The sequence below is a fragment of the Chlamydotis macqueenii genome, chromosome 5, assembly GCF_036417535.1.
Source record: "Chlamydotis macqueenii isolate bChlMac1 chromosome 5, bChlMac1.mat, whole genome shotgun sequence".
NCBI classification, from domain to species: domain Eukaryota; kingdom Metazoa; phylum Chordata; class Aves; order Otidiformes; family Otididae; genus Chlamydotis; species Chlamydotis macqueenii.
In genome coordinates, this window is record NC_141560.1 from 26962142 (window position 1) to 27034230 (window position 72089).

A 72089-nucleotide genomic window follows, 5' to 3' on the forward strand; every position below is an offset into this window, starting at 1 on the left:
GTTCACAAGAGGGTCACAAACAGAAATGAAGAGGAATTTTGCATCTGGGTAGATTTGGCTGAAAATGTCTTTCTATTTTTTGATCTATGCTAATTCATACCTCAAGCCATCAAAATATTCCCCAGTGGTTTTCTAGACCAGAACAACAGAGATGTGTTGCATGAGAAGATAATATTGTAATCTTTCCTTAATACAAAAAATATTTTCATCAAGGCACTGCTTAGGTACTCCAAAATGGGATTGCAGCTGGCTCGTTGAATGGATTCATAGGATAAGTAAGGCTAGGTAAAAGGCCTTGCTATGTTGTGCATATCCAGCATGAGGGACCAATCGTCTTCTAAACCTTGCTGCATATCTCTTTGCCAATGAGATGTATATTAAAGGACAATTTCTCTCATCAGGAAGGAACTGGGCCACACTGGCCTCAAGAGTGTTCACCTCTTTGTCATATGCATTGCCAAAATCAGACAGCTTTTCAGTGCTCATCAAGACTACTCACAGGGTATCATGACCCTTAATTAACATAGCAGCTGGTGTAGAGTGCTGCTGCTGCCCTATTTACCGTCACAAAGATGTGAAGCCAAATCTGTAAGTCAGTACAGATTTTTTTATTCCACTCTTCCTTTGACTTCCCATTTATATGTATGGATCAAGCTGTTGACACTCTTTTTTTCCACCTGTAAACTACTTTAAATTATGGGGTCTGTGCAATTGTATCCTTCATCAGTGATTTTAAATCTAAATGATCTTATTTTTAAACCAGTATAACTTCACTGATTTCAGGGAATAACTCAGTTTCACATGAGTGGAAAGGAAGAATCCTTTATATGTTCCAGAAAATTGAAGAAGAGCTATGTTATTATGTTAAAAAGAAAGGCTGTGGGTGGAATAACATTTACCAAGGAAAGTCCTGAATTTGGAACTGAGGTATATCGCTACTCCTTTTTAAATTCATCCCACTGAAGTTATAAGACACTCAGAATAATTGAGATTTTTGGGCCATGGAATATAGAGCTAGCTGCCAAATTTCTGGATGCACATGCTAAATACAAATAATTCATGAGGATTCTAAAACCAGTCAGTTAGGTGCTATGGCAGTTTGACTTTTACCTGCACTGCTTTACAGGCAGATTTTTGTTATATTTGGCTGCTTGTTGACAAGAAATGTTGATTGGCAAAAGGCATCTCTATCTCTTTTCTCATTGTTAATGGCTTTAATAAAATGAAAAATGGCATTAGATTGGCTAACAACCTATGCTTTCTAATTCTAAAGCAAGCAGGGACAAGATGCATTAGCATGTTAATAGAACTTTGCACCCTAAGGTTCTGGTTTATCAGATATTAAGAATGCATTAGCGGTTCACAAACACTGATGGACAGGATTCGTTAGCATGCTAATGCTACCTGAAAATATACGGTTATTGTTGTATCAAGCAACAAACGCTATCAGTGAAAGAATATTTTAAACATGAGCTTCTCATTTTAGTAAGCTATCCCTGTAACCTTGTTTGATAAAACATGTTGCAACATTTTCAAAGATGATTTTAATCATCTTGAAATTGAGATATTATCTTAAGACTCTTTGAAAGCACCAGATTTTCAGAGATGCTCATATTTAGATTATGTGCCATATCTAATGTAGTGATTAGATCTTGGTATATAATTGAGATAACAAATAATTGGTGTCGTGTACCCATAATGAAGACACCTGAAATCACTAGCCATTTCTGATTACACAGTAGGCCAATTTAACCTTGTCAACTTATGCAACCAGGATTTGGTTTATATTTATTTCCAGCTCACTGAGAACACTTCCCAGCCTACAGTCATATATTGTGCTTTTGATGCCTAAACATATGAATCAAGCTATAGAAAGTGAGTCAAGATAGGTGAATTTGAGTTAAATTATATTTGGAGTTCAAAGCTCATTGGAAACATAATGTTTTTGCATAATCTCAACTTTGAGCTGAGTTTCATTTAGTGTCTTAGTTTATCTAATTCAGTGATGAGGGAGTTTGAATATGCATACATAAAAATCAGACAGCAGTTTTCCATGAAGCTTGCTGGTCTGAAAATTCTGAGTTTCCCAACACTATAATGGATGACAGTTCTATTTGATTCATCTAAGTGCTTGAAGTAAAATTAATAGCTATTTTAGGTAGAAACAGACAGATTTATCACTGTGCCTTTGGTATTTACTCTTCTGTATCTTTTATTTTTTTCTGCACTTTTGATTCATAGCGCACCTAAAGCTAGAACCTGACAGACTATTACTTGCATAGACACATGCTACTCTGACTTACTTTTGATAGGCTTATGTTAATGTAGCAGGGAAAAATTACAATAAAAAGTATGAGCCCTAGTTTAGTTGTTGTTAAAAATACAATGGTGGATGTGAAAGTCTACCAAGAGAGCTGTAAGGAACACTTCTGGAGCTATAGCTGATTGAACAAATCTTCCTATTACAATTTTTCGAAGAAAAATAATGTAGCTTTCACATTGCTTATATAGATGAACAATTTTTCTTTGTACCTCTCCCATAATTTAGTCTCAGCAAAATTCTGAGTCTTTAAGTGCAGTAATGCAATTAAACATGACACTGCCAGTGAATCAGACAGCTTAGATCACAATTTAGCTAATTCTGGGTACCTTATAACAAGTCTCTATTTTTCAGTCACTATCTTAGTATTTTCAGGTATAGGTTTATCCTCATCTTACTACTCAACTCCCCCCACCCTCACCTCATCCTATCACTCCAAGTAAAGGCTCCAGATGTTTTCTGGGGATGTAACTTGTTGTATCGTACTTCATGTCTATAGAGTTACGGGCCACCCTTCTTAATCTCTTTTATCTGAGTGGTGCTTTTGGGTAGGCATCAGTCTACGATCTTCCACCCCTCAGATTGTGCTGACCTCACCTGATTGGGTCAATGGGGTTCATATGATGACAACATGGCAATGTCTCAAGGAGATTCCACCTCCCTAGGTAGCTTCTTCCAGTGTTTAATTACTCCATTAAGTACTCATTAGAGAGAGCTGATCTAGATCCAAATCCAGGGATACTACTGCTACACTGGGAAGGAACAGGGACAACACTGTTTCTAGGATCTGTGGATTTTTAGGATCTGTTTTCACAGCTCTCTAGGCTTACGAGTTCCACCTGTTCTAGCTGTGCTGTACTAAATTGAGTGGCATAGCACACCTGTAATCAGAGGGGGTTTTGTGATGTCCTCCTTACCTTTTCTATGAGGCAAATAAAGCAGATTTATTGTTGATTTTTTTTTCCCCTAGTGAACTAAGAGAGCAATTTAGGCTGGTGAGAGAGGTAAATCTGCATATTATGTGACATGTGAGGATGGCTTGTCTCTGGAGTAGAAGCAGCACCTCTGGATCTTAACCAGCACAAAGCACTTATACCAGAGCCCAGTAATTCAACATATTTACTGCTATGTCTATATCACCTGAGCTAGCATGGAAAAATCATGATGAAGAGTACAGGTAAGCATTCTATATTATTTATATATACAGTTGGGAAAAAAAAATGATGAGTGCTATCTTAACATGTTATTTAATGGTGTACCTGTAGATCAGAAATCACTGTTGTCTACAGGGTAAGGTACTTTATTTAATCCTCCACAGCTATCTCTAACCATATCATATATCAGTGAAATTACTGCCCTTTGGTTTTTTTACAATAGCACTATCGATATTGTACCTGTAATTAGGCATCTCTTCTTGTGACCATTGAGTCTTCTCCTAATAAATTCCTAGCAGTAAATTAATGTGAAAGTAATAGGAAAGTAAGACTCAGACAAGGAATACTATAATGCGTAGTATTATTTAAAAGATGTGAACATCCAGCTCTGGAGTCCTCAGCACAGGAAAGACATGGATCTGTGGAGCGAGTCCAGAGGGGGGCCACAAAGATGATCAGCAGGCCGGAGGACCTGTCCTATGAGGACAGGCTGATAGAGTTGGGGCTGTCCAGACTGGACATAAGGAAAACATTTTTTTACAATGAGGGTTGTAGAGCACTGGCACAGGTTGCCTAGAGAGGTGGTAGATGCCCCATCCCTGGAAACATTCAAGGCCAGGTTGGATGAGGCTCTGGGCAACCTGATCTGGTTGCAGATGTCCCTGCTCCTTGCAGGAGGAGTTGGACTAGATTACCTTTAAAGGTGTCTTCCAACCAAAAGTATTCTGTGATATTGTTTTTTTCTTTTAACACTCTTATGTTGTAATGCCCAGAATTTATACTCCTAATAGAAGGCCTGTCATTCCAGTCATCAAAATAAATTCTAGTAAGAGACTTTTTCTTCCCTTAGGAAGCACTAATAATCATATCTTGCTCTTACTCAACACCTCTCATCCACAGCTATCAAAGCATTGTACAAAGAAATCTAAAGTAATTTAAAAAAAAAATGAATTTGAAACAGGTTGCTGTTTTATGTGATTTAAATTTTCCTTTCCTTCTTTCAGCTGAAACTTTTGACACTTTTCCCATACGAACAAAAGCTAAGTGGAGATACACAACCCTGAATATTAGGGGACTCAGTGGTTTGGACACTTGGTTGAGATGTAGTTCAGGGCTTGTTCAACTTCTTTCAGGCTTTGACTCAAAGCAGGGATTTGCGCATTTGTAGTGAGCTCTTTTCAGATCATTCAGTGCTAAATGTAGTGAAACTCCTGGCTGCAAACAATTAATATGATCAGTTTCAGTCTTTTTGGTTTGTTTGTGCTTTGTAAATAGACCTTGGATCTCATTAATTTGTTTGCTATTCATTATTGATTGGATATATCACAAGAACGAACTTCAATCTGTGTGAACAGTGTTTATTGGCTGCATCTGCTCTTCAGTATTACTGCTCTCGTTAATGTGTGGGATTGGTCACTCGAGCTCTACAGCTCTGTTTTTATACCTTGACTGAGTTTGTGTTCAAAACACAAGGCCAATTACTGCCTTGACCAAGGGAAAGTGGTGTTTGTGGTGCTGTGGTATTAGAATAAAGGAACGCTTGCTGAGTAGTAGGAACTTCTAGATGATCTCTAAATGCAAAGCTGGATTTAGACCACTGACAGCAAAGGTGTACTGCCATTGAACATGGAGTGGGCGGATGCTCGTGTTTTACTCCTTTTCACACAAATGGACCATAAATGGTTGGCTGAAACAAAGTACAATAAACTTGCAAACAGAGCGTGAAGTCTCCATTCAGTGAGGAAGGGAAAAGAAGGGATAGAAAGAGTAAATCAAGCAGGAAAAAGCAACAAAGAGGAAAACTATAAACATGATGAAGAAAAAATTAGCAGTTTCTTTCAATTCTCAGCACTCTTCTGTGCAATTACTTTATTTTCTTTCCTCTGTTATCCTGTAGACTTGTGCCAACACTTCTAAGGTGCTCAGGTAGCTAGGTTTGGGCTGTTCAGGACTTCCAAATGGACTCTTTTAACACTTGGACAATTCACTTTTATGCTCCTGTTGCGTGTACAGCACATAGTCATAAATTATATCCTGTCTCTAATGTCTCTTATAAATAAGCTAGAGAATAAAATGGAAGAGGAATTGACCGAGCTTGTTTGCACAAACATAACCAATGTTACCCAGATTATTTTTCAATTTTATTTGAAGCCATTTTTGTTGTATGTGATTGCCAAGACTATGATTGTACCAGGCTTCTTCATCTTTAAAACAAGCAAACCAAAGTAGATAATATCCAATCTCTCCTTTCCATGGCATTGAAAAATGACCTTAAATATTCCATATTGGAAATTATGCAGATGGGTTTCTGAAAATGGTTGGTTGATTAGGTCTATTTTGGCAGATTTAATGTCAACATTGTTGCAGTGTTACATGAATATCCAAACTAGCTTAAGTACTGTTGAAGTTGCTTGTGATAACTATTTGCCTCTTACTAAAAAAAAAAAATAATTAATTTACAGAAATTGGGTTGGCAGAGTACCTGAGAAGTAAAGTTGATAAACTCTGAAAACATCCACCTTCCAAGAGCAATTAATTTTGCAGCCGAACTTTCAGTGTTTCATGCTTCTCGGGAGGTGGCCAACGATGCTACGATTTCTGTGATTGACGTAAGAACAATTATTTGTTCATGCAGTTGCAGTTCTACACTCAGTGTCTAATTACATCTGGAAAGACAATAAGAGGCTGGTAACTCTGTCCCCACTGTAGTGATACTGCCATTGTACTGCCTTTGGTCCCTTGCCTTTTATTCAGGTAAGCACGTATTAGTTGGAGTGCATGAGCTAGCCCAGAAAATATAGCTATTGGTTATATATGACTTGTTATGAAAAGTTCTTTTTCTTGTTCCTCTTGTGTTTTGTGACATTGCACAATTTCCTTCTTTAAGAGGAAACAATTGTTAGGTTAAAGATAATATGCTGCTGATGTACCATTGTGCCAAGCAAAAAAATTACAAATATAAAGGCAAACGTTGTTCATGTAAGCAGAAAGGACTTGCTTGTAGCTTTGATGGTAGCTCATCTTCCAGTACTGCCTCCATGTGACACTTCTGGCTCAATTTTCTGTGCTATTCTGAGTCATCAGTGACAACCTTTTCCTTTAACTGCCTTCAGTTGCAAAAGGCATCTTGGCTAAGGAAAATAACAGAATGTCAGAGGAAAAAATAATGAGTTATCATGAGAAACAGGTGTAAAATGCCAGCCGTTTGGAAGTGTACTTCCTAAAGTCTTCACAGATTAAGTCTTCAGCTGCCATAAAGCAAAGTAACTGTTAATTTAAGGAGCATTGCATTGATTTGCCTTAGCCAGAGGTGGCCCTATGTTCTAGAAAGAAAGTGTGCTCCCAATTGCCAGTAGAAAGTACTTCAGCAAGCGCTGCAATTCCATTAACTACACGCTTTGCAGTTTAGTAAATGTTCAGTCATACTAAAGTGGTGTTGGGCTGGCTGTGTCCTGAGGGATGGTATTATTCACTTTGAGGAGGGAAAAAAAAAAAATCAAAGAATGAGATTTCTGAATACCCATAAGTCTTTTTCACCTGTATCAGACAAATCTAAATCTCTCAGTTGTTCAGCAAAAGGGCTAATATACTGGAAGGACAAAGATGCTATCGTAAAGACACATGGTATCATAATTATTTTTTGTATTTAAATGCGCCTCAGCAGCAGAACTGTGGTAACTGGCAGTACCTAGAAAAAACTCTTAAACTGATGTAAAGTGGCATGCTTACAACTGCTTTTCCATGTTGAACAGAAAATTAATGTTTTTTGAAAGCTGACTGTCATGGTTTAACCCCAGCCAGCAACTAAGCACCATACAGCTGCTTGCTTACTCCCGCATGATGGGATGAAGGAGATAATCGGAAGCGTGGGCATGAGAAAACTCATGGGTTGAGACAAAGACAGTTTAATAGGCAAAGCCAAAGCCACACATGCAAGCAAAGCACAACAAGGAATTAATTCACTGCTTCCCATCAACAAACAAATGTTCAGCCATCGCCAGGAAAGCAGGGCTCCATCATGCATGCTAGTTACTTGGGAAGACAAACACTAACTACAGATGTCCCCCTCTGCCTCTTTCTTCCCCAAGCTTTTATTGCTGAGCATGATGTCATATCGTGTGGGATATCCCTCTGGTCAGTTAGGGTCAGCTGTCCCAGCTGTGCCCCCTCCCTTCTTATGTAGCTCCAGCCTGCTTGCTGGTGGGGTAGTGTGAGGAGCAGAAAAGTCCTTCATGCTGCGTAAGCACTGCTCAGCAGTAACCAGAACATCCGTGTGTTATCAACACTGTTTCCAGCGTAAATTAAAAACATAGCCCCATACAAGTTATTATGAAGAAAATGAACTCTATCCCAGCCAAAACGAGTATACTCACTCAATGAAATGTACCTCATTTCTTGGTTCAGAGTGTGAAGGTCCAAAGAGCAGGTGCCTTCTTCTAATGTATTCTGAAAATGTTACAATGTTTATGGAAAATGGGCTTCCTGGTAAGTCATATTGGTTGCCCTTTTAAAAAAGTTCATTGCCTATTTTTCCTATTTCATTTATTTGTTTTGGGCTACTATGCTAAAGTTTCTTTGACGTAATTTTCTTTCATAATTTCAAAAATAGGGCTACACTGAGCCTTTACCCATTTGGTTATTCTTAGCTAATAGTCCTATTTCCTATTGAGAAATCAGCTGTCCTATTGAGTTGCCTATTTCCTATTGAGAAATCAGCTGTCACACTTTATGCTTTATTTATCTATAGTTATTGCTACGATGGCTAGGTTTGTGTTAATTTTGTAGCAGAGTCTTCACTGCAAAATATCTTGTTCCTTTAAAGAAATAAGGTTCTGAATGAGAACGTTTGTGCACAGCACTCCAATAATCAGCATGTTATAACCACAGAAATAAATGTGTAGCCAACATTACTTTTCCATCCAGCACATGCAGAAAATTACAAATACGGAATTTGTTTACTTTGTCTTAATGGGAAGTTCTGAGTACATCATTGAAACATTCAATAATTTAAAGAATGAACATCTGTGAACCATGCAAAGCTTGGTCTTTTTTTTTTTTTTTTTTTTTGAGCTGTAGAGGGAATGAAGTTCTTGAAAGGGTGTTTGAAAGTAGCCTAAAATGCACAACTATCAATGGTCTTTTCAATGGGAATTAGGTAATTCCCTTCTGCCACATATTTCCGTTTCCTGTATTAGACAACCTCTGAGCTACAGTGGGATCTCAAACCAGGGGACATTTTGAATACACTCCTAGTAATGAGATAATGGTCTTCTCGTGAAATAGACCCTAATGTCCAAGAAGTCCATGAAAACAGCTCATCTTTCAGCATTTTCATTTTTTTTTGTTCCAAAACAAAACAATAAATTTACAAGAATTATTAAATTAGCTAGATTTTGATGCAAGATAAAGAGATGAATGTAATTCATCCTTAAATTTAACTAACTCATTGCCACCTTGGTCCATTCCTTGTTACTATAGTTTGAAGAAATAACTAGTTTCTGTAACTGATTTATATATATTCATGTTATTACAACATGTCAAAATAACGAAAACCTTACTGTACCCTGATTTATATTTCTTGACACTTGTGTGGTCTTTGCCAACAGAAATATGAATCAAAATTGTGAATTTGTTACTGTCTTTGAGAGTCCTGCCAGATTTTGGGTTTGCCCTATTTCATTTCCTTCCTTTCCCCCTACCCTCCTTTGCTGCTACGACCTTTGAAACAAGAATGGGAGCTGACAGACCAACTAGCTACAGAGGAGAAAATAATTAAGCTGATCGCCTGCAGAGCTGTCAAATGTAGAGATAACAAACTGAAGGGGGAAAATAAGGAGAAAAATAACCTTTTTTTCCTTTGATCTTTTTCCCATCTTAGTTCTTCGAGGCTATATATCACTTTCACAAAATATTCTTAAACAAAAATGTCTTTAAGCATTTTATATCATTATAAATGGCATGATACATAATATATTCTTAAAACAGAATGGGTATAATAAAGTTTTGAATTGTTTTGATGTGTTGCCAAAAATAATCTGCCGTGCCCCTTAACCATTCACTTTAGAGAGAGTGTTGATAAAGTGCTCGGTGTATTGTACTCTCCTGCCATGCATTTTAAATATCTGCAATACCTATTTAAATAATTGAATACCTGTGCAATTAACAATAGCTGCTACATTATGCATGATTCTTGGCTACTAATAGTAAGAATCAACTGCAGTGTTCCATTAGTGATTTTCAATTTTCTGCTAAGTTTTCTGCAATTAATTTATGCTACTTGAGTTAGTTTACAAAGCTGCAAAGACAAATAAATATGTCTCCCATCATCTCAAAGAAAACCCTTCCCCAAGGAGAGGAACATTTCCTTCACAACTAGAATAAGAATGGGCTAGAGAGACTGAGCAAACATAATCTCATGTTCCCCATCATATGTCATGATAAAAAGCTGTTTCCTGGGTGCCCAGCAGGCGGTGACGTTTGGCTACTCCAGCCAGTTCCGCTTGCAGCACAGGAACTTGCTCTTCGTGACAGAAAGTGGTGAGGATGAAGTTGAAGTGGACTGTACTTATTGCTCAACCTGATGGGAAGAGCTTCAATCTGGACTACAGGGTTCTACCACTTAATTTGAGAAAGCGTGTTGCACCACATATGGTGTGACACACCAAAATGTGAAGACCTGCACCATGAAAAAAAGGCAGGCAGAGCTGGAAGTTTAACTTGTGCTCGAGGGCACCTCTATTGGTTGTGTGAATACGGCAACAAGAGGTTTATGGATAGCAGGTGGGAGCATGGTTCGTGGCTAGTTTTATAGTTGGTATCCTAGGGGATCTGTGGAGCTTCCTCATACCCTGCTCTATCAGGCTGTATTCCATGTGCCTCTACAAAACTCCACTAAATCCAGCTGTACTCCGAGCAAAGTCCTGATGCATCTTTGGGAAGCATGAAGTAACAACTTCTCCATGTTAAGCCATGTTCGAGATCAGATCCTGCCAACTCTGAAGATGTGTCTAGACTCCATGCTGGCCTGGGCAGTGGCATCTGCATGAAGAATGGCTGCTTAACATAAGCAACTAGGGTTATGCATCAGGACATGTGTTGCCAAATCCTCTTCAGGAATCCCTAAATGCCACCCTCACAAGACTTGCAATAGTTTTTTTTTTTTTTGTGCTGCCATATTTATTCCTGGCATCTGTAGAAACTGCGGACTCCTTCCAGGTACGTCCCAATAACAGCGGCAGCTGGGGATTCCTGTGTGGGTCTGCTTACAGGGCTGGGCTGCTCCACAGATGTGAGATAGCATATGCCCAAGCATGCTGCCAGACACACAAAGAGGGAGAAGAGGATTGGAGAACAGAGAGTGGGAGGAGGACTCCCAAAACAAGTGTGTGTCAAAGTGTTATCTGGAACAGGACGTTTTCAAAATTGCCATTGTGCAAGCCTATTCACCCTTGGGAAACTAGCTTATTATTGATCGTTTCTGAAATAGCATCTCTGTCAGCAGTTGGACATCAACTCTCTTGGGTCCATCCTTGGGGAAAAGATTTATTTTCTGCCTCTAAGAAGCTTGGTAGTATTCAGAAAGTATGATAATGCTTAATTTGGCATCACATTTTGGATATGTGATCTTTCCCTAACAGTTCTATTTGACTGAATTTTTCTACTATTGTTTTTCTAGTATTTCTGCTAAAATCATTGTTGTTTTAAGTCAGATTTTAATTCTGTGGACAAGCTCTTTTGCACAGCTAAATTATTCTTTGATGTCAACTCTGTGTTGCCATAGCACTTGGGAGCATGGAACCAATGCATCCATTGACTTTGCAGGCTTAGTGTAGCAAAGCAATCTGTGCCCAGGAAATCAGTGCTGGTATGCAGAGTACAGAATTCCTCAAGCCTGAAGACCTCACACCATGAATCAAAGGTTGCAGTTACATGTTAGCCACCAAGAATGAGAATCTGGTTTCTAAGGAACAAGACTCAGTCTAAGACCAGTAAGTGGGAAGCTGCTAAAGCCATTAGGCAGTAAGGTCAACTGCTGAGAGCGTAGCCTGGGACCATTTATGTGTTATTATAGAAATGTTGCCAGTATGTTGCTTCCATCCACAAGAAAAACTACAACATCTGGCTCACTTATTTCACATATTTTATAGTATAGTGGAGCATGAAGGCATATGGTAGTAAAATACCCAATTGTTCTACCCATTTTGCTTCTCTTGCCAGGCATTGGGTGTAATTTGCATTATGTTCTGTAGATCCATAGACGTAATGTATTTTCCTATGTTTTCTGACTTGGCTGAATTTGGTTTGGGTTTGTTTTTTCTTTTTTTCAGTACTGTGTTTTTGCACATCAGACTTTAAATCCTGTATGAAATGGTTGCACAGCTTGAACAGTGCTTGCTGTACCCTGATTTATCTTTTTCTACTTCTGCCATGGACGGCTCAGTTAGGCTCTCCTGTGTTGTCAGATCTTATCCAAGCTGCAAATGCCCTTAAGCACAAGTACATTGTGTAATGATATTCAAGGACCTGATCTTTAATAATTTCATTTGCCATACTTCTAAACTTACATATGACTGTTACCTCCTTTAAAGCAGCATTGTATTGTCTGGCTGTTACCTGATTTCTGTCTATACTGGCAAAATTTATAGTGTTTGGCTAGATCATTGGACAGAAAAAGTCCTTTAATGCCAGAAGCACAGTCTCTCACTTCTCTTCAGCAAATGCAAAGAAAATGTGTGGAAAATACTGTGATCTAAAATGTATAAGCAAAAGGAATAGTTCTTCCTCAGCAATTTTTTTGGCATTGCGAGTACAGACTTTTGAAGCAATGTCATCCAAGTATTTTAAAGGAAGCAGAGGTTTGCTTTGGTTTCGCAGACTGATATAGGAGAGAGTTCAGGCTGGCAGAGATATTGTCATCTCTTGGTCAGTTCAGTGGAAATGGTTGAGCACAATTGAAAGAAATTTGTTGCACAAATCTGGGCTCTCCAAGCTGGGCTACCGAAACTGTCATTTGAGACACACCACAGGATAGCAGATAACAATACTAGCAGACATGCAATAAGTGAGAAATACCACCTCCTCTGTACAGCCACCGAAGGTGATGCTGAGAAGCCTGCTACACTGCAGAGGTTAAACAAGAAGGCAAACCCTGATGAGTGGAAGAGCAGAGTCTGGGTTTGGCAGAATGGCCAAGTTGTGCTGTTCAGCTGTGAGTCCTTTGGAGGCACAGCACAGCAGCCCTCAGGCCAGAGTTGTTCTTGAGGGTTTTGTGTTGAGAGAGGGGAGTGGTGTGAGAGTGTGTGATACTATTGTCCAGGAGAAGAGGGACATTTTTGTACCCCAGCGCTGTGGAATGGAGGTAGTGTAGCACTGACTTCTGCTGAGAGCAACAGAGAATCTGACAGCTTACAGCTGCTGCATCTGGAAGATCTTGAATCTTGGACAGTGCTCTACCTATTTCTTGAAACTTGATGGTCCTGAAAGGCTGGGTCACTGGTTGGCACAAAATGTCGAGCTACCTGCATACCTGAATTTACTCTTTCCAAAAGACAGTTGAGATGAGGATAAAAAAGAGATAAGACGTGGCTTGCAGAGTGGACATGTATGGATCAAGCTGAGAGGAGAACAGCACATCCTTGGACATGACATCATGAAAAGCAATACAGGTATACTCAGAGAGACCACCTTCATAGTCTAATAGAAAGCCCCTAAGCAGAAGCCTTCTAAGATAGTGTCACAATATGAAATTATATTGCAAGAATCTTCACCCTCAGTTAAAATGTACAGTAGCCATCTTTCTGGATGGGTGGCTGTGATTAACCAAAAGTAAGAAATAAAAATATTTATTTAAATACAAGATATGATCTCAGGAAAAGGGCTGAGATTGCTAATGATCCCTATATATCTCTCTCCACATATACATATATTTTCTCTGATCGCTTTTTATAATTTGAAGCAATACTTATAGAGCCAAATAGTCTCCAGGGAAAAGGACAGGCAAGTGTCCCTGCAGGAATCTGTTTCACATAAAACTGCAGCATAGGCACAGCAAGTGGACACAAGCCACATGATTGGAGCAAGGACAATAGTTCTGGCCAGCATTCCTGATGCCAGGAATACATCTGGCAGCTGCTGCTCACCTGCAGGTCAAACATGTCTACAGTATGTGCTGTGCATCTAGAACATAGTGAACTTATGAGGTGCACTGAGTGATGATGACTTGCCCTCATGGCAAATGCCTTGTGTTCAGAGAGCACTGAAGGTCTAGTCTGAGAACGTTGCTTGCCAGCTTGCTGTATAAAGTAAGCCTGCAATGTACAGCATGGCCCAGATTCACAGCACGTGCTACACAAGGTGTCTGCACCTATTTGCATATAGGACTTCCTAGGACTGAGACACTGAAGTCCAGCTCCTTCTGTTCTCTTTCTACACCAATCTAGTAAAATGCCCTCCAGCTGCAGCTCTGATTTTCCTTATGAAAATTATTTCAGGAAATTGGATTTGCTTAAAAGTTATGCACATCAGCAAAGCAAACATACATTCACACTTGTGAAAGTAATTAGCACGTAATAGATTACAAAGCTTGGCAAGGTGGTTTGTTTAGTTGGGACTAAGAGATTCTTCATGTGCTGATGAGTTTTATAGTCCTCACACTTCTGTGTGACATCAATTTAAACACACAAAGTGCTGGGTTAGTGAAAGGAGTCGGTTCATTTGAAAATATTTACTCGCTATCCAGCATTCCTCTTATGAAACAGGCAAAGAGGAACCATTTAATGGAATAGATAATTCATTGTAAAATATAGAATTTTAATGGAAGGTACTGAAAGTCATTATGAAGATCAACAGAAGATAATTTTAAAAGCAAACTGTGTAAGAGGGAGGCTGTCTGATAGATAGAGCATCAAAATTGTACCTGATACTTTCTAAAGCAAAACCACAAAATCAACAAACAACCCAAAAAGTCTGCAAAAATATTTAATCATATTGAAATAATCTGTTTTATTTTTCAGAAGATAATTTATAGATTAGATGATAAATTATTATAAAGCCAGGCAGTGCTTCATACTGCATCCCTGCTGCTAGGCAGTGATGTTGCTTAGCAACACTTGCACACAGAGCATCCTCCTGGATTTCCTTGTGTGGAGCGTCACTGCAGGTTACAATGTGTGGCCAGAGAAGATACATGCTGGGCTCATGAGCCACCTCTTAGTGCTTTCCTTGAAATCTCATTTTCTGTTTAAATAGGTATTTTGATTTCTTGCCTCTTTTAGCTATTCATCCATGCTAGACACTTCTGTATTTTGTATACATGAGGAACTCTTTCATTGATCAGAACATAATAAAGAAGTTTTGAAGCTACAGAGGTAATGGTGTATGTTTTCTAAAGGCTTTCCTACCTCTTTCTATGATATTTGCAAATATATCCGCTCAGTAATGCAAAGTCTCACATTTACATTCTCTGCCTGCGCCTCCTACACCACACATGTATTAGCTGAGTTAGTAGGATAAAAGTTTACCCTTTATAAGATAACTATTGGTTAGACAGGCAATTTCTTTTCTTTTATATATATATTCTTTTTTTTTTCCCCTTTAGTTGTATTTGACCCTTCCTACTCACATGCAAAACTGGTTCAAGGTGCTTGTCTAAGAGTAAAAAAGGTTCTCAGAAACTGCTTTGCCTTTTATAACCTATTTGAGCAGTAAAGGTGAACAGGAAAGTGCTTGCTGTTAGTACCTAAGTACTAGTGCTTGCTTCAATTCAGTAGCAGTTTGCACTTGTAATTTATACCTCTGCAAAATGGATGTAGAAAGCTATTATTCTGACTTTAGGGCACACTTTACCTGTTTTTGTAATTTATACCTTGCAAAGTGTCTTCTGAGTACTATCAAACCAAAAGTCACATTTTATGTTCATTTTGCAGAGGTATAAATTTCAACAAAAATTGCAGGGCAATGCTGGATTGGCCATGAAGTATCTTTATGGAGACTCATATGAAAAAAAAGTTATCAAACCTGAAGTCTTTAAATGGATAAAACTCCTACAGTCCTTACGTAACCATAATTTTGGTAGAGTATAGCTTCCGTTACCTGTGAAATGCTTTGGAAGTTTTAGCATCAGTCTCTACACTGATGACTTGCACAGATCTACCACTCTACTCCAGACCTATTGACTGTAATCACTATTAAACTGAAAACTGAGCTGATTGTCTGACAGAGATCTGTCATAGAAGTCTAGCCATAATCACAGAATATCTAAACTAGAACAATAAAATGTCTTTCTCAAACCCTCTCTACCTTGTGCTTTCTCACTCACTATTGATAATAATAACAGTTATCTTGCCATGTAGATCTATTATTTGACACTGACTTCTTTCTGGGTCCCTTTTTCCATCTTGCATCTAAGCCTTTTATCTCTGAAATACAGAGGTATTTCAACTTTTATACCCTCCATCCTAAAACTCTTGTCCAAAATATTTATGTTCTGCATATTGCAGTGTCTCTCTTGAGACTTGAAAACTATGGTCTAGTCCTCTCCCATCCACTAAGAAAGATGTTGCACAGATCATCTCTTCATGACCCTTCCCTGACTGTGCCTCTGTCACACCAAACACAAGATCCGTTTCCATGCTGACTCTTGGTTCTTCACTCTGGCGTTGTTGACTTCCAGCTCCATTTGGCTGTCACTTAATGAATCCCTCTAAGATGTATTTTAGTGCTGGGCAAGAACTCTAGTAGCTGTGACATTTCTAAACTTGTCAGACTAGTTCATTCCTATTAAGGCTACTCAGAAACTGACTAATCCTGTGATTGCTCTCTGTGTTTGCTATCTTCAAAGCTGACAATGAGTAACAAAACAAAGTTGTTGCACTGTGTGATAATATAGGAATCCCTACTCTCATTTCTCTGTTACTCTCAATTCAGAAACTTAATGTCAGCTGCTTATATGTTTTGATGATTTCTGACTAGATGACTAAGGGATTGAAGCATCTGACATTTGAGGCGAGGCTGACATATAAGAAGAGAGTTGAAATTGTTTAGTCTTGAGAAGAGAGCTCTGAGGGGCTCTTGTAAATTTATATAAATACCTGATGGGGGAAAGTAAAGAAAACAGAGAGAGAGAGAGTCTCCTCAGCGGTATCCAGTTAAAGAACAAGAGCCAAAGGTGAAAAAAAGAGTACAAGAAATTCCCTTTAAACAGAAGAAATAACCTTTTTTTTTTTTTTTTTTTTTTACTGTAACTGTGGTGAACATTGGAACAGGTTGCTCAGAGAGGCTCTGGAGTCTATGTTCATAGAGAGGATCTTGCTCTAGATGACCTGTTTTGATCAGGGAGCTGAACTAGATGATCTCTAGAGGTCCCTTCTAACCTCAGTGATTCTGTGTCCTTCTAGTTAACCATGACTGGAGGCATTTCTGATCTAGACTTGTGTAATTACCAGGCTGAGAGCTCTGAGCTCTTGAATACTGTGTTCAGTTTTGGGCACCTCAGTAAAAGAAGGACATTGAGTTGCTGGAGCACATCCAGAGAAAGGCAACAAAGCTGGTGAGGGGCCTGGAGCACAAGTCTTATGAGGAGCAGCTAAGGGAACTGGGATTGTTCAGTCTGGAGAAGAGGAGGCTGAGGGGAGTCCTCATTGCTCTCTACAACTACCTGAAAGGAGGTTGTAGGGAGGCGGGTGTTGGTTTCTTCTCCCAAGTAACTAGCAATAGGACGAGAGGAAATGTCCTCAAGTTGTGTAAGGGGAGGCTTAGATTGGATATTAGGAAAAAATTCTTTACTGAAAGAGTGGTCAAGCATTGGAACAGGCTGCCCAAGGAAGTGGTGGAGTCACCATCCCTGGAGGTGTTCAAAAAAACATGTAGATGTGGCATTTTGGGACATGGTTTAGTAGGCATGATGGTGTTGGGTTGACAGTTGGACTTTATGATCTTGGAGGTCTCTTCCAGCCTTAAGATTCTATGATTCCATGTTTCCAAAATTATTATTATTATTTTTTGCTATGACACAAACCATATTTCAAACAATCAAACAATGCCCGCCAACAAACAAATGCAAAAAAAAAGAAACCAAGAGAGATAAGGATGTTAAATAATGTATAAAAGCCAAGTAGGTATGGATCACATCACCTAATTATGTTTGTATTTAATGGACAAACACAGCACAATTTGTCATCAGTGTGGGAAATTTTATACTGTGCCATTCAGGAAGATATGAGTCTTTCAGAATTTTTCTTTTTTATTCAGTTCTAGGTACTCTTTTGAGTTCTACCAATTTCAAGGTGTAATTGTAGCACTCTGATGCTCACAATAAGACAAATACATGGAATGGATAAATTGCATTTATCATGGAATCATAGAATAGTTTGGCTTGGAAGGGACCTTCAAAGGTTATCTAGTCCAAACCCCCTGCAAGGAGCAGGGACATCTCCAGCCAGATCAGGTTGCTCAGAGCCTCATCCAACCTGGCCTTGAACGTTTCCAGGGATAGGGCATCCACCACCTCTCTGGGCAACCTGTGCCAGTGCTCTACAACCCTCATTGTAAAAAATGTTTTCCTTATGTCCGGTCTGAACAGCCGCAACTCTATCAGCCTGTCCTCATAGGACAGGTCCTGCAGCCTTCTGATCACTTTGTGGCCCACCTCTGGACTCGCTCCAACAGATCCACATCCTTCTTATGTTGGGGGCTCCAGAACTGGATGCAGTACTCCAGGTGGGGTCTCAGGAGAGCAGAGTAGAGGGGCAGAATCACCTCCCTGGACCTGCTGGCTGCGCTTCTTTTGATGCAGCCCAGGCTGCGGTTGGCTTTCTGTGTTTCTATCTGCTGTCTTGTAAAACAAAGAAAAACACCCATAAGAAAACTCTAAAATCTGAAGTTGAAAACAATCCTACAAATACTTTCAGTCATAGGCTTTACCTATGTGAGTAAAGACAGCTAAGTTTGTAAGCATTAGTAGAATAAATCTTCAGTTTATAAATCTCACTTGTCTTTCAGAGGATTTATGGCTTCAAATTCACATAGCATTACCATTTCTGATCACTCTTGAATACACAATAAGCTAAAAAATGGCTCAGACTGGCAATTATTCAACAGATGTACACTGTGTATTATGCTGGAAGGAAGAATTTATGAAAGCCCTCAGTGATGGCCTATCTTTACTCCAATTGAAGTTAGTGGGCACTTTGCCATTCGTTTCAATAGAACATCTGGGTAAACACTATGCACTTCTAAAACTATAATATTGATGTCTAAAAAGAATCAGAATTTTGAAGCTTCTATTACCATATGCTATCATATGCAGAAATAAGTCCATTTTAATCATGGACAGAAGATTGTCAAAATGTCAGTGGGTATCCTTGTAGACTCAGGTCCAAACAATAGTTCTACCAGAGAAATATCACCTTTATGGTCTTCTGTGAAAATATGCTACATAATTAAAAGTAAAAAGAACAGTAACAAAACCCCCCAGATTAAAAACAGGTTGCTAAAGCTGGAATGAAAGGGGAATGCAGAGTTGTAGTGGTCAGCAGTAAGTGTATGGTTTATATTTATTGCACTTTCTCTACATGCATGTTAAGAATGTTTTGCATCATCTGACCTTTAAGAATGCTTAAATGATCATATAACACCGACTTTTGCTTCCTCACCCGTTATGGTTAGCTCTTACTGGGGCCTTGAGAAACTCACACAGTGTTCTGGGACTTTTGCCATATCTATGCTGAATGGGGTGTGTAAATCATGGAGTGTGACTCTGTTCTACATTTATTTTGCTTTCAGCAGTTCTTACTGCATACTTTGATTAATTTTTAAAAACTGGACAGAAACTAGGGTGAAAAAAACCCATACTTGTATCCTTAGCAAGCCTGACAATTTAATTCTGGTAATGCAGTGGACATTTATCAACATTTCCTCATCAAATCGATTTTGGCTACAATCTGTTAGACACTTTAAAAGAAGAAGCAATAATGACCCCAATCTGAAATTAGTTATTTGGGTCAGCTTTCATTTATACATTGTGCCTGGCAGGGGGAATTTGACTGTTATCTGATAGTATATAATCTAAGGATAAAAATGCAATTTCCAGGTTATTGGAATGTAAAAAGGTCATACTTCAATAACTGAATAATGATTAAAAGATTTCTGAGAGGACACTGTATATCAGTGCTATTGACAACAAAAGAGACAGAACTGTTTAGAAGAGGAATGCTCTTTGCCCTCCTAAAATCCACAGCTGCTGGCTTCTTTAATCTTGCCTTACACCAATTCAGAAGTGTTGCATTCCTATATGTCCTTCTTAGGAATGAAACTACTGATGCATTGAATTAAAAAAAAATATTTTAAAACTCCATAATTGTTGTATTAAGTTCAGAAATGTATGTTTTCAGCTTCTTAATGATTTCTTTAAATGTAAAGTCTATAGCAGCAAAAGCAAATTTTCAAATTAATAATAGCCCTCTGAGTTTATTTACTCAAGTAACTTCCTTTAAATCATATTGATATTTCTAAGGAAGGCAGTTTAATTTCTTGGCGAGTAAAAGGAAATGCAAATATCAAATAGAATACGAACAGTTTTAATAGAAGTAATCAGAAATGACCTTGAAAGCCAAGGACATATTGCTATATTCTGTATCTATTACAATTAATGCAGCCATTTTCTTAGAGCAAATATTGTGAGGCGTTAGATAAGAATACTTTACAAAGATGGCCTCTGAAGTGTAGACAAGATATACACATAATCTAGGGTTTGGTTTAGGATTTGATAAAGCGTTGCTTTCAGATTTTGGCTGTAACTGACCCACAACGTGAAAATCCTCCCTTTCTGTCGGGTGCAGGGCAGTAAACCAATGTAGAAGGTTAGGTAGGGAACTTGGATATCACAGTTGGTGTAACCTTCTCCAGTCAAGAAAAGTCGTGGAATGGCTGCCCCGTTGCAGCTCAGGGGATCAGCAGGAGGCTGTGGTGGGGACTGTGTCTATGTTTCCACGAACATCCTGCAAGGCCCTACGATGACATGCCATTTTCAAGGACTCAGCCTGTGCATCCAAACCACGCAGGCTGAAAGTTTATATGTCAAGTGATTTTTCTAGTGGTAACAGTGACGCTGTACTTAGCTGACGTGTTCAGTGCTCTATTAAGCTGAGATCAATGACACTGTTACAGTTTCAGGTAACATCTGTTTCGTCTGCCCTGTTTTGTGCAAAAGTACGGGGACCTTAAGACTTTTTCTTGTTCTCATTGCCTAAAGACAGAATCCAGTTTTCAGAGGACTACGTGAAGAACCTTGGAGCGATGCTGCCAAATCCTGTTGCCAAATCTCAACAGGTAGATCTCCTTCCACCGGCAACTTGTCTTTGTAGAGGTGAAGTTCTAGCAAACTCACAGAAGGGCTGAGCTTAATGGCACGGGCTACAAAATTCACCATAGGAAGAAATATCGAATAGTCCCTCTGAGACACTAAACCCTAGCAGAAGGTTGAATAAACAAGAGGTTAGCTATGACAAGGGAGAGCAAGGCAGTGAAACTGCACTATCAAAAGAGAGAGGTTGCTACCCCATTAGTTTCAGGTATCTACAGGAAGCCTGTGGGTATACAAATTGTCTCAGATAAAGTAATGGGATTATTCACCAAGAGTTTTTGTAGCCAGATTTAGTACAGAGGTTCAGACAGGAACTGGACATTTGGAAAAGAAAAAGAGAATGTAAAAGTGTAGAAGGTGTTTTTGGGGCTCTCTAGCACAGTTTGCAATTGCATTTAGGTTGACAGTAGAGGAAAGAGAGATTGAAAAGAGAGTTTATATTGCAGCATGTATTTTGCCTGGGAGTGTTAAGGCTTGCTTAGTATGGAGAGGTTGTGATGGGTGTAAGTTTCTCCAGCAGTGTGGTTATACATGAGAATTTGCAGAAGAGAAAATGTTACATCTTCTGTTTTTCTGCTTTCTTTCTCTCCCCTTTAATGTGATTACGTATTGCTTTAAAGGAAAAAGAGCAGTAACAACAGCGTGAGCTGCTTTAATATTTTTCTTTTCCTCCAAAGGGACAGATATAGGTTTTTTTTCCCAATTAAAGGCACTTAAAATGGAAGTATTCTCAACTAAAATGTGCAATGAAAGTGAAAGTGGAATATTGTTAAAACAAAATAGTAATATTTAACAGTTAACAAATTTATATATTTTAAAAGGTTAATATATTTTAAATATTACAGTTGAAGCTAAACTAAACATAATTTGAAACAGATTCCTAATGCATTTAACTATTTAATATGGGAACAGAACTCTTCTTCACTTCTAATTCTTTTGTCTATGGGATGTCTCAAGGCAAATAATTCAGCTAATCAATTTCTCTGTATTCTGAGAGTTTGAAGGTCTAATATATGTTGTGATCATACTGTACTGGCTTTGATTTTAGTAGACCAATGCTGCAGTTCTTAGACTGCATGAAGTTTGTAGTGAGGATTCTCTATGTGTATAGCAGACATCACAGTGAGACTGTGGTCTTGGCTGAAGCCTCAAACAGTTGTATGAAGTGGTGATGATGTCTTTAGAAGTGTTTGGGCAAGGACTGCTTGAGTTAGTCAGAGATTCATTGAGGCCTCCAGAGGTCATCTAGTCCAGTTTCCTTTGACAATGCGTACAGTAAAAAAAAAAACCCAACAATCAACCAACCAAAAAACTGTTTCCTTACATCTGATTGGAATTTCTCATCTTGCACCTCATAACTGTTGTCTCTCATCCTTTCACGATGCAACTCTGAGAAGAGCTTGTCTCCATTCTCTCTATACCTTCCCATTAGGTAGCTGTAGACAGAGATAAAATCTCCCTTAAGCCTTCTCATTTTTAAGGATGAATAAACCCAACTCCCTCAGCCTCTCCTCATATGTCACATGCCCCAGCCCCCTGACCATCTTGATGATTTCCTGGACTTGATGCAGTGTGTGAAGGTCTTCGGAGAACTGATCTCACAAATGCTACACAGAGGGGAATAATAACTTCCTTGGCTTGCTCTCAGAGCCTGAGATGCAGTTGGCTGTCTTGGCTGTGAGGGCACAGTGCTGACTCATGTTAAACTTTCTGTTTTTCAGGCCCTAGTCCCAACCCCCCTGCAAGGAGCAGGGACATCCCCCACTAGATCAGGTTGCTCAGAGCCTCATCCAACCTGGCCTTGAATGTTTCCAGGGATGGGGCATCCACCACCTCTCCAGTGCTCTACAACCCTCATTGTTAAAAAAAATTTTTTTTTTTTGGTCCCTTCAGCCAAGGCACTCCACAACCTGTACTGTTGCATGGGATTATTCCATTCCAGATGCAATACTTTGCCTTTATTGAGCTTCATGAGGTTCCTGTCAGCCCACTTCTCCAGTTTGCCTAGGTCTCCCTGAATAACAGCCCTGCCCTCCAGCATATTGCCTGCTCCCTCTCGATTTGGTATCATTAGCAAAGATTCTGAGAGTCCACTCTCTCTCATCATCAGGGACTGGGCTGTGTTTCACAGTGGCTTGGCACAATAAGGTGGTCACACCCACATGCTTTTGCGGTACACGTAACTGCACGCTGGTGGCAACAATATGCTAGAAGATGTGATGCAGAAGTATGAAAATAATTGTTTTTGTTGCCACCCTCTTTTGCATTAAGATAAAGCATTCTATTGTCTACCACATTGCAAGCCTTCTTCATCTTAAAGCCAAACCACAAATAACAAGGAATTTTATGTATAAATATTATAATATTATAAAAGAGACAACTGAGAATTAATTCTCTCCATGGATGCAGGGGAAAATTCTAAGCATTTACGCTGTTGTGAAGGCATTGGCATCTTTAATCCTTTCAGAGTGAATTTGCTGTTCGTATATATATGAGCCACTGACCTTAATAAAACTTAACTATAGCACTGCCTCTGGGCTATCAAATAATGTATCACTGTAGTGGTATTTTAAAAGCACGTTCAGTTCTATGTCTTAATAACATTCAGTTGTAATGTCATTCTGCGTTTAACATATATTCCAGCATCTCTAACCTTCTTTTATTCAACATGTGAAATGCTTAATCTGCCTTGGTCTGGTTGGATCCTGACCTAGCTGTGTAGGCTAGGTAATGCAGCAGTGCTCCTCAGAGGGACAGCATATATTAGCCTAAATACAGCCACATTTTAATGTAATTGTATGGTTTCTTTTCAAGTAGGACAGAGATTCATTCAGTCTTTACTTCCCAGCCTGTATAGTAATAGCTCATGGTACAGAGCAGTAATGACAGAACCATTGCCCCAGTCCACTACAGTAGCTCTGATTGTCGTGAGAGATCCTCATATTTTTTAACTTCAGTAATTGTCTTGTACAGTAGAAGAAAGTTAAAGCCTTCTTGAATAATACAGTGCTTTGTGAGCTGCCTCAAGGGGACTACCATACTAAAGGAATTCGTTGTACTTTTGTGATTTGTGATAAGACAAAAACCATAAAGCTTCTTGACAATGTGTGTATGTTATCAAAGCAAAAAATGTCTGATCCATTCTGTGTGTGAGGGCTGCACATGGGGGTTGTACTTGGTGTCAAAGAAAGAGAATGGAATATTGACTATGTCCTAGAATATGTTTAACAATACTCCACAGACTGAGCCAGCTCTCTAATGACTAACAGCTTTAATAGCTGACCTAACAATCTCTTGGTTTAGCTGAGTAGGGGCTTTAAAAACAACTTCAAAGACAAGAGTAGTTACAATCATAAAGTAAATGCAGTGAAGCAATGTGGGAAGAGAAAACATGGAGAAATGTTTTATGTAAGCCAGAAAAGATGGATGTTTTAGCAAAAAGATAAGTGACTTTTTTTCTTTTTCCTAACCTAAGATAGTGGCATGACCCCCATCTGTCTGAATTTCCAGCTGGCATTTGATATGTCATCATTGGGAATTACATTTACCAGGGAGATTAGGCCCAGAGCTGTAAGGCTGAAAAAAGCTGTCTCAAGGGAGAATTAGCACCTGGAAGGAAGTTATCATTAAAGCTCTATCAGATCAATATAAGAATATATATATATTTTTTTAAACTTCTTGAACTATTCAAGGATTATACTCATGTTCTTCATACTAACCTTCAGTATGATCCTCCCTTAGGTGAAGGAAGTATTGCAGATTTAATTTATTTATTGCAGAGCAGGGTAGCATAGTATTTCAAAATTGTTTTTTGTAAATGTTTATCTGTTCTCCAGAGCATAACTCTAGGTAGTGCCTGAGCATTGGTCCTATGTTACTTCAGGCTCTGCAAATAACTAAAATCAATGATGTTATAGGGAGTGGCTGTTCTATGCAGTAGAAGACAAGAAGACTATCTGGATTAAAACTTCAGGGTTATGAACTCTCATTTTCCTGGTTCATATTCATATGTAATACGTATATTCACATTGCACACATACAGGCGTACATACATACATGTATTGGTTCAATTACATTTGTAAGTGATAACAATAACGTAGTAATGTAATAATTCTGTACAAAGGGTGACATAACAGAGTCTTGATCTGTAACGGAGACTCCCCTGGTACTAGCACAGATCACTGTGAGGTCTGTAGATTTTTGTTGTTGTTGTTGTTTGGTCTTTTTTCTTCTTTTTCAAGATCCACTTACCACTTAGTTGTCCATTCTTGGCCATAGCTTCTGCTGGTTTTGGCCAACTCAAGGCTTTGTATGATAAAGATCACATAAACACTGGATAAGGCAGGCCCTGGGCTTAAGGTTCTAGTCAGAGGTCTTACACTGTGACCTACACAAGTGCAATAAGGCGCACATTAGTGCGCACACAAGTGGATTAAGGTGCACATTTAGGGCTTGGGAAAGCAATAAACAATAGTTCTTATTATCATGTTTCAATCCTGCATTGCTACTTTAGAACCTCTGAATCTTACCCCATGTTCATACATATTTAATTACTGCAAATCACAACCCAACATTAAGCTTTTATTTCTGAATTTTTTTTTCCTGAATTTCTGAAATGTCAATAGCCTATATGCAAAGACTGTCCTTTGTTAAACTCTAAAAATGATCACATTATCTGAGTGCCAAAATTTGTTGAAAAATATATGCTTTTAGGACTTTACAGGATTGGATAGAAGTATTTGGAAGAAACATATGCTAAATTCTCAAACTTTAAAGTTGCTGGAGCTGTCAGTCAGACGGGTAAACAATACAGCAATGCCTTTATATGAAACTCCAGCTGCCAGCTTTAAAACAACTGGTACTGCATTTTGCTGTTCAAAAGATGCAATGGTATCAAAACAAGCAACAAAAATGAGAGCGGACAGCTTGTGCTCCTTTGTGTGAAAGACAAACATAAGGTTGCAAAGTGATTGGTGTCAGTTTTCTCAGAGTTCATACGTTAGAAAGTACAACCCTTCTGAAGGAGCAAAGATTCAAGCTTTTCTAAAGGGATAGCTCATCATATGGGTAAATATCCATGTGGGTAAATATACATATTCTGTCTGCCTCCTGAGCTAAATTGTCTCTTCAGCTTTCTTTCAGCTGTAGTCATTTATCATCAGTACAGAGCTGCTGTTGCTATAGGAAAAGATGGTAGAACCCTACACAAAAATATATATGTGCTTTATAGCATTGGGATGCTTCGTTCCATTGTAACATCTGGCATAAGTATAAAGGAATTTCTGTTATAATTATTCTGATCAGATCCCCTTGGAATTATAACATTAGGTAGTTACATACTGGTACATCAAAGGCCTCATTTATCATTTATCAGGAAACAGAAGGGAAAACCTAATTTTTATGTAAATGCAGAAAAAAAAATTAAAAAAATTGCTTAGTGAAACTCTCAGTGTTGCTATAGGGGTATAATAACTAGCTTGACTTCACCCCCCCGCCCCCTTACTGTTTGCAATGTATTACTTGGGATATTCTGACAAGTATTAGGTGTTAAAATCTGATTAATGCTAGCTGGACAAAGAATTTTTGTTATAACATGGAATGAAAATGAGAGCTGTCACTGGGATGCAGTAAAGCAGTAGAGAATATATGGGGATTTTGAAGTGTATAAAGCAGAACTGCTGATGAATAATCATGTATTTCAATTTGTGAGTCAGGATGGGGCAAGGACAAGAGATGTTCAGAGCAGCAGTTCCTTGAATCTAAATCACAGAAGACTTGTGCTCTGTGTCAGGCAAAACAGGAATATGAACTTGAATCTCTAAGCAGCATGTTGTTGGCTATTATGGTGTGAATATTTTCTACCTCAAATTTTGAATGCTTTCATTTTTATTTCAGAACAGAACATATTCTTGTTTTCTAACTAGTGTCTATATTACTAGTAATTTTTTCTCTAGTGATGTCTTTAATGGTGCTGTGTCAGGTAGTATGTCCTAATTATTTTTGTGATCAGAAAGCACGCTCTTAGCCTCTACTTCAAACAGCTCACCAAGGGACAGTGATAACCTTTAAATATGGGGAGACAGAATCTAATGCTGTTGAGGTAGACGAAAAGCAAGCTAGCATTCTACCTCTGTTTCAATATGAATGTTAAAAGTGCCTTTTTTCCCAGTCACTGCTCAAGAACAGAGATGAAGAGCTGAGTACATGAAATGGATAGTATTTATGATAATATAATAAAAATTCCTAAACTGCAAAAGAACCAGACAGTGGAACCTTCCCTTTCTAAACACAGAACTTAATTGCTGTGAAAGGAAGATGTCAGTAATGTTATATGTGATTCCTTGTCCCTGATTATTCTAATTTTACTTTCAGATTATTTAAGTACCACCTGCTTATGGGTCCTTTAGCCTCCTTTGGCACAGAAGATGATATTCAAAGTATTTATGGTCTAACACTATGACTCTGAAGCTCCAAGTACCTTTTATATGGTGGTTACTGGGAGAGCCTGGTGTAAATCTGGTGGTATTTGCACCCAGAGCTCAGTGAAGGTCAGAATGTCTACTTCTCAGGAAGATGCCATTGCTGTCTGTCCCAGTTTAGAAAGAAAACCAAAGTATTTTACATTTCTCATGAAGCAATCAACAAAATAGGAATTAAAAAAATATTTTAGGAAAAAAGTTTAAATAAATATTTTTGAAAATGTATGCCTTTAAAAAACATATTACCAATGGTATAGTCATCCTGTAGGGCATTCTGACACTGATGTGTTGTGTTGTTAGTAGCTGCATTGTAGTAACAATATTCTTGCTGTTGTTTATAATATCATTATAAACATTGGGGAAGAGTGGCTGGAAAGCTGCCAAGAGGTACTGATGACAGCCGGCTGAATATGAGCCAGCAGTGTGCCCAGGTGACCAAGAAGGCCAACAGCATTCTGGCTTGCATCAGGACTACAGAAAAGACTGTGCCTCTGTACTCAGCACTGGTGAGGCTGCACCTGAAATATTGTGTTCATTTTTGGGCCCCTCAGTACAAGAAGGACATTGAGTTACTGGAGCACGTCCAGAGAAAGGCAACAAAGCTGGTGAAGCATCTGGAGAACAAGTCTTATGAGGGGCAACTGAGGGAACTGGGATTGTTTAGTCTGGAGAAGAGGAAGCTGACGGGAGACCTCATTGCCCTCTACAACTACCTGAAAGAAGGTTGTAGGGAGGCGGGTGTTGGTTTTTTCTTCCAAGCAACTAGCGATAGGACAAGAGGAAATGGCCTCAAGTTGTGTCAGGGGAGATTTAGATTGGATATTAGGAAAAATTTCTTTACTGAAAGAGTGGTCAAGCATTGGAACAGGCTGCCCAAGGAAGTGGTGGAGTCACCATCCTTGGAAGTGTTAAAAAAAAACATGTAGATGTGGCACTTTGGGGCATGGTTTAGTAGGCATGGTGGTGTTGTGTTGATGATTGGACTTGGTGATCTTAGTGGTCTTCTCCAACTTTAATGATTCTATGATTCTATTCTATGATCATTCAAGCGATGGTAGAATAATTGTGTGCAATGTGACATGAAACATAAAAATAATGGTATCACAGAAAAAATAATTTTAACAATAGATATCTTCTCAGAATCTCCGTAAAACAAGAGCACTTCACAAAATAATCTAGTTTTTTTTTTTGTCTCAGAATAATTCCAAAACTACTTTGGTTATCACTTATTTAACATTTCATTAGATAGTACTGAAATTCCTTGAATGTATCCAATGCAAAAATCTGTGTTTGTAGTAAGTAATATTTAATGTTTTTCAAGAACCTGTGGTCTTTTGTATTGTTCATTTTTTTCCCATGTGCCTTAGCATAGTTTCCAGGAGGATTTGCAACATGATCTTGCCAGGCATAGAGGTGAAACTGACTGGCCTAGTAGTTCCCCAAGTGTTCCTTGTTTCCTTTTTTTAAAAGTGGGGGGTTATATTTCCCTTTTTCCAGTCAGTGGGAACTTCATGAGACTGACAGTTTCTCAAATATGATGGACATCGGTTTAGCAACTTCATCCACAACTTCCTTCAGGATCTGCAAATGCATCTTATCTGGTCCCATGGACTTGTGCACCTTCAGGTTCCTTAGGTGGTCTCAAACCTGCTCTTCTGCTATGGTGGGCAGTTCATTCTCCCAGTCCCTGCCTTTGCCTTCTGTGACTTGGGTGGTGCGGCTAGAGCACTTAATGGTGGAGACTGAGGCAAAAAAGTCATTGAGTACTGCAGCTTTCTCCATATCCTGAGTAACTGGGTCTCCTGTTTCCTTCTGGAGGAGGCTCACATTTTCCCTTGTTAATTGACTTTTACCCTAGATTAAAATTTTGGAAAGAGCATACTTCAGATTTGCGTGCTTTTGTTTTCACTAAGAAAAAGAATAAGGTTTTTTTTTTTTTTTTTCTTCCCCCCCCACAAGATTCTTCAAAATAAGAAGATACTGACTCTGAAAATTGTCTGATGCTTTCACTGAACCTTAGCTGAAAGCTCTGGGTGATTGTTTCCTGCAGCTATCTAAAGCAGTCTGATTTAAAACCTCTGATTTAAAACCTCTTCTATATAAAGACTTGGAATGAAACGGGCTGTTTGGAAAAACAGCCTTGTAAGAAATAGACTTTCTTGTAGAAAATTTACTTTCTTTTAGAAGGAAAAAAGTACAAAGTTGAGCAGTTGTGAAAGGTGTTAAATACTTGGAAATCTTCACCTATTTTCCTAATTTCTTTTTTGTCATTCTCTGAGTTCTATAGACACGTAATTGTGTTTGAGCTGCAGGCCCATGAAGACAGAAGGTCGATGACTTGAACTAAAATTCCTGTTGAAGATTTTAGAGAATAGTTTTTAGAAAGGACTATTAAGACTGTATTTCAGTTGCCAGGTTGATTTACTTGTATCTTACTACAGGTGCTCCAGTCTTCTGTGCCTCATGCATCCTATCTGGAACCTGAGGCTGATGAGACTAGGAGCCAGTAGTTGCTACCACTGTGGGGCTCTGTGTTTTGGCACTTGCATGTGTGCAAAGAGACTGTAAGCAGGCACTGTGCAGTTTACAAATTTTAGCAATCATTTATTGTCTAACACTGGGCTGTTTCTCAGTCTGATGGATGTGTAAATGCCCTTGCAATAGCTTTGTAGGCTTTCGGTCATTCTTGAGGTTTCCTAACATCCATTGTACTGCAATATTACTCCAGAAGAGTTACAACTCTTAACTGATCTGAGGATAAATTGGTTTCCTCATGCCACTCATTCTCACTGTTATAATTTTTATGCTTACTCTGGGCAATGTTACCTATGCTGACTCTTCTTGTGGTGGAAGGGAATGCATTGTTGGTGTAACCTGGTAGATCTGATTTGGAACAATCTGGATTGTGTAATCTAATCCAGTCCCTGTCAAAAGAGTTGATGTCTTCTCCTCTGTGTCCTGCACACAATACCTTACTTATCCCACTTCAGTTTTGTCAGGGACTGACTTGTCTTCTGGCATATTGGATGACCTGATTCACAGCATAGCCTAGCTTTCATCAATAGTTTTGGAGTTGCTCCAATTTCTTTCAACTGCTGATCTAATTTGTTGGTTCAAATTTTGAAAATACTAGGTTTTCTCTGCTGTTCATCATGTTTTGCCTGAACTTGCTTCATCATAGAGACTGACAATAGGTTCTCTTCTCCAGAGGCACACTGTTCAGCATTAAAATCTCTTATTTTCTTCCAGCTCAGCATAATGTTTACTTTTTTTATCCCTTAACTATGCACTAAGTTGCCATTTTGCCTCTCTCCAGAATCCCATCTCTACTTTGAGACCTATTTTCTTTTCTTGCTCATTTCTTACTTTTTTTTTTTTTGTCTCCAAGTTCTCCCTTTACTCTTTTTAACAGAATAGGCAAATTAGCTGCAACCCTCCACAAAGCTCATGGAACAGAACCTCAAATACCTGCCTCAGGTTTAGTGGTCTCGTGCCAGACTGCAAATGCCCTTCCTGCTTCTCTCTCAATGCACCTTAGCCCTGAAAATCTTCCTGATCCAATACAGGGTCACTTCTGAATGACCTACACCTCCAAGTTTTCCTCTTGAAGGGAAGAAGTAATTTCCTTTTTTGTTTTTTTTTTTTTGGTTTTTTTTTTTGGGTTTTTTTTTTTTTTTTTTCCTTCAAGTGAGTGATAATTTCTGGGTTTAGGTTGCGACCTTCTGTGCAGAACAGTCTGAGCAGGAGTCCACAGATTACCATCAATTACTCTAAATTACAAATCGCCAATCCTGCTTTCAGTTTCTAGCTTTCAATCAAAATGATGTAGGCTGTCTGTTTTGTCCACTGACCTCTTAGAGCTCTTCTTTTGGGTCACTGTGTGCAGGTGTCTTCAGCCATGTACAAAGAGACTCTGCAAGCAGGATATAAGCAGCTTATGAACATAAAAAAATTACCTATTGGCCAAGAGAGACTTAAAAAAAATTCTAGAATTTAATAAGCTATTAGGCTACATGTTAGTATGCTTAGCCTAAGCTGAGCACCTGTTAAGACATTCAAGGAGCTTTTGCTGGCCAGGGGGGCATCTGTCCATTGGAGAAGGGTCAGCATCCATTGGTCCCAGGGATAGATGCTTACTGTTACTAAGCTGCTGTTTTGCACCAAATCTGTCAACACCAATGATATGATAGTTGACCCGACCAACTGTTAATTTGCCTCCTAGTTTTAAATTCTTTAAGAGTGTTTTGCCTCTTTTCCAAGCTGGTATTTTGTCACTCTTTGAATCCTTGAGTGACTAATGATTCAGCTTCTATCATCTTCTCTCCCTCTCTGTAAGTATACCTCTCTAAGCTTTCCTCAGAGTTTCTTACAGCTTTCTCCCAAGCTGGCAATGTTGTCAGCAGCCTGAGCTAAGAGTACACAGCTGGACCACGTCAGGGCCGGGCCTTGGGTCCTGGGAATATGCACAGCTGAACAGAGATGGAGAGGGCTCAGAGGCAGAGTTCCAGGATGCACCACCACTGAAGTAACGGGTTTCTTGATGGACAAAAACGCTCAGAGGATGGCATGGAAAGGTAGATGCTGAGGACCACAAATGTGACCTTTCACACTGTAAAGTTCTGGCCCTGACAACCATTGTGAAAAGCATTTGACACTGTCCTCCATGACATTCTTGTCTCTGAACCGGAGAGACATGGATTTGATGGACAGACCACTCAGTGGATAAGGAATTAGCTGGATGGCCACACTCAAAGAGTTGTGGTCAATAGCTTTATGTCCAAGTGGAGGCCAGTGATGAGTGGTGTTCCTCAGAGGTCAGTCCTGGAACCAGTCCTGTTTAACACCTTTGTCGGCAACATGGACAGTGGGATAGAGTGCACTCTCAGCAAGTTCGCTGATGACATCAAGCTGTGTGGTGTGGTTGACATGCTGGAGGGGAGGGATGCCATCCAGAGGGACCTTGACAGGCTTGAGAAGTGGGCCTGTGCAAACCTCATGATGTTCAATCAGGCCAAGTGCAACGTCCTGCACATGGGTTGGGGCAATCCCAAGCACAAATACAGGCTAGGTGGAGAATGGATCTAGAGCAGTGTTGAGGAGAAGGATTTGGGGTTACTAGAGGATGAGAAGCTCAATATGAGCTGGCAATGTGCACTTGCAGCCCAGAAAGCCAACTACATGCTGGGCTGCATCAAAAGAAGCAAAATTAGACAGCACTGTTACTATATAGTCAACATACAATTAACACTTGTCCTGTTCTGGCTATGATAGAGTTGATTTTCACATAAGCTGGGACAGGAACTGGAGCTGGGGGACACAGCTGGAATAGTTTACTAATTAGCCAGCAGCTGGGCTAAGTTTACCCAAATTGGCCAAAGGGCTGTTTCATACCCTGTGGCATCATACTTGGTATATAAAGTGGGGATGGTGCTGAGGTGAGGTTCCTGCTACTGGGGAGGAAGCTGGGTATCAGGATCCTGTCTGAGCTATTGTACTGTAAGTTATGTGCTTAGGTTTTTTCTGTTATTGGGATTTTTTTTTTGTCTGTTTTGTTTTCCATCTCTGTTTTCTTTTCTTCTGTTGTTCTCTTAAACTTTTTTTTTTGCCTCAACCCATGAGTTTTGCTTTTATTTTTTTCTTTAACAATTTTCCTCCCTGCCCCACTGGAGGGTAGGGGGAGTGAGTGAGAGACTGTCTAGCTTAGTCCTCAGTGAGGCTAAAATACAACAGTGGCCAGCAGGTTGAGGGAGGTGATTCTGCCCCTCTACTCTGCTCTCCTGAGACCCCACCTGGAGTACTGCATCCCGCTCTGGAGACTCCAACATAAGAAGGACGTGAACCTGTTGGAGTGAGTCCAGAGGAGGGCCATAAAGGTGATGAGAGGGCTGGAGCACCTCTCCTATGAAGACAGGCTGAGAGAGGTGGGGCTGTTCAGCCTGGAGAAAAGAAAGCTCCAGGGAGACCTTATAGCAGCCTTCCAGTACCTAAAGGGGCCTTATAAGAAAGATAGGGAGAAACTTTTTAGCAGGGCCTGTTGTGATAGGATGAAGGGTAATGGTTTTCAAATACAGGGAGATAGATTCAGGTGAGATATTAGGAAAACATTTTTTGCAATGAGGGTGGTGAACCAATGGAACAGGTTGCCCAGAGAGGTGGTAGATGCCTTAAACCTGGTAACATTCTGGGCCAGGTTGGATGGGGCTTTGAACAACCTGATCTAGTTGAAGATGTTCCTGCTTCTTGCAGGGGGGTTGAACTAGATGACCTTTAAAGGTCTCTTCCAACACAAAATACTCTATAAGCTTTTATGGTAATTGTCCTAGAAGTAGATGCTAACCCCCATAGGAGCTATATAGCCTTATCTCCTCTTGGCCTGGTCATGGCTAAAACCTAGATCATTACTATATGAGGGAGGAGAAACAAAATATCTTTGTGTATTTTTGTCACATCTTGTTCAGAGAGAACTGGTTAAGGCAGAATGATGGCGAGATTCGTTCTCCCCATGTGGGCCAGGCTACCCTGAAGCCAAGGAACAAGGCAGGAGAGCAGGCAGCATAGCTTTGCAGTAGATTTTATAAACCAACTGTGACTATGTGTCTGACATTACCTCTGATATGGAGGGTCGCAACTGTGTACAACAGACAAGACATGGAGAGAGTGCAGGTGGTATGCTGAAGAGATCTGTGCTGGGTAGGCATAAAAGATTGCAACACAGCTCTTGGAGATATGCTCCCAGGAGCACTCAAAGGAGAAATGAGCCATTGGCCCCCCAGAGACCTCTGCTCGTGTGCCCCACATGGAGTGCATGCAAGCCAGGTTTTACCACTCAGCCCAGGGAACGAGTCTTGCTCCCCACTGTGGATAACAAGGGTGCTGCATGCATGTTCTGCGCTATTAAGGGAACTTGCTGGATTAATAGAAAAGTGCAGGTTCAAAGGGACAGGGATGTGGTGGGGATAGCTGGGAATAGGAGTCAGGTGGGAAACAGGGAGGGTACCTTGTGGGGCGCTGGAGACAGCGGTTGAGGTAAGTCTCCCTCTGGTCTCCTCAGAACTGCAGGGATTTGCAATGAATAAGTCCTGTGGAATTGCAGAATATTGTAGGATTTGCTCTTTTGCTGTGGATAAAGCTCCTAATACTTCTCTGCTATAGTTGTGTAGTCAACATCTTCTATTTGGTTTAATTGAAAACTTTTAAAATCAGCAACTAGTTGCTGACAAAAAAAAGTCTGAATTTAGTGGCACTGTCTGTATTATACAGAGCATGACATAGTCTATAGATCTTTCTTTGACTGGATTTTTGACTTGATATTCTAGGCAAGAATCAAGGCCGGACTAGAGCTGAGAGGCTAAGATGTTATGTTACGGACCATACAGCAAACCTGGAAGGCAAAGTCATGCCCCGACTGCCTTTCCCAGCCCTACAGAAATGTAGGGTTCCCCACTGGGATTTGTGTGCCTGGCAAAACCACCTCTGGTTTTCAGCGATCCACACTGAAACCAAGCAGGGCTTTGGAAGAATTCTGCTTTTGTGTCTTTCCTAAAGCCTGTGTATTCTGAGACTTTTTGTACAAAGTATTTTTCTGGTACTCATCTGGGTAAGTTTTTGTTTTCTGCATAATAGGACCCTCTTTGTCCTTCACTGAATATTGAGGGAAGGAAGAGAACAAGGTAGATGGGAATATTTTGAAGATTGCGTTCTGGAAAAAGTCCTCTCTCTCCTATTGTTTTTTCCTAAAGATTTTTACTAACTCTTTTTATCATTGCCATTGGTTGAAGATCATAGCATGACAGATTTTCCTTCTGTTTGTTCAGTTCTGTTGTCTTCTAGCGCAGGAGTAGCCTTAATCGTATCAGTTGCTCAGGCAGTAAAATCTGCCCAGGCTTCGTCCATCCCAGACTGGACATAGCAATGCTTAACCAACTTCTCAGTAGAAAACTGTCACAGAGCTACAGCCTCCCTCTTGTCTTTTGAAAGTGCAAAATATAATTGACAATTCTAAGGACTTGGTATGCATGTTAGAAGATAATGTTATACTTCTGAGACTGTTAAGATTTTTGATCTTTTGTATTCCTACAGTATTTAATGTATAGCTCCATTACAAAAAAATTACCTGACATGTTTTCAAAACATTTTGTTCCTTTTAAAAGCAATATGAGACTGTAACTATTTCAGATGTGCTACCAGAAAAATATTATTTTCCTCTTGAATGGGCACAGAAGTCAAACATAAAAATCTGCCAAATTATAAAGTCAGAAAAATGTTGCCTCACAAAGACACCATTGATTCTTATAAGATTGTGGCATTTCTTTATTGGAACTCTTCAGTTCACATGGAACAAGATCAGTCCTAAAATGTATCTATCTAGACTGTGGGGCTGTCCTGCAAACAGTATAGTTCAGATAAGGTGGTAATTTGTATGTTTTGCTTGCAGGCTAAATTAGAAAGTTTTAGCCATGAGGTATACAACTTGTAGAATTTGAATAATCTATTAAGTTGTGCTATCTTTCTTTGTACTATTTGAACAGTGCTGTTTTGCCAGTCTGTAGTGTTCTTTTGAATTACCTTTTTAGTAGACCATGTTGAAAAGTCCATTTTAATTTGAAGAAGACGTGTGTGTGCACATTGGGTATATTGCCATTTTTTTCTTAAGGAAAACTATCTTATCTTTTGTTAATTTATGCCCTGTGCTGCAAGGAGGTACAGACCTATTTGAGAAATCAGTGTATAATATTAAGATTATGTTTATGTCTTTATAAGATCACATTTCAAATCAGGACTAAATTGAACTCTACAACCCTTGTTGAAAGTGACTAGCTCCTAAAGAAGCAGACTCAGGAAAAATAGCAGGATTTATTATGTAGGAAGGACAAGTCATCTTGCTAATTAATATTTGATAATATTGAAGAATTAAGCTGAAAAAATATATACTTTTTACAAAAAAGTAATTGGATGGCTAGAGTTATGCACAGCAAAGAATGTGATATGATTTTATGTATTCTAAAACAGGTATAAACTTTGTGTTTGAAAATAATATTTAGTGTATTAGTATTAGTCTACAAGACCCTTACTCAAGAAAGTAACCTAAATAAAATCTGTGCAGTGCATTTTATGTTTAAGGGCTCATTGCAGGATGTAAAGGATTAATGAATAAATCATAATAAAATACACTTTTCAAGACACTATGGCATGTTGTTTTTTTTCCTGTGCAAATTGTGGAAGGAAGGTTACTATGGTGACAGAAGACTCATCTAAAGTATTGTATCTCAATTGCTGAGCATTTTTATGCCTGGCTTCTCCAACCAGGAGAAAGGTTTTGAAACCTTTCTGTTTCAAACCGAAATTTTGAAGCTGAAAGATGTTTCAAATCCTACTGTAAGGAAATCGCGACCAAAGCTTAAGAAGTCTCTCAAACAGATAAGCAAAAAGACATGAGAAAAAGAGAAAAAGTGATTAAACTTTGTGCCATAACTAACTCTCTCTGTAGAATCTGTTTTCTTAAAGTAAAATATAATAAAAATCAGACTTGTCAGCTAGTAATTCAGGAGTTTCAGTGTGTTTTTTTTTTTTTTTTTTCCCCTTCAAAATAGTTTTATAAAAATCTACGAAACAAGACCTGCTTCTAAGTCACTTGGCCTTCCTTACGGTAATTGAGTCATGAGGTTTCTTCAGCAATTTAATGAGATTTACTATAAAGCTACAAGAACTCTAGCTCAAAGCAAGATGAACACGCCATGCATATATTAGCTGTTCATGTCACAGGAGTATTGTAATAGTTGTGACTAAAATGCATCTGAATTCTCGAACTCCAATCTTATTACACATTTTTAAGAAATATTCTGTCTTTCAGTTTCAGTAACTGGTGGTGAAAGAAGCAAGGTCAGGTGCTCACCTTAATGCTCAAAGCCTGGGTTTCCAAGTTCTGGAAAGAAATCAGCTATGTGGAATAGATTATGATTTTCAGGCTTTGCCCTAGAATTTCAAGCTTTGTGAACCTTGTAAAGTCTCACTGAGCTGGGAATCTTCACTGTCTTCAATTCTCAGAGTTTCTAGACTCAGTAAGGATCTACAGCTAAAATACAGCATGGATTTAATATTAAATTTCTTAAACTAAATACTACTATTTTTATAACTACTATTTATTATTAAAATGTGGTTATTAATTACTATGACATATTCTCAGCGTGCTGCTCCTTGATCAGGAAATCTTAAAAGTTTTGCTTCTGACTCCAGACTGAATTTTTTTTCCCCCAGAAATCTGAAGTAGAAATTATGATTTTCAAAGAGTTCATCGAAGGAGAAGATTCTATCACACAGGACTGTAAGTTTATCTTGTGTTCCTAACTTCAGAGTAGATATATTCATGAAATGATTTGGCCTTGATATTTGAAGTAGGATTCTGCCAGCTGCTTTTTCACCTATTGTGAATGACAGGATTGCATTGTTACATGAATGAGTTGAACATTTACCCTAGAATGCTAATTTATAATTACTGTATTGCTACTAGTGAAGATCAGTTCTACATGCAAAACTCTCAAGACTTTTTGTATATACCCTCCAGCTGTATGATACTAAACTGTGTGGTACTCTACTGCTGCCAGAACCTGAGATAAATAGTTTAAAGCTAATTTATGTCTGTGTGCACAAACTTTGTGCTGCAGTGTTTCCAATTTAGACAAAATCTTGATTTGAACCAAAGTGTGAAGAACTGATACTTTAAAAATCTCATAGATTCAGGAATTCCCTTGGGGGACAGCTATTTCTAGCTCATGTGTGCTGGTGATACTCAGACCAGCTTGTGGCATTTATTTCCCCACGTCTTTTGCTGTTTGGTTGCATATTCTGCAGTTCTGTCTTCTGTTTGTTCGTAACTCCTCCTCACCTTTACCCTTACTTTGAGAAGCAGAACTTTGACCAGCTTGGGCCAGTGCTTAGATGTTAGTAACTGCCAGAAACTGATTAATCTTTTCTGTTGAGGGGAAGAAGAAAAAGGTTAATAAACTAAGAATTAAGAAACTAAAGCTTCTGCATTTGCTCAAATCAGTATCTATGTACCTGGATCCCAAGCCAAGCTGTCTTGGAGGGATGTGAGGTGTAAAGGGATAGGGGTGAATGTAGATGAATGTTCATGTTAGCTGGAACAGCTGAAACTGATGTAGAGGTCATTGTCCTTTCAGAACTACTTAATCAGCTGCTCATGAAAATGGTGCCAAACCTTCTTCAGTCTACGATGTGTATTAGCCTAACAAGTTTAAACTGAAGGATTTTGATAGATTTGCTCTTTGTATTTGAGATGGAGGTATCTTTAATTGGGATTTTATTTAGAAGGAAGTAAATGTTGGTTCATTTTCAATGAGATAAATGAGCCCTTACGTGAGCAGATCTAATGTGGGAAGGTAACAACCATATTGGAGGTATGCAACCAACCTCTTCTATCTCACAGCTATTTTGGCAGTGTACATCTGTCTACACCCTCAGAACTGTCCTTGTGATTTGCAGTCACAGTCTAGGCCAGAGCCACTAACTTCTTTATATTTTGTGGAATTAATCATGAATAGTTTTATTCAGTCAAGTTGCAAAACTGGGTACCCTGTATTTGTACCTAGGATCTCAAATGCCACACTTTCCAAAATCCTACTCAAGTCTCATCAGCATTTCATTAGCATGGATAAAGCAACAGATGAGTGAACCTCCAGCCTGCAATTTGGGAAAGTCTTAATTTTAGAGATGCCTTCCCAAGAATAAAGCATCTCGGTTGATATGTCTTTCCACATGATTCACAAAGCTAAATATGCTTTTTGTAATCACAGAGCTGAAAAACTGAAAAGATGAGTGCTTAAAAGTGTGCATATAGCAGAGTGCTACAGACTAGGAATCTCATAGCAGCGGCTACAGAAGAATATTGGTGACTAAAAGAGAAAAGTGGGAGACAGAAGAAGTTATTTGTCTGAGCTATTCCTAACATATCTTATTTCCATCTGAAGAAAAGCAGAAATAGAAATATTGCTTTTGCAAGGAGAGGATGAAAATTATAGCACCAAAAATTAATCTGGTAGAGTTGCTTGTTACTGAATCATGTTCATAGTATATCATCACAGTGTTCCCAGGAGGCCAAGGGAGGTGGTTAGTCCCCTCTATTCAGCACTGTTCGTACCCTATCTGGAGTGCTGGGACACGTTCTGGGTCCTCTAGTACGGGAGACATGGACAACATGGAGTAAGTCCAGTTGAGGGCCACTAGGATGCATAAGAGACTGGAGCATGTGTCACATGAGCAGAGGCTGTGATGTGTAAAGATATGTTTCCGTAACTAGAGTCAAAACCTGTCTGGATTTTTTTCTGTAGTTGCAGAGTAAGGTTAGTACTTGGAATATGCCTCCTTATTGCATACACCAAACTTCTCCACAGGGTTTGCTCTTTGGGCTGTGGTCTTTGTGAACACATTGATTTTGAGTGATTTTTCTAGAGAAAAATGAGTGGCTTTTCTCTGGGCCTGTTCTTGCTACAGCAGGGCAGTCAGGCAAACTAGAGGATGAAAGGAGAGACAGAACTTGGGGCTCAGTCCTGTCCTGCTTTCATCCACACCCTCAAACTGTTAGCACAGTTCCCACCGAGGTTTTGGCTCCATTTATACGCGGGGATCACAGGCGCCTCACAGCACTGCAAAGTTTCTCCTGGACTGGACTATTTCTGCATTTGGCTATGGCTGCATAGATCATTCATTGTAAGCCTGTAAGCTCACACTATAAAGCTGCTTCCCCGCTCCCCGTTGGTATATTTTTTGGTATGTTATCTTTTCCCAGAAGCAGTGTTGGAATAGTCATAAATGTTTGCTAAATTATTTTGTAAATAAATCCACTGAGGATTGGTCAGGTGCAGCTTTTGCTTCTTTTCCATTTTTTGTTGCTATTAATGCTATGTCAATCATGTGCCTGAGTCCTAAAACTCTTTTGCTCCAGGCTGATATTTTAACAGTTAAAAAGAGTATAAATTTGGCCCAAATAATTAATTGGCACTAACGCTCATGGCACTTTTTAGACTGATCATTGTTTTTATGAATAAACTGGAGGCCGTCCAAAAACCTGCCAAAACTGTGTGTAACCTTGGGAGTTAACAGTGGAGAGAAGCTGTCCCACTTAATTGCAAAAATGTTCCTGAATCTGCCTTTGATTGTTCAGCTCTGCTGTAATTACTGCAGTGGTTTGAGTCTTCTGCTCTTGTAGTAACGTCTGTTTCGTTTCATGCCTGTAACATTAATTTTACGTGATGGAATACTATACTAATAGTGCCTACTGGGATTTTATCTGGCCTCTAATTGGCAGTTGATGAGGTTTTTTGAATCCTGAAAAAACTTGATGACAATTTTATAGTGTGGATTTATAGTGCTTCCTGCAATATGACCATGGTTTGATTAAATTATTTTCTTTAATCTTGATTTAGTATCATCTTGTATGTTCATTTTTCTTTGAGAATGTACCAGCTAGATGTTAATATGGAATAAAACTAATGAAGAAATAAGTGTAAATATTTTATAGTGCATCTATAATGGCTTTTTTTTTTTTTTTAATTTTGCTAAGGAAACAGCACTTCTGAGAATTTCTTGAAACATCCCAGTTCAGTAGGCACCACTTCAACCTTCAAGTTTATACCCCCAGAAATTTTTAGAGTGAAAAATTAGTGGAATTAGAAAAAAAAATAACTCTATTTGGCTGGTGTGATCTTACATTGCAGAAACAATGCCAAATTTGTGTGCCAAAAATGTATTCAATGCTCCTTGAAACAAAGAGGAGAATGGTGGAGAAAGGAAATGGATATTCATCATTGATCTTGTTCCTGTTTGATGAATGTACCCTGGAAGTTGCCATGCTATGACTAACCCCATTGTACTGTAGGCTGTATTTCCTGAATGCAAATCCAAAGCTCACTGAAACTGTTTTCCGTTCTCCTGTTGCATTTACGCTGAACTAGAAAGACTATTTTCTTCTGACGGCCATTTTCCAGCACAACAAATATTGAATAGATGTAATATACATTATGTATATTTGTCAAGTATCTCACACACACACACATATATATTCATATGTATCTATGTTGTACTGGTTATGCAAGGATTCTGAAACAAAGTTTCCCATCTTAAAAGCACATTTACTAGGAGGTTCTTGTCTTATGTGTATGTTTATAAAGTTGTTAATGGTGATATTAATGTGTTAACGAACTGTACTGCAGAAGTCTGAATAGCCACACTTCTTATTTTTGAAAGATAGATTCAATGTTGTTGGTCAACATTAGTCTTGACTCAGTATCACAACTGAAGTCCTCTTTCTTGGTTCTGTCTAAGAGGTTGTTTCTGTGTAAGAGAGTTATAAAAATTTCTAACTTACAATGGAACAATTTTCAGATCTTTAAGGTATGCAGGAACCAAAGAAATTCCTCCATAGTGCCTGTGGAATTTATTTGCTCAGAAGTTTGTAGCTTATAGATAATCTGAATTAATTCAGGCTTCCTTCTGTGAAAGCTGCCAGACATTTAGGTTTATGTCTGTTTAAAGCACTTACACGAAATCTTTGCCATGCTTGTATTAAAAAATCCTAGAAGTTTTGCTTATCTTATCCACAGATAGAAATACTGTAAAGAGAAACAATTCTAACCTTCAGGCTGTTCCTCCCTACAGCAAGGAGAGAACAGAATCTGTGAGTGTGTGCTGTCAGCCAAGCTGTAGTGATCGTGCTTTGAGCAACTGTCAGTGGTTTTGGCTGAAGAGAAGGTGAGAGTTGTAGGTTTATTCCACCCCCGCCCTCCTTGGTTTAGTTTTGACTAGGGAGGCAGCTAATTGAAGAGACCTTTCTGCAAGCTGGCAAAAACCGTATTGCCTTAATCTGTTCAATGTTTCTAGATTTGCAGTGTCCCTCCCTGATACATCCTTTCTGACTCCTCTGCTGTGAAAATAAACTTTAGAACTGAATTAGAATTCTTGGGACTACCAGAATTTAAATCAACTGAAGGGCTTGAGAGGTGGGAGGGAATAGTAGCATATAGTGGAGAAATATAAGAAAGGAAACATCCTTATCTTTCCTGAGGCATGATGTCAGCTATTGCAGCCTCAGATTTCTGAGCAGCTTATTTTTTTCACCTAGTATTGAGTTCCAAAATAAACACAAAATAATGCTACTGCTGCTTGAGCTCGTAGATCAATTTGCAATGCAGGGTACGTATTGAGTAAACAGGATAAGCAGAAGTACAGAGACATTAAAAGTTTGGTAGCAATATCACTGGAAGGGAAAACTGCCTTACCTCTGTAAGCATCCCTCAGATGTGATGTTTCTGCTGTCAGGAAATCATTATTCACTGCTCTCTTCCCATTCTCAATGATCAGCCTAAACATAGTAGAGAAAAGTTGTGCTTCCTTTGCCAAGTCCTACTTATAATTTTTTCAGGAATTAATTATAATATGTATCTGACACCTGCTTCTTGATGCTTTCTCAGACTCAGACAGTCTTTTAGAACCATATTGGAATCCCTTTCCCTCTTTTTGTGCTTCCTAAAAATTCACTCCACCAGGCCACCCAATTTCTAATATTTCTGCCTTTAATGATTTTGTTTTACTTTTGATAGAAAGTGATAGTATTGTGCTATGACTAAACTGCTTCAAAACATGATGTAAAAAGATCTTACAGCACAAAATGATGGAATACCCAAGTAATTCTTGAAAAGCACCTATAAGTGTCCAAAATAACTATGCAACCTATCCTTTACTCATGTAATTTCTCTTCTAGTAAGACACAAAATGTAAACTGTAGTTTGCATCATATTAGAGAGTATTTCTGATAAAATATTGGACTACAGTATGTGTTAAGGTCTATTAAATTAGTCTGTACTTCCATGTATTTATTGATTTGAAACTTCTCACTTTTGATCAATACGGCAAAGCATTGCACTGAAGCTCTTGAAATAATTCTCACATTCACCACTTCTTGGTGCTTATAAATAATACCAAATAGTTCATGTATCCTCAAGAAGGGTTACTAAATAAAGAGAGATCAGAAGCAGTTGTGTATTCATTTTTAAAATTTATATTAAGATATATTCAATTTCAGGCAGCAAATTCCAGGAAGAAGAGATCAAAGCAACAGAACAGCATAGGACCAGAAATGTAAGGAAATTAATTTAAAATATAGATGTTTCCTTGAACTGCAGCTTAACGTCTAAAAATGTCTAAACCAGTGGACCAAAAATAACTATATTAAAATCCACCCCCACCTTACAATCTGCAAAGATTGTCAAGTAATTTCGCAGATTATATGCACTATTTGCATATATTAGCAAGAGAGTATATCCACCCTACCTTGTCTGAATTAGACTAAATTCCATAAAATTTTTGCTCCTTGCATATCACTGGATGTTCCAGCAAAACATAGAAGCAGTAGCACATTTCTGGGTTTTCTCCGCTAATTACACGTCCTTTTGACCATGAATTATTTTATTGCCTGGAGCTGAATGTCATTTTTGCACATATGAGCTTTTCTAATAATCAGATTTTAATGCTTCTATGTTGCAAGTAAAAATGTTATGAATAGCTAAATATTACAAAAACTCATGTGAGAGAGTTAAGGAAAAAACCTAGCAATTTTAGATGTAGGCAGAAAGTAGATATCTCATTTTTGCAGGATAGAAGACTAAAACATTTTCTTGTTTCACATCAGCATAACTAGCAATCTTCATTATTAGCATCGGCAAACGAGTGTTTCCCAGCCTCCAACCTTCAGTGTACTTCCGTAGTAACTAGAACCTAGAATTTAAGACAGTGGCCTAAGCTGTGATTTTGTTTCTATTACTTATCTGTGTTGAATAGAAAAAGGCCAAGAACTGCTTTCAGATGAGTTTTGAAGATTTGAATGAGTGTTCTTTGATTCTTCTCTGTTGCTAAACTGTGGAAGAGAAAAAGAAGAAATATTGTCTTGCCAGACACACAAAATGTTTTTCCAGGCAAGCTCCACTTTCTCTCTCTCCCTCAAAAAATGCCAAGGAAAACAAATCTGAAGCAAGCCAGTAGAATCTTTCCGTTAACTTCAGTGAGATTTATATCAAATCAGAAACCGGGAATATCATCTAGCTGAAACTGAAGGGTTAATTAATGTAGCTTTGAAATACTTAAGAAGGGATTTTAGGAAAACCAAACGTTTAACTTGCTGCTCTTACTAAAAGTAATTTTTTTAATTACTGCAAGTGGTCAAGGAACTGAGCATTGCTTTAAATATTAGGATCTGTGCTAGTGTTAACTTGGATGACAAAGCTCTCTGTGAGAAGTTGAACACATCTTCACAATTTTTTCAAAAATGACTTCAGCGTCACACTTGCCATTCAGTTTATTCAATCGCTTCAGCACATATATTCCCTTCAGGAAAGCATTACATGGAATCACCTGAGTGAGGTGTACAGTTTATTATGAGTGCCTAGAAAATATTTTGGAAAAGTCTTTGGTAGCTGAACAGCACACAGCCACAGTGAGAAAAACTCTACTTGGAAGGAGAAGGTCTTTTGCCACTGTGTGTGCAGGAAGAAAAACAGAACTTTCTATAGACTGTCTCTTCATAGGCTCATCAAGCACAGACTTCTTAGGGAATTCCTCTGTGCTATTTAATGCTCTCATTTAATGTGGGAACTTATTTGTATTAACTTGGATCTTAAAAAGCCCTTGCTGTACGCAAAGCGTTATTTGAGCTGGATGGATCCTCAGATAGTTCAAGGTTTCTGTGATTGTGTCACTTGCCTTTGCTTGCTGTCTTCCATACCACTTATTTCTATTTCACAGAAGTAAAAATGCCTTCATTTTAAAAATGTTCTTGTGCAGAAGTAGATCATACAGGATAAACATTTTGTGGGTGATGAAGTGAAGAAAATGCTCTTATTAAGGAAGTATGGCTCAGAAACACTGGACTGTCCAGAACAATGCTGGTCCATTATTTGAATAGACAACAGCTGAAATGTTGGAGATGTCAACCACTGATAAATGTTTCAATGTATTTTATTTCTTTATTTGTGTTTGATACATCCAAATCAATTTAATCTTACATAGGATTCATTATTGTAAAGTGATGGCAAAGTTTCTAATGCAGTGCCAAACTTGATGACAGTTTTCTTAAGGAAGCAGAAAATGTCACTTCTCCTCACTTCACGAGGCCATGACTTTTACAAGATAGCTTTAGCACTGTCACAAGTTCCATCTGTAAAAATCATGATGACATCTTTCTACATATAGGCCAGTTCAGAGGAACCAGCATAAGTGTCTCCTTTCATTTTAGAGATGCAGCATTGTTTATCAGTTTGTAGAGGCAGTCCACTGAGGTGTCTGGCTTACACTGCAGTGAGGAAAAAATTGTTTTCCAGCTTTTTGCTTGGATGGACAGTAATGTTTTTACAGCTGTTTCTAATGAAAAATGTTAGCAAAAAGTGGTAGCCATTATGGATGCCTACTTTATTTGAGGATAGCCAGAAAACTTAATGTTTTTTTTCCACTGTTTCTGTCCTGCTATAATATATTGGTTGTAGTGGGAACTTCTTTGCTATCAGCAGTAGACTCTAGTGTGGGTAAAATGCCCTAAGGCACTAGGTGCTTCTTAAGGAGTGCCACAGAGCAGAACATTTCAGTAACATGTGACTGTGAAAAATCATGTTTGCAGAGGCTTAACTGCCAAGATGTAGGAATTCCATAGGATAATGAGATCAGGTGCTCAGGTCCCTTGGCTTAGCGCCAGTTCTGTTCAGTGTTCCTATGAATGAACTTTCCTAATTCCCTGTTGGTCGTTAGGCAATCTGACTCTCTGATTCTAGTCTGTCTTCTTCCTTGCTGTTGTATAGGTTTTGATCAAAGATTCCTAATGCACAGGTGGAAAATACTGAGTCACTTTAGCAGTCTCACCTCAGCTATATCTCTGGGGAGAAAAAAAGAAAAATTGAATCATTGTGCTGCAGTTGCCAACACCACCTCTCTAAACAGTTGTCAACAGATCCTGTTGTTACTTACTGTTAAAATTTTAAGATCAATTTGTGTCATAAAGCATCACTGTGTGGTTACTACTGGTAAATTTTATCTTTGTAGTAACAGTCATTACATGATACTAGTTTTGTTCTAAAATGGTTTAAAATATATATGCTACTGTGGCTTATTGATCCCTTTTCATTAGAGGAGAATTTGGGCAAGTGAAGCGAGGATTATTAGTGATATTTTCTGTGTTTCTTCCAAGTAGTTCATAGGGGAAAAAAAAAATAGAGAACTTGCTGAGGAAGTAATTATAAGCAAGATATTTTAATGAGGCTAGGAATATGTATAGCTTCCTCAAACATTCACAAGTACAAAAAAGTAAGTTCAACTTGTCATAGAATTAGTTCTGTATGAGAACAAATGCATGGACATGTTTCAGTATTTGCTTTGGAACTGTTGAACGATTTAGCTATTGCTTTGTAAAGGCACAGGAGGGTCAAAGACTTGTGCATTTTGGTATGCATCAGGAGCAGTTCCGGAATCTAAACAGAAGGAATAATTAGCAAATGCATAGAAAGGAAGTGAACAGCAAAATCTTAGTCCTCACTTGGACAAAATGTTTGGCGCCTGTGATAGCAGCGGCAGCTGACTGAAAAACATAACTGGTTTAAGCTATGGTAGTATCGTGTTCTTACATTTTTGTTTTGAGGGAAAAAACAGCTTATTTTTAGGGGATATAATGATTTATATTTGATGTCCATCACTGCTTTTTTTTTTTTAAACCTCACTGAATTTCACTTTATTGACTTTTTTTTTAATATATATAGAAATATAATACTGTGTTTTAAATCCCCCAAATGATCATTATGAGCATCGTTTCTCTCTCACAGTAAAAGCATACTGTATATTTTAGCATGCATATTAATGTCTACTTAGTGGCACAATAAAATATCTATTTGCAGCAACTGTATGTTAAATGCTTTGCAGTTGTGCAAAACTGGCTTGCTATTGGCTCATAAAATTGCAGATTAATGATTTCATACAATATTTATTACCTGCTCTATTCATGTCACTCTTTAGAATAGAAAACCTTCTCTCTGAAGGTTAAGTACAAGTTAAAGCATTTTTCATTTGAAATTACATTTTGTTCTGTCCACTACTTTTATCTGGATAAATATAATTTTCTCACTGAATGTAAAACAATTTTTTTTCCCTTCTCCTTGTAACAACAAAATACTGGTTAAAATGAAAGAAATGTCGTAACTTTCTTTTTGCTGTTATTGCCCTCTGGAAATGCAGCGCTTTAAAATGATAAAGTTAATCCTACTTTTATAAAAAATATTTGGGTAGATGGTAAAAAAACGTCTGTTTTGTGATGAGGACTGAACGTCAGTAGTGGTAGTATATGACTTTTGATTTATAACATGCTTTTGTCTATTCTAACAAATTCATAATTTAGTTTTTCCCAATGTATTCACTACATGGAACCGACTTATTTGATATCTTGATCACATACTTTGACTGGTAATGCTTCCATCAAGAAAGAATGCGTAGATTCTTTTGAGGCTTCTGAAAGTGAATTGGTCATTTGCAATCTCTTTTTATATGCCTTCTCTTTACATAAGTGTGCACACACACACAAGTGTACATAAACAGGAAGGAAAATGCTATTATAAAAGCCATATATGAAAAAGTTATTCCAAAAACTTCCTATTAACTTAAGATGAATCAATATTTTACCATTTATTGGAAAAAAAGTTAGGGTAACAGCATTACTAAAGATTAGAGCTTTTAATGACTTTCATATTCTGTACTTATGGCCTTGAAAGACAATTTAAGCTGTTATGCAATAGGTAAAACTGAAATAGCAGAAATCCTGTGGAAATACTGAGACAGATTCTTTGCATATGTGACAGAGTTCTTCAATGAATTTATATTCACCTTAAACTAGAATAAGGTAGTCTTGTATTGGGAGCCAGGTTTCTGTCACAGGAGAAAATTGAAAAGCACTTCCTAGAAAAAGTGCTGCTTACGACCTGATATTTGCAGAATAATGCTTTAAATATTCACATAGTACCACTGTGAGTCATTTTATAATAGACTCTCTATACTGCTATGACTCACTACTGCCCACAGATGCATGTCTCCATATATTAACAGGTTCACTAATGATTAAAAATTACCTAAATCTTAGCTCAAGAGAGGAATTCTAATATAATTGAAACTAAAACCAAGTATTCTATTTACTTTGGCAGACCCAAGAATTAATATAAAATATTATTTAGTAATATTATTCATTAATTTTTATGGGGAATAATAATATTATGGACTGTCTCTTGTTTTAATAGTTATTCAATCTTGTAGCTCACCTTTACTGATGTAAAACTGTACTGAAAAGAAAACCATAGAGTATTAGAAATGGGGGTCCCTTTACCTGAGTAATCTATTCCTAGAATTTGCCAGGAATTTGTATAACAAGTAGAGGAGCAGATGTATCCAAAATATGTGACAGCAAGAGGCTAGAAATTCATAGAAATCCATCAGATAGCATTTTTAAAAATTGCTAACAAGGAGCAATGTTCCTAGGTCTCCCCTTATTCTGGAATGCTCAGTACATCACAGAAGTTATTTATACTTGCATTAAAGCTGGAAGGTGGAAGGGTATTGCCACTTTAGGTCTTCCTGATTTTGCTTTTGACCAAAGTTCTGTTTGCAAATGCAGAATATTGTGTTAGTTTTATTCCTTATTTTGTACCTCCTTCTGTGCTAAATAAAAAAGTGGAAATTTGAGTAATTTACTGCTTAAACATCTCTGTAATTAGCAAATGAATTGTTGTCTTGAGTTTTGCTATGTTGCAACTTCAGCATAAATCCACGACTGTAGAGAAGAAATTCTCGTCTTCTTCACTTTAAGTGTCTGTAAGGTAATAATAGTCCTGAATAACCACAAACTTCAACCCCTGCCACCTTATATCCTTCAACCCCCACCCACCTAATATCCTGAAACCTAAAATTCATTAAGATCGTGTTCATAAGTAAAATAATTACAATAAAGATGCAAGTTTGAAAAGACTGATTCTTAGCCAGCAGCTCTAAAATTTATGTAGGAAAGCAGTTATTTTTATTTTAGTCTTGCTTTGAAACTCATGCAGTGCGTTATTAAAAGTACTGCAGGGCTAGATGAAAAAGAGGGCTTACTCCGTCCAGGGTGACAAGGCATGACAATACACAAAAAGAAGGTGAGTATTTTTAACATGAAGAATATGTTAAATCAGACTGTTCAGGAGCTTATTTAAAATACTGGATGTTCACTTTTCAACCTTTGGTTACTTCCCTTTTTCCTCTTTATACAGAGATTTAGCAAGCATGTGATACGTTGCATCCAGAAAAGCATGCACTACACCATTAGCTTGGACTGGGAAATAGCTCCATGTTGGGGGTGAAGGAAGAGCCAAATGAGGAGAATGGGAGGGAAGCACACTTAGGCACAGGCAGAACTTACTTTGCACAAAGGTAACTGAAGGTCGTTCTTCCTCTCATGATCCAGCTTCTCCCATGCTGTGCAATTAGAGCTATGGGGAGCCTTTCACCTAATCTCTGCCTTGCTCTCTCACACAGACCTGGGTCATCTCTCTGCCACAGACAGGTAATTCCAGTCCTCACAGATTCCTTTTTGCTCTGCTCATTAGTTCTGCACTGTCCGAAGATCCACCTTCCCAGAGCTATCTTCCTGTGAGAAAACTAGGATTTTTTTTCCTTAAAAACCAAAAAGGCAAAAAGAAGAAAATGCATTCCTGTAGTGCCTGCGTTCCTCTAGTCTGAGGCTGTGACTGCCCAACACTGCTACCAAGTCACCTCACCAAACGCTGTCAAAATGCTTCCAGTTGATGTGCCATTAGGTTGTGATTTTGTTTGGCAAAATCCTAGACCCATTTCCTGTGGTGAAATGTTCCATGACCTATCCGTTGCACAGCCAATTATCTAATTCTTGTAAACCTTGATATTTTGCATAGCCACTGCTTCGTTGCCACAATATTCTTTTGAGCCTGGTGAAAGCTGCACTTGCCAATGAGAGTTAACACTTTATTCTTTTTCACTTCATGGACAGACAATGGAAGATGCAGGGGTTTTATGAAGTCTTTTCTTGTGTTATTTGCTTTACTTAACAGGATGGGGCAAGGATAATCAAGCAAAAAAAATCCAAAACCCAACAGCAAAAAATCACCTGTGTAGATTTCAGGAGGGAAGATCTGAATGATCAATATTATCCATCAGAATTGACATCTGACATATTATTCAATAGTTCTTTGTCTAAGGGCTTGAATGGACAGAGTTCTTATACAATACCAGAATCAAGCTCACAAATCTTCTCAGAAAGAGAGGAGAAAATGATTGCACTTCCAAAAAAATCAATATCATGTTAAGTCCCGTATCTTTTGAGAAAAGCATCCTTCTACACATATCTAACTTGAGATCATAACTTCCTAACAGTCATAATTCTAAGATTACTAACAACAGTATTAAAAACTGAGTCTTTATTACTTTTTCATTTACTTTTTTGGGTCCTATTGGATTTGGATTAAGGGCTGACCTGATTAGTATAACTTTTTCTTACTGTCAGTTTACATCCTATTTTAGTACATGAAAGCTGAAATGGGCTTTCTTTTGCTTAGTCTGAGTAATGCACAAATTATTGGACTTCAGATCTTTCAAAACCACTTTTCTTAAATATTTAGCCGTATCAATTTTTATAGTACAGTAGTAGAGACAAAGTAAACATTGCTGATTTAACTTGATGAGTTTACTTTGATTCTTTCCTGACAGTTTATAAGAGCAATGAACTCCACAATGGAAAAGATTAATAATTATTAATAAAATTAATTTAAAAAAAATCAAAGAATTCTATCAAAATTATCTATTATTATCTTGGTTACAGCCAAGGTCAATGAATTCTTGCCAAGAATCAGATAGCAAGTGCAGGGAACTACGTCCTTTGGAGACAAAATAATTTTGTTTGGTGTGTACCTGGAAACTTAGGTATAAAGTAGGTTATGACTCACATCCAACTGAAGTGAAACTGAATATTAAACAAGTCAGAAGAAAGAATCAAAGCACGTATGTTTGCTTTGGACCAGATGTGAGTCTGTAGGTGCTTTTTTTGCCTCCCATTCTTTGTCCATAGTTTTGTAGGTTCTAACTTATCATCACTGGCAACAGTGTTGTTCTGCTCCTGTATTGCCTATTTAGTGACAGGAATTATTGTGCTCTTTAGCTTGGCGGAAGACAAGAAGAAATGTGGAAAGGTTAGCAGGTGCTTTGGAGAAGAGTTGAGATTGGGAGAGGAACAAAATGCCTTTAAGAGAAGATGGAAACTTCTCCTCTTAAAAACCCTGGCAGATGGGAAGGTGTTTATTATCATTCACTGTAGTGTCCAGCCTGTTATTAAAATGAGTAATTAAAATGGTCATCCCACTACACTATGTCACAAAGTGTTTGCACCTCACCGTGAAGATGACAGGGCACCATAAGGCACACTAAGAGCTCTCTGTGTGTGAGCATTTTAACTGTTACTAGGCAGAAAGCTCTAATAATTTCAGATCTTTTTAAAATCTGTTTTTAGGGGTCTTTACATTCCATAGAGAATACTACTCTTTCTTGTAGTGTCTCCTGAAACCAGGGAGGCAGAGGGGATCTTTTTAACTTTATGCATATTAAAACCAAGAAATTCAACTTTTTTTTTTTTTTTATTATTTCATCCTTATTTACCAAGGTTAATAGCAAGAGTTTTCAAAGCTCGACCCATATTTCTATGTTCTGACCCTGCACAGAACCTGCACTTTCATATTTTCATATGCAGTTCTTTGCAGGCACAGGTAATGGCAAAAAATTGTATCCACAGTACACTGCAGAGTCTGTTTCAGTGCCTGTAATATTGATTGATGCAGGTGAGGAACAGTTCCATGACCTCTAAAGAAATAAAAGCTTGAGTTTTTACAATTTGGGATAAAGAAAAATAGACAGTAGAAGCCTCAGAGACGCCATGAATCATGCACAAAGAAGGAGCTGTTGCACACACTTGTGGGAAAATGGATGTGTAAGAAGCTCTTTCAGAGTTCCTTTGGAGTGACGTATAAAACTGAGTAGTTAAGTGACAGAAAGTGAAACGAACTCTCTGACGCCCTGGCTTTGAGTGATGGCTGTTTCAGAAATAAACTGTGAAAGCATTCTGAATGAAGAAATGAGCAGTCAAAAATCTAGAATTGTGATGGATAAACAAAGACGACTCAGACTAACCTTAGTAGATTCAAGTATTGGTGTCAAAAAAAAAAAGGGCAAATAGCAGGATTATTTTTGCCAACAGCTAATCCAAGAGCAGCTGATTGTGCTTGATCAATTGTTATAAAAGTTTATTGCAAAATATGATCCTGTATATACCAATATGCTTTGCTTCACTGCAAATTCTAATGGTTATTTGGAAAGGGACATAATCAAGTGTGTCCTGAAAGGACTGTAGAGTTGCTACTAGAATTGCCTAGAATTTTTAAATTACAAAGATATGTATGACATTAGTCTATTGAGGAGATTTTGCCCGATAAACCATAATCGATTCCTGTGTGGTAATTGCTGAGATTAACCATCAAAGTTTACCCAGATGCTTAAGTTCTCTTTAGGTTCATACTCAGGTAAGATGTCTTTATCTAACTCAGATAAGGTCAGGAAAACATATAATACTTTTATTTTACATATCTGGTAGTATTTTCAAGACCAATTTTCACTCAGCCATAACAAGGGGCAGTTTCCATGTCTGTAATAAAACCTAATTGCCTTTTGTAAAGCACCTCTGCTGTTTAGGATTCAAGCTACCTAGCTTCTTCTTACAACATAGGAAGCAAGCTTTGTGGAGGAGGAAGAAAATTTCACATGTAACTTGACTTTCAATAGAACTTGGTACTCTTGCACAGCATTCCCATAAATGAGTTACAGAAACATTAGAGAACCAGTGTAGAGTAGGTAAAGTACTGAAAAGTCATACTGAGAGTAGCTATCTGTTCACAAACTGAAAAGTATGAGTAAAGCAGTTTCTCAAGGTCAGTATTATTTGTTGTTTTCATTAAGGATTTGGACAGCAGAATACAGAATGCCCTTATGAAATTTTCAGGCAAAAACAAGCAAGGGCAGGAGAACTACAAGCACTTTGGAAGATTATAATGTGAAATGTTGATTGATTGGAGCAATGGCATGAGACAGGATGTGAATCAATCAGAGAAGAGGCAAAATTCCACACATGAGTATAATTAGCTATGTGCATGCAAGATGGGGAATGCTAGAAAAGTGCAAATTCTAAACAAGACAACATGCACCTTTTAGAGGATCAAAAACTAAGTAAGTGACAACAGTGGTGCCGTGCCTTGTGATAAAATGTAAAGGGTTTAAACTGAATCAGGGAAAATGTTTGCTACGCTATAAAAAAAAAAAGATTTTGAAACACTAGGGATAGCCAAGCGTCAAAATAGGATGGTTTTCCATCAAAATAGGGTGGAGATTTTTTGGCATACATTGACAAATAAAGTACAGCAGTAATTTAAAGGCTCATTAATGATACATATTTTCTGTGTTTTTCAGTCAAGCTGCTAATTTTTCTGTAAATGCCATTCATATTGTTAAACATATGTTCTCCTGGGCTGTTTATGACGAACAAAGGACAAATTAAATCCCAGTATGTGAAGCAACATATCTGGAACAAAAGTTTTGTCATTATTTTAAAGACAACTCATAAAATACTTTGACTGATTTGACATTTCAGATATTTCTGAACTTTCTTAGTATAAATATGAAAAATTGGGACAGGAAAAACTGGCTCATAACATCTGTAGGTACTTGGCCCTGTTGTTGTTGCACCTGTGGATGGTGTATACAATTGCCACATGTATCTGCACGGAACCTTTGAAAAAGGTGAGTGAGCCATAAGGATAACTCCAGTTAGACATGCAAATAGTTTTAATGGAATCAGAAGAACGGGTTCACATGAGAAGCCATTAGCAGAGCTTAGCTCTAAATTCTGGTGTTCTAAGTCTCAGAAAAGCTCTTAAAACAGAAATTCTGTCTCTGTTATTAGAATTGAAAATTGCTTTCTAGCATGGTTAGATGATGCTTAAGTATTAACAACTAAGGCACTGTAAAAAGAAATCCTTACTAGCTGGTTTATGACTGCTGAGAAGAATTCCTGATATTTACAAGAATATTTACAGCCTTCCCCTAATCAGTTTAAGTTAAAGGGGAATTTTGGCCTGCTGATGTTTGCAGAAATCCTGAAAAAAATTAAGCATAAGTTTACTTTTTCACATATGGGGCACAATTAATAGAGATGAAGGAATTTGCCCATTGTTTCAATAAGGATTGAGTTGGGCTTTGGGAGTGGTTCCATAGTCTTTGTGTATACATGTGTGTGAAGCTAAGTGTGCAGGGAAGTCAAAGCCAAAAATGCCTCCTTTATTCGCTATTGTGAAAGGAAAATGGAGAATGCTCACACAGTCTTTTTAAGATTATACTTTAAGGGTGTAGACCATTTTGAAAAAGATAGCAATTAGCAAGTCAAGAGAACAACATACATATAGTAAATATGCACATGTAAAATTGGCAGGATGTTTTTCTTTCAAAAGAAACTCCATCTTTCTCGCTACTCTACTTCATTCTACTTCTGTTTGCTTCAGATGCAAAATGACCTAATTATTGACATTTGTGAAAAATAAAGGCATTCAGAGTCATTTCACATAATGACTCTATGCACTAAATGCTTGATGCTTTATAGTATCAAGCAACTTTATCTAACAGGCTACTTCAAATAGATTATGAATGTGAGATATGTCCTACCCTTGGCTAAGATAAGAAGAGGTTAATTGGCTGCTCTGGGAATAGGAAAGAGGACCAGCCTTTTCCTGTAAACACTGTCCAGTGCTCATGTTCTAGAGGGAAGACATTACTGGGCTGGCTAATTAGGATCAGGAAACAAAAGAAGGAAGACAGCTACATTTTTGTTTGCACAGGAATGGGCAGCAAAATCTCTGTAACTAATGGTGGAAGAAGTAAACGTTGCTCTTTTTAGCTGCAAAGCTTAAGGTTTTCAAGAGGTGTAGTTTGGTCATAAAGAGTAATGACCTGGGAAAAAGAAAAAAATCAGGTCTTACTAAAGAAAATGTCTGTGTGTTCATTTGCCCCTGGAGTAAAGACCTGAGGCTGGCTGAGGGTTTTTTTTGGTAATGTTGTTTCTTTCTCTTCAAACTACGTTTGTATGCCAAGAGCACAATTGCTTTTCTTCTCTGTCTGTAACTGTAAAGGTTGAAGTACACAGTGTGCTCTTCACTGAACATGGGAACACTGTGCATGCTGGCATGTGATTTAATGCAGAAATATTTGAGGGATTTATGAACTTGCTGGGCAGCTGAAGACAAGGATTTTGGATGACTGAATACTCATATATGCAGAAATCCTTGTGCTGCTCCTTTTTATTTTTCTTTACTGAATAAAAGCTTTAAGATACATGTTTCAGTCTTAGTATTTTGAATAATAAGAAGCAGCAAGATTAAATTTCCCTTTCCCTGACCACTACCAGGTTATGTTACAGTCTGGTGACATTGTCAGTAGATTAGTAAATTGGCCAGTCTACCAAGTCTTTATCTTAAATCCTCCAGTGGCCTACTCTTAACACTTGAGGATGACGTCTTGTCTAGCTGTAGGCATCCTGGTGGAGCTGGTGAACTTTGTGGAATAGTCCCATTTGTTCCAGCAAAGGAGGGGAGATTGTATCTCAAGAGGCTATACTATGTCTTATAGAAATGCTTTGATGTCAGGAATCCTTCACAGCTTTTACTCATTTACTTTCTTTTTCATATAATTCAATGTAATATGTAGCTGAGAGTAGCTTGGCTAACATCAGGGAGGCAAATTTCTTCCAGCTAAGCAGTTCAGCATAGTATGCCACAGCTGTATGAAGCTATGGATGACACAAAAGGCACAGTCACCTCTGATTGTAATAATACAAGTTGCTGCATGTTAATATTGTGTTGGAATAGGTGTTTGAACCCTGTGGTGTGATTAGTGGTTTAAAGGGAGTGAGTACTTCTTGTTGAGCTGCTAGGGTAGTTTTGATGCTGGTGATTTCATTGCCTACCTTTCTAATTTGTTCAGAAGTTTCCTATTCCATGAGGGTGATGCAGTGCTTCCTATCACAAATCACCTAGCTAGCTGCAGCTTAGTGCTTCAGATGGAACTGGAGAGGAGAGATACAGAAGCTGATCCCTTATCAAAACACTAAAGGTTCATTTCAGCAAACAGTAGCCAGAACATGTCTCTCCTGCAGAACTGATTTATTTTGATGGTCCAACCTGATAGGCTGGTGAAAACTGTAGCTCTTTGTCAATGATGCACAGCAATCTTCTACAAGTTACATTCTGCACACTGTGCATAACCCTTGAAAATACTCCCTTCTGCCTGCAACAATGTGAAAGTAAAGAAATTGAGTGAATCAGTAACAGATGTTTTGGAAGGAACCTGTCACCATCAACAATGATAGCAAAGAAGCCTTTCTCATCTCTCCTGATAACTGAGGACAAAAAGGCTAGTTGCATAGGATTCAACATACTACCAGCTCCCTTGCAGAGCTTTTCTTTTTGTGAAGAATCTCAGACTTTTTTTTCCAGAATTTTTTTTCCTCTTCCTAATTAGTTTTTTGTTGTTTTTTTTTTTTTCTGTGTAAAGCTGGCAAAACATCCTAAGTGTGTAGGATGGGGAAACAAATTAAGACTTGTACATGTTTACAAATAGGCAAAATCAGATCTGATGATGAGAAAAGTACAGTTCTGTTCATTAACAGTCCTAATTACATTCTGTTAACTGGCCTGTTTTCTTGATTTGTCATAGCTGAGATGAGGTCCTTGACGAAGTTTTCTATTCCAAACTTGTTTAAAAGATTTCATTGTCTTAAGGTTGTATTTAGCACAATTGATACAAAAAGGAAAATAGCTCACTGAGAGGCAGTAAATAAAAAACACCTGGCTGACATAATGTGCAAAGAATCCAGTTGCTGAATGAATGATTAAATTAATTGGGCAGTTTAGCATTAGTGGCTGCCTGCTATGAGAGTATTATGTGGTAACCACAGAACAGAACTAGCAGACGGCAACTCTGGAGTAGGATTGCCCAGAAAATAAATCAGTTTGTTAAAAATAGTGAGGTTTTGACACTTCTTTAGTATATTGGAATTAAAATGGTACTTTCAAAATGTGAGCATTAAGGATCTGAGGGACTATGTGAAAATTTGTTTGTAGTATATGCTAGGGAATAATTACATGGAGAACGATGGTGGGATGTGTCTCTTAATTGCTGTCTAAAATTGTCCAGTTTGTATAAACTAATGGTTAATTTTTTTACATAAAGAGAGAAAATGATTTAATGAGAAAGCAGATGAGAGCCTAGGTCACCTAGGTTCTGGGGAACAGAACTGGACAGCGAATTTACCAGCTGAGGTGAACCAGTGTCTTTTATTTTTGAATAGAGCTTTCATCAGAGATCTGAAATCTTACTAACAAAAGCTTAGCTATGGCTGTTACTGCACTTTGAAATTTTGGATTAGTTTGCCTGTAGAGATGGATTCAAAACTGTGAACAACACTGCAAACAGGTATTTTAGAAAGCATTGGCTGTAAAATTAATTAAATAAACTACGAATATACAATATGTAGTTGTGAGGTGTTAGTCTTCCAATTTTCTGTTTTGTTCTTTGCAAATGCTTTGATTTTATTAATGAGTCTCCAAATAAGTATTACCTTCTCCCTCAAAAAAAATCAGTAAACCAACCTTGGCAGTCCCAGAAGCTGGATCTGCAAGGACCACTAAGCGCTCCATAGATTTACTTTCTGGCACAGCACTAGGTAATTTCATGGAATCTTTTATGTTTTATATCTCTTTTTCAACATAAAAGTAATCTCCATTCCAATAGCAAAGCTCCCTGGAGCTTTGCTGTTGTCTTCCACAGTGCCAGGCTTTCACTATTGTATGTTTTTGTTGTCTTGCCAGATGCCAAATTAATGAGTGAGCCACTGGTAGTGATTTTGGAGCTCTACCATTAATTCCATTAACTTTTGATTTTTGAGCTGAAGACTTTGTTGTGTTAGTTAATAGGTTGTAGCAGACTAGAGCACCACTGTTAGTGTCTTCTGGACTTTTACAGGCATGATAACACTTCCAAAAGCAGACTAATTTCTGTCAGGCTTATGGCCACCAAACATAAGCAATTTAATATCTATCTAATTGCAAACACTTATGACTGTTTTGAACAATTGTTTATGAAATGCTACTTTCTGTTATCAATTAGAAACGAATAGTTATACAACAAAGATTTACTAGTACTCAATGCCTGAATTCTGATGTGACTGCTTATATTTATTGCTTTAGATTGTGATCCTGCCAGTTTTCTCATCCAGGGTCTTAAAATGGGTGAATTTTCCAATAATACTCTAACTTGTATGCTTATAAGTATGAAACAGTCATTACTCCATTTATGAAAAAGCAGTTCAGTACAGAGCAAGCACTGAATGAGCTAGTTTAAAATCTCCTATGCTGTGTATGTGTTCTGTAACACTTGCTTAGTACTAATTTTTATCAGTATTTCAAAACCATGATATACAGATCACTCCATAACTTTGCATGGCTGGTTGGATCTGCCTATTTAATTTTTCTTGTTTCCACTCTCAAGATGACCACACACTGCACGTTGATTAGAACCATACAACACTTTTAATAGGATGTCCTGCTGCCCTGGCAGGAACACGCACTGCTATACATTGGTATGGTTCTAATAGCAAACGTTGTTCTTAGCTACACTATTTAGGATTTAGGCTGGCACGGGAAAATGGGATAGAGGCCTGAAGTCTGTTACAAGTTTTCACTGTCAATTTACCCATCTGTTGTGGCTTTTCAACAAGGAAATCTCCAAGGATCTGTTTGGTAATGCAAATTGGTATAGAATCTGATTTTGCAGTTTTCATTTGCTTTTTTGATGGTCATTGTCTATCAAAAAATAATTAAAAATATTATTGAAATAGTATATTAAAATGGAAATTGCTGGAGTATAATTAGACACTTGGAAATTGTACTTCTCTATAAGTAAAGGTTACTGAATATGTTTTGTTTCCTTGAATTCTTTCAGATATGTTTTATTTTTCTTCATTATTTAACATCTTAAATAATATATTCTATTTTCCCAGACTTCCAAAGCTTTTCTGTAATAATTGTACTGTACTTAAAAGCAATCTACCAGGTGACTCTGATTGTGTCCTTTGGAAAATGTTTACAGAGGGAAAGAACTTTGAATGGTATCCATAGAAAATGGTACATGCTGAAAAATACTGCTTTGAGAGCACAATGGCATTGGATCTTTCTTGAATTTACACCTGTATGAAAACATGACTTCTGACCTATAAAAGGCTTTATTTACGAAATGCGCTTCTCTGAGTTCAGTATTATTTTGCCAAGTGTTGTATGTATGGTATATTTGCAGCCATTCAAGGTTAGAGTAAAGCTTTTTTATATAAAAATATTAAAAGGCACAAGATACAAAATGATTGATATATGCAGCAATTTAGTAGCCTTTCAATGCATTCTTACCACTGAAGGGAAGAAATTAACTCTGAGCACAAATCAAGGGCTCTTGATTTTGCCAGTATTTTTGCAGTGTTGCATTTTGGAATTACCTATATACTCCAACATTCAAATGGTGACTGAAAGGGCACCTGAAGTCTGACAAATAATTTTAGGGCCGAAGGAAAGATATGTGATAGGCTACCTGGCATCAGGACCTTGTATAGAGGTATAGAGCTAATTTGTTGACCACATCTGGATCGAGAATGGAAGAGGAGCCACGAAGGGCCAGTCTGGAGGTCAATTCATCTAGCCCAGTGTCCTGTCTCTGACAGTGACCGAAAGCAGATACCTAGGGAAGAGGATAAGAACAATGTAAATATGCTCGCTACAAATATTCTCCTAGCATCCAGTCATTTGCAGCTCAAGGGCTTGTGGAGACAGCTGTAGTTTATTTATAGCACTAACAGGTATCTCTTTTGTGAACTTTGCTAACCTCTTGTGGAAACCCTGTGAACTTTTATACTGTACAGCATCTTGTGGCCAGCAGTACCATAGCTAAACTGCTGGCTTTATGAATAACAACTCTTTTTGTTTTGGACTGCCCTCCTTATAGCTTAATTTCACGCTTCCAGTTTTTTTCTTTTTTGGAAGACGTAATGGCCAATCAATCCATATACACCTTCTCCATGACACTTCTGATCTTACAGGATTCTGTCATATGCCCCTCAGTCATTTATTTTTCACTCTGAAGAGTCATAGCCTACTTAGTTTTTTTTTTTTTTTTTTATGCAGAAGCTGGTCCATATCTTTGATTGTCCTTGTGGTCTTTTCTGAAACTTTTCCACCTCTGCTACAACCTGTTTGAGATGGATAGCCCAGCACTACATGCATTATTCAAGATGGAGGAGAATTATGTAATTACAGAGTGGCATAATGACATTATTTATTTTGTCCTATCTTTCTCTGTAGTTCCTGGCCTTCAGTTTGTCTGATAAGCCTCTCCTGAGCTCTGAGCTGTAGTTACACTTTCACTCCTCAGTGGAAATGACCAGCTCAAAGCCCACCATTCTGTATGATAAGTTAAGGCTGTTTTGTTTTTTTTTTTTGTTGTTGTTGTTTTTTCCCCGTTAACTACATGATTTTATGTTCATTATGCTGATTTTTAAAAATTTTATTGGCTCTTCACTTTGTGTCGTAAATCTTTGTGCAATTCTTTGTCTTTCACCTTCAGCTTTACTTTATCCAGAATAACTTAGGAACCTCAGCAAAATCTGTCTCCTCACTGCTCACCTCTTTTCCAAACTGTTTATGATTATGTTGAACAACACATATCCTAGGACATATCACTCTTGAACTCCGTTCAAAACCTCCTTCCACTGTAAGGACTATGCATTTGTGCCTACCATTCTGTTTTTCTTTTTCTTTCTTTCGTTTTTTTTTTTTTTTTTGAAATTGTTTATCCATTTTATGCGATGGCAATTTACCTTCCTCAGCAGCCTTTTTCAGAGGACTTTGACAAAGTCAACAAGATGTCCTTTACACAAGTCCTTAGCAAAGCCTTCAAAGAACACCAATGAGTCTGTAAAGCAGGCTGTCTTTTCACAAAAGCTATGTTGACTTTTTCCTCAGTGTATCATAGTTATCCTTGTGTCCACTAGTTCTAACCTCCAGAGAAGTTTCTAACAATTTGTCTGATAAATACATACAGATCTTGGCAAAAATAATTATTATTAGAAATGTGTCCCATTTCCATCAGGGCTCAAGGGCAAAGGAAAAGAAACACAACTTAAAAATTATTAGCTCCCAGCTGTCAGTAGTATAGGCTCCTAAAAAGGTAAAGTTAAGGATAGGGATAAACACGGACCATTCTTAAAAACAGGTTACACATCACTCAGTCCCCCTTCCTCACACATTCTTTCACTACTAGGAGTAAACATCCTTTGCACAGAATGCTAAATAAAAAGTTAAGAAAAGGATGATGAAATATTTGATATAACAGCAAGCATTGGAACACAACCCATATAGCCTTAGAGAGATATAAAGGTCAGCAAAAAATTCTCTGTGTTACAACAGTGCTCACAGAATACTAGGTGTCATTGAGATGTAGGAGAAGACATGTAGAGAAAGATAGCTTACAGTCTGTGAAAAAAAAGTCCTTAAAAAATTAATGTTCTAGATGCTACCAAGACTCCCTAGCCTCCGTTGCTGTCCAGACTGCTGACACATCTCATCTCTCTGGCTAAAATGATTAAATGTATGAGTGTCTTTTATGGGCCCTGAGTGATTTTAGGTTAAACATTGTGAATTTCTCTTTTGCACACCACCCTGGCCCTGTGGGCCATCCTGCTGGAACATGCAGGCTGTACGGTTTCTCTATTTTTAAGTAGAAGTTCAACAGTGTTAATGGAGGTTTTAGGAGGATGCTTGTAGCTTCAGGCTTCATTAACTCTTTCATAGATTCTCCTGCAAACCTTAGGTTGCATCACCAGCCTGTTGGTAACAGTGATTTTCTATTCTAATGGGTGCTAATATGTCCCCAGTAAGCAAGGATAAAGAGTTACACTTCTCTATATTTCTACACACCCACTCCAAAAGACACCAGCTCATGTAAAAACAAGTAGTACATATATGTAGTTTTATCATACGAAATCTTTTGCTACCTTTGTCTTGATTTTTATGGCCATATTATAGCATTCTGAGGCATCTTTTTTCTACATAAATTCCTTTTCTGCCAATATGTAATGCACTTATTTGAAATCGTTGGGTTTGATGAGATGAGCTTTTATGATTTTATGAGATGACTTCTTAAAATTTCATATGATTTCCAAGGTCTAAGAGTTAAAAAGAGAGAACAAGGAAAGTGTAAATGTCCTGGGGAACCTGAAATCTTAATAATGAATTCCACAGCTTTGTTTTGGCACTCCATTTGCTAGGGCAGACCATGAGACATGGTGAACGCTCTCTGAGATTCATTTACTCTTCAGAGTTCTTTCTTATAGATGATTTTACAGCAGGGGATGATCCAGCTCATAGAGAATGTGATTGTGTGTGTGTGGTGACTGATTATATAGCTATTAAAATTTTCTGGAACTTGCATGATTTTGAGTATGCTGTTACTATATAGTTCACAGTAAGAAAACAAATAAAGTAATTTTGATCATCTAAATTTCTGTAATTATCATATGTAAGGATAGTGGAGAAACGTAAGTGGAGGTATTATGAATAGTGTTAAATTGGTATTGGCTGATGTTATGCTGGATTGTGTATACTCCATCCTCTTGCAGCCATGGTAAAATCAATGGAATCTTAGTTTTCTCCATTCCATTCTAGAAAGGGAGAGAAATTAGAAGACAAAGTTGTCTTAATATGTATCTATTGGCAAGGAAGGCTTCATTCAGAATACTTTTCTATACCCTGTCCTTTGTGCTGGAGACTACCTTTTACACACTGTAGTGGAAACATAAGCATCTAATCTGGAACTCTATTTACTTGGAGTTTCAGCTACCTTAAGGTTAGTCTTGTGACACCCCTGTTCTTTTTTTTGGATCTTGTCATTAGCCAGTCCTATTCTATTAATTTCAAAATGTCAGTCCAGCAATATGAATTGCTTTGATTTATTAAGTCACTCAACCATATCCCACAAATTCTTTTGGAGACGAACACTGGCTCATTCTCAGTAGAGAATGTGCAAACAAACTAAGTGCAAGGCAGTTAATACTGTTCAAAACTTCACTCTCTGGAGAAATATAAAGGTAAAAAAAATTACAATAATCTATTAAGATTTTACATAGCAATTTCCATCAAATGTTATTTGCACTGTGTGAATTGGTCTTTTGCTCCAGCACCTCCATGATCTTGGAGAAAGTAGTCAAGCAAAATCTTACATGTGGGTCTAATTTGAATAGCATGTTTCAAGGTACAGGTCTGAAAAGAGACCATAATTATTATAGTATATATTCAAATCTTTCATGGTATGATATTATATCACACGTGTTGTGTTGTCAAAAGGACACAGAGTTGTGAGAAAAAGCAAAATATAACCCTATCTGAACAGGCAATATTTGTACTATAATTAAATGACAAGCATTTGACTTATTGGCACTCAATGTCCACTGCTGCAAGGGAAAACATAAAGAAATCCCAAAGAAGAATCAATATCAAAAACATGAAATGGTGATAAAAGAGGAGCAGAAAGAAGAATGTTTCTTAATTGAGCCTGGGAAAGAGAACCATGATTGATGGCCTTGCTTTCAGCTCCCTGATTATGAGAATGCCTCCCTGCAGCAGTCCATGCCAATATCGGATGACCACATCAGAATGAATAATAAATATGACTGACACTATAGGCACTTGCTTTAGTTTACAGCATTAATAGAATTGCAAAAAAAAAAGTAATTATGTTTTATGTGATTATTTATTTATAATCTATCTATTTATTTATTACAATTAAGATCTTCAATTGCTGACAACCAATTCATTATCTGAGTTTGATTTATGAACTATGGAAGTATGAAGGAAAGGTTCAGCTTTGATCTCTCGTAGGCAGTTGAAAGTTTAACAAATGTGCCTTTGTCAGAAGTGATTTATTTCTGTTCTCTGAAATCTGTGCCTTGAAGATGCAGATCCTGAGTGTTCTTTGGGGTGCTTCAATTTTCCACCGAAAATTAGTGCTGCTCCTGGGAATAGTGTTGTGTGTTTCTCTCTTCCCATCTGAATTTGGAAGTTTAATTTAATTCTCTCTGTTACTGCTGTGATTGCTCTATTTGCTCTTGGTGTTATAGTAAAATGATAAAGGAGATTTCTTACAAATTAACTGCTACACCAGATAAGGAGCTACCCTCAAATGTCTGGGAAAAACCTCTTCCAGGTCCTAGAAACTACAAATACATCCCTAACTTCTATGGGTTGCTTTACGTAGGAGATCAGAGTGGGTGATTGCAGTGATCCTAGCTGTAACTTATTCTATTCATAGATACATGTTTAAAACAAGCCTAGGGAACATAGAAGAACATTGCTCTGACTTACTAGTGTGCAAAAATCTACCCTTTTCAATTTGAGGATCCTTTGTTAAAAATCAAAATTGAATTGAAAGGTCAGATGATCTGGGCCACACCGTGGTAACCTGGATTTCATATCCGTCGTAAGAGTTCAGTACGGCTTGTCTAGAACAACGTCTTGAGCCAGCATGCAAAGAGTTACTGAATTAATGTTCTTATTAACTGCTGAGCAGTTAACATTATTGAGCACAATAAGCATATTCAAGTGAATCCAGATCTCAGGTTTTGACTGAATAGCTCTTGATTCATTTAGATGGCTATCAATCTAGACATAACGCTCAAGAAATGAAAGACACTTAATAATGTATTTTTTTTTTCTGTAAAGGGAATCCAGTAAATTAACACAATGTAGTTTTGATATATTTATATAGAAAATTCTGTTTTAAACAGTTGCTTTCAATTAGAATTGTTCGACTTGTTTTAAAACTAGAGCAGAGTTTTACAGCTCACTTATAAATCAGTGAAGAAACCAGACAGTACTATTATGGCTGCAGTCTTCACTGCAACGTGAATGGCATTACAACCACTGCACATCTCAGTGTTTATTAAGGGTGAAAAACTAGGGCCACTTTAAGAATGAATTTAAGTTTGATACACAATGAAGTAACAGAAAATGCAGCTCCAAAATAATTTTAAAAGTTTTCCCTTGTATCATACATGGCATGAGTTTGGTCCTGTTTTTTTTTATTTAAAAATGGGACAAAATATGCCCAGTCTGACACAGACTCCTGTTCAGGAAGTCTCTAAAAGTCACAGCTAACTTGATGGCAGGGAGGTGGTTCCTTTGGACTCAATGGTGGTATACATGCGCTGCTTTTTATGTATGCCTACATGTCTTCCAGTACAGAAGCTGTGTGTCTTTGCATCCAGTGAGGAAACGTGAATGTTGTCTAGATGCAAAGTAAACCTTTGAGGGCCAGAGTGATAGGCTGAGTTCAGTAATACCACATACAATTGAAGTTACTTATATAGCCTGATGTTCACAGGGCAAGGATGGCCTCATGGTATAACAGGTATAAAGAGGAACCCAATTCTGTAGCCCAGAGGGCCTGATCCCTTGAGGATAATCAGAAGATGTTGAAAGCCCAGGGCCAGCCTTTGGTTCAGCACGAGGCACAGCAGGCACTGTCACTTTATCCAGAAACACAGAGCCAGGATGTGAATGAATGGCTATCAGCATTTTGCTTGACAAATTACTGATTAAAGCCCTCTGGGAACTAGCAAACACAGGTTCTGATGTCTCCTCCAAGTACAGGAACTGTAGCATGTTTTTTTTTTTTTCAGAAACACCTGGCCCCAGAAACAGTCTGGGTGGAAAAGACTGCGCCCCTTCCTGCCTCTCTTTAGGCCAGGCCTTTATAAACAATCAATTTTATTGATGCATATTTCTAGCTGTTGGCCAGATAAAGAGCCTAAAATCTACTGTTCTGACGGGGCTAGATGCCTATTTTCTCGTGTTCTGATGCCACTGCCACAAACCTATAAGGAGTCTGAAATCCTTGTTATATAAATGGAAATGCTGCATTTTCTTCAAGTATCACTGGTTAACAGTTCCTACATCATGGTGCTACAGAGGGAAACCTAAGATTTCAGTAACCTCAGAACATGTTGTAAGATATTGATTTTTCCTGTCCTGCATATGTTTCATTCTTCCTCTTCGTAGCATAATCTACAGTGTGAAATGTTATATTTTACATTAAAAGAAAAATGACATGTAAAAAATCGGTAAGTTTGTTGAAGTGGACTTTTCTCTGCTTCATTTGTGCCATTGGTTCCAGTGTTTTTAAAGGAACTCTGAGACGTTAACCTCTGATTCCAGAACTAAACGTCTGTTGACTTTAAATGTTCAAAAATCCTAATGAGAGACTGGCTTTGAGGCATCATTAAGGATATGCATGGTGTAATGATGGAAGCAGAAAGTTGCATAAACTCCTTTCGGTTTTCCTTACATAACACTAAGTGGTGTCTTTTTCTGTGAATGTGAGCATACCACACATTGCCTTTCTGACAAGATCTTTTTTTTATGTCCATACTGGTAGCTGAGTCTTTAAAGTCCTCAAGGTCTCCTCGAAGGCACTGTGTAGTGGATAAGTTAGCCAAGTGACCCTTGCAAATAAACTGTATTCAGTCTGGGATAAATTTGAGTAGCTGTTGGCCAAACATTTGAATTTGAGGGTTTAATTCTGCCAATCCTTTCTGCTCTCTCCAGCCCTCTAATTTTCCTGTGTGCTTCAGTCTTTCAGCGAAGTCTGCAGGGACTGACCCACGTGCCTGTGAATAGCTCTTTGAAGGATCACAATTTTGTTGTGAATTTCATGCAGAGGTTTATTTTGGAGAATACTGTTATTATTTTAAATACTTGACTGTTCTTCGTTTGTTACTTGTGACGCACACCAAAATGATGTTGAGTCCCCCAAATTCAGTAAACAGAAGATTCTGTTGCTCTAATAAAAGTAATAATGTATTCTATGTTGAATTTCATGGGCATAATTCAAGGACCCAGCTGCATAATATGGGTATTTAATTAATATAATATATTCTTTTCTGCATGCTGCTGTATGATTAACAGTCCCTGCTGAGACATGTACCGTAGGTACAATTGAAATGGATGAGCCTAATGAATGAGGATATTTGCATTTCATTACTATCTTGTATAATTTCACTCATAAAATTTTATGGAATTAATTTAGCATTATTTTCTGCAGATGATCGTAACAATAATTTCTTTGAACTCATTATGAGAAAAGTTAATTCAAAACACAAGCAAAGAAGACTCAAGTTCTTCAACTCACAAAAGCTTCAAATTTCATGTGAAACTCAGCTTTTTAAACCTAAATTCTTTCAGGAGACTTTGCTGATCAAGTATGGCCCTGCCCTACCAGAGCTGAAGCGAAAGACAAGATTCTTGTCAATTTTATTCTCTTGTTTCTCTAATCTCTAATGACTTGCTAGAAGGAGGTAAGGGGAATTTAATTCTCAAAGCAACCATTAGGTTGATGGAAAAGCTCCCTGGAAGATTAATTATTTCTTGTGTAGAAAATGATCCAGATATGTGCTGGAGTAAATGCAGAGTTAGTGTTAATTTTCAGTTCTGTTGTTTGCAATTATGGATATGATATGCTGAGCTACAGGACATTCTTGTTTCAGAAACAGCCTTTAGGGACAAGATCAGAAATGAGGAGGAAGTGGTTCTGGAGCAAATCAGCAATGTGTCCAGAACAGTCTACAAATGGCTAGGCTCTGCAGACAGATGCATGTGCTTTGTAGCAGATCAAGGAAGGGCATTATAGTAGCAAAATGTCTCCCCAAATTTTGATCTTCTTCTCCAATGTGAGTGTGTATAAAGTTTAATTTTGTCTGTTGGTGAAATTAATACACTTACTTTGACAGGAGTTTCCCCCTAGTGAAACTCATCCTTTGCTAGCAGCTGCTCCAAAGTGTCATCCACAGACAAAGCCATAGTGAGACAACGACGGCCCTCAGGGCTTACCTCTCTACGTAGCCTCCTCCCAGTTTGTGTCAGCTGCTCAGCTAGCTGCTTTCTGGACAGTGCGTGAAGCAAGCAGTGAACCTCAGTAACATAAGCTCACATGTGGCATCCCTTCAAAGGACATGGTGACTTTCCTGCAGCTTTACTTAAAGGCTTTGAGCAAGTAAACCTGTGGGGTCCTCCATCCAAAAAGCATCTTGCAAGGACCAGCTGTATGACAGCATGGATATCTGGGTGAGGACAAAACAGCAGCAAGAGAACCATAGAACTCTAGTGGGGAGAAGAGGTCTGCTTGCTGGCTTCACCTATCTGCATATTTTCTAGTGGGAACAAGGGAAAAGGCAGGGGTTACTCGTCCCAGCATTTTGCACTACTCCTGAAGGTAATCACTCTGCTTTACTGGGAAAGATTCCTTCATGGTGCAGATCTGGTACACTTAGGATTTGTCTGCACTGCAGAGGTAAAATGAATAAAATTGTTTTATTCTCTAGTGGGCATGTATGTGTTCTGCCTAACTTCTGTCCTCTTCTTAAGCCAAAGTGCCTAATTAAAGCTTACCAATGTCTATACATTGGTTGGCCTGTCTGTGGGAAATAGCCTATACATCATTACTCAGCCATCACCACTAGTACCTGTAGCTTAGTACCATTTTCTGTTCTAACTCAATTTAAACTACCTTGTGTGCGGTTAATTTGAACATACATAACTGTAACTCATTCTGCAGTGATGATTTATTATTAGACAGTGGTAGAAGAGCTCCCATGCAATGTAAAATTTCTTGAAATGAATAAGTGAAGGCAGAGTTTTGCAGCATTTAAGGCCAAAAGAGACATTATCTTTTTTTTTTTTTTTTTTTAGTTCCATGCACTAGTTCTTAAATCAAACTCCACAACCTCTGAAAGAACTAGAGCATAGATATATTTCAGACAGGGATCTTCATGTAAAATTTCATCTCACAGAAGGAGAAAGAAGCCAGAGAGGCTTTTAGGCTGATGGCTTCTAAGGGGAACAGGAACTATTAGAATAATTTTAGCAGGTGTAGACAACTGAAAGGAAGAGCAGAGCAGTCCATTTCGTAGATGTACTAAGGCTTGTAAAATTTCCTGTCTGCATTCAGCTGTCAGGAAGATATAACAACATTGACATGAGCTCCCATTTTAACATGAATTTTGATTGTCAGGGATGTTTGCTGTACTTAACTCTTGTGTCATGTCTGTGCATAACAAGGCTTTTGACTGACTCTATTGTGCTGGTAGCATTACGCTGGATCTCAGAGGAGTGCTTGAAAGACTACAAAGATCTGATGATCATTCAGGGGATACAAAATCTTGCATTTCATTAGAGTCTCCAACTAAAAAAAGAAAGTGAAAAGTTGATTTGCCAGCTTGCCAGTTTTAGTCCTTTGTTTGAAAGATAACAGTACAGAGGCAGTGCCTGAAAATGCTTAAATAGAAAGGAAATTTTCAGAGTAAATCTCTCAGAGAACATACTGTGACTGTGGCTATATTAGAGTCGCATGGTTTTACAGAAGAGTAGATGTTTTCTCCCCCAGTAACCTTAGCCACTTAGCTTTTTTTTAAAACCTAATCTAATCTCATCCTTCCTAAATGTCAAAAATTATGAAGCAAATATAGAGCAGGTGTTGCCCTTCCTGAGCTATAACACTGCCAGTACCATGAAACAACATCACTTGCTCCAGGATACATGCCTGGTGAGTTGGATCTGCCCAAGCCTCAGCAGTTTTGTATCCTACAGAATTCCTTTCCTCAAATACCAGAAGGGAGAGTCATTTCTTCCACAATGTCCTGATCTTTCTGCATAACACTTGCTCTGGTTTCCTCTCCCATGAGAAGCCAGTCATGATTTTCTCCTGTGCTGCTGGCCTTTATAGTCAACCCATTGTCTTTTCAGAATGTGCTCATTTCCTTTGTGTAATCTGAATGAAGAATTTACTAATAGTGTTTGCCACTGGTTTGTAGGTTTTGTCTCCTTTTTGGCTAATGAACTGACCTGTGGAAAAAAAAAAAAAAACCCGACTAAATTATGGAGAAATTTAATTTATTGAATGTAGACTTTTTTTCTTTCATGTTACCATGTTTATTTGATTTCTCTTCATAACTATTGGCTTCTTAAGTAAACTGAGCTATCTGCCTTCTAGTTTACTAAGTTGGAATGACAGAGAAAGAAGAGACATGCACAGTCTGAGACAAAAAAAAACCCGTCAGCTACTAAGGCTGTATTTCACCTTTCTTGATTTCTCTGAATGTTGTAATTATTAAAATTCGAGTTCTAGATTTCTAGTTTTTGTAAATGATAGCAGAAAGAAGCTGTTGTAGTAACCCATAGCCTTCATTTAAAGTTTGCAAAATGTGCAGGAAATGTAACTGAACTGTTTAGATGATTCTTTCCAGTGAACTTATCCAGAAATAATGTAGACTAATGGCTATAGTACTCATCCTAAACAGAGAGAACATGGATTCCTTTACTGATTTTACCGCAGAAAAATGGTGTATTCTAGCAAAAATCACCTCTCTGTCTCAGTTTCACCCTCTGGAAGACAGAGTGCTACACTTCTATCTGAAAACAGCCAATAAGAAATTACTGCATTGGCACTGACAGACAGAGACAGTGTTCCTAGTCTTTTAGTGCTAAATCTGAGACGCACCAGATAAGAGATGTTAGAACCAGACAACTTTCTTGTATTATCTTGGCATTTTCTGCAGGAGAAATACAAATATTGCAAAAACTCCTACAAACTGGGAAAAAAACAAGTTAAAATCCGGTGTTCATATTAAAATACAACTGCAGTGAAAAATATTTCTAAAATATAACAAAACCACAATTTTGTTCCCACTGTGAATATAAAAATGATAGCTTTTCTTTTTTTTTTTTTTTTTCTGTTTTAAGCTGAACAGCACTTCAAGCAAGAGCAGGAAATACAAGCAGCTTTCAGAGTTGCATCAGCTCCCTGAGGCTTCCAGACCACCTTCCTGCCCCTTTAATGTCCCCAGAAATTGAGATATTCTGAAAGGCTGTCTCACAGATTTAGGGAGAAACAATTTCAGCTCCATTATATGCATTTAAAAAACTGTTTCAGTATGTCCAATATTCATTGACTTTAATGTCTATAGTTTCTGAAGACAGCACCCTCACTGGAAGGTCTCAAACTTTTGCCAGCTCTGAGTGATTCAGCCTACATGTGTTGACATGACATGGAGGATGATGCTCCCAGGGGCTGCAGGAACCATCTGATCCTGAAAGATCTCTTTGCAGGTGGGATGGAGCTGGGCAGTGAGGTTGTCCCTCCTGCCTTTTTAGTGCTTTCCAAATTGATAAAGGAAGGAAAGGGAATGTGAGAAAGTGAGATTTTTCAGACATGAGGAAGTGGATTTGAGTCATGACAAACAAGAGTTGAGGCCAGAAATGGGGGAGCAAGGAGGATTATGAGTTAACAGGAGGTAGCAGGGGATCCTTAGAGCCAGGTAGCTACAGAAATAGTTAATTCGATGAGGCAGGGGAGACTGTCTCACAAGGCACCAGTAATTATGTCACTGCTGCTGAGGCCAAATTTGAGAAGTTAGTGGTAAGGATGGGATGGGAAAAAACAAAAATATC